The sequence below is a fragment of the Ylistrum balloti genome, unplaced genomic scaffold (genome assembly GCF_031769215.1).
Source record: "Ylistrum balloti isolate Yb309-2 unplaced genomic scaffold, AGI_CSIRO_Ybal_v1 Utg370280, whole genome shotgun sequence".
NCBI lineage: Eukaryota > Metazoa > Mollusca > Bivalvia > Pectinida > Pectinidae > Ylistrum > Ylistrum balloti.
In genome coordinates this window covers 522,708-594,796 of record NW_026782215.1, presented here as the reverse complement: position 1 = coordinate 594,796, position 72,089 = coordinate 522,708, and the positions used below count along the sequence as shown (strand labels likewise).

The following is a 72,089-nucleotide window of genomic DNA, read 5'->3' as shown; positions in this document are numbered from 1 at the left end:
TTTATATTTTACAACGTTTCCTTCAGTGGTTGCTACAAAATTGCACTATGTTACCATCGTGCGTAATGCTGTAAATTGCTGCAATGTTTAGTTTGCTACAGCTATGAGACTAACTTTCTACAATATGATAAAATACTGTAAATCACTTAGATTTTGTGTACATTTATTTCGCGAACTTCTCTCTTCAGACATATTTGCGAGTACACGATTTCGCAACCTAACGCTAATCAAGCAATTTCTTTACATCTACGAATGAAGTCACATTAGAGACCTGGACTCTTCAGGATTCCGATATAGGTAACCAAATCAACGTGGATGACATCCAGATATTTTCGTACAAACAATCGCGAAGAATTTGAATTCATGGTTGACTTTCCTCGCATAATGACGCGATAATAAATCCCATCCGATGAGTTTTGATGCTAATGTGAAAACTGGATATGCTATATTAGGGATATAGAGAAGTGTGTCTACTATTTTGGTATACAAGATACAGAAACAATTTGACACACGAGTGAAATATATTTGTTATTATTGGAGACACTATTAAATATTCTATTTATTACATTTTCACAAGCAAAATAGCTGAATTACTGGCATACTTACAAGAGATATAAAAGGAGAAAGCTACCTAGGCTTTTCGCGGACAAACACTAAAAAGTAAATTAACACAAACATAAATTTCAGCGGAAATTCATTGTTATATTCACATACAAAATGTTACTTATTCATGCCACTGACAAACGTTCAGAAAGTTTAACCTGTGACAAGTAACTACATGGCTGAAAATGTGGCGGCAATCTTTGTTGATGACACAAATCCTATTGATATGTCTAACTTGTTAGCTCCACATTCAAGACGTTGGAGATTAGGTTCGATGTCATATAAGGTAATTTGTGTTTCATGGAAATGAATTGAATGATGTATCTCCAGTAAACAGATTTCTGGTTTTCTTATTTTTTGTACCGGGCTTTATGATTTGTTCTCTCTTTTCACTCCCTGGACCATTTCTTTCTCATATTCTTAACATTCAGGGACAACAATTCTGTAACTCTACAAAATGATACTTTAGTTCCGTTCTTCCACTTCGTCTCAGTTTCCTATTGTCCTCTGCTGAACAGATGTGTCTTTGTTTAATCATATGCATGGGAAGAAAAACATTGATAGCGTGTGACAACGCCTTGTAATTCTTTGAAGCTATTGGAATGGAAATAGCATTTCTATCGCCCTCGACAAGGCATGATTTCAATTCACATAAGATGACTTTGTCAACTATTGTTGTTTTTATAGCTTGAACATTCGAAAAAAGTTTGTTCTCTAAACTCCAGCAAGCATGTCTTAAGGTCCATTTTTTGGATATTTTCATCTTGTTTGAATACTGGAATATACATTGCTCTAGAATGCCGAATGCATGTCAACTTAAAATTTGGATGGCCTCTCTCTCCGTATGGCTTGGAATCTGCGTCACTCTAGAATTCCAACAGTTGCCTTTATTTTGATGGCCTCTTTAACTGTAGATTCAGGCAAATTATGACTTGATGAGGTCAGCCAGATCTGCACGTCAAACCTTTCCTGTCGATGAGGGAGATTTGGATATATCAGAAATCCCAATGGATGACTCTGTCCCCGATCCAAATGTTCGGTTGGCAAACTGCGATAACTGCAAACTAGTAAAAGTTATCATGCCAAGACTGTATGCCTACCGAAACGAGGAGACCATTTCTTCCCCAACTGGTGAGCGATTCATGGATGCAGAAGAGGCTTTACCACGTGAACCTATTACGTCCGAAAGTCTTGACTTGCTTGGCAGTGTGAATGAATTCTTACCAGATGAGACGGAAGAAGGTACCGAGAATATCAAAGTCAACAAAAAGTGCAGTCCACTATCAACATCAAGGCAAGCTTGCGCAAGAAAGCGACCGAGAAAAGTACGACGAAACCTGTAATATACATCAACATTGGTACGTAAGAAGAAGAAATATATATAATGTACAAACATGTGTTTACCAAGCGTGTACCTCACAGTCTGTGTAACTGCCCGTGGTAGAGTTGTAGCCAGAGCTTGAGGGCCAAACGTCATTACTTTTTATTTAATTTTTTTTATTGGTGTGCAAACTGCATTTTTTACAGATATTCTTAATTCCTTATATTTACATTTTGGAGACATTTTTTTTCTTTATTCGCGCTCCATAAAAAAATCATCGTTCATTGGACCTTATACGCAGTGACGATACAGCCCGACAACTGATGGAATAGCAATAGATTCTACATGAGGTTAACAGAAAAAAAATCCACAATAACATCCTTTTTTATCAGATTTGTAGCATATTTTTAAAAATTTACATTTTCCTTGCAATGGTTCAATTTTCCGGGGATTTACTAAAAGGTCAAAGTAGGATGGATAGATGTTTTTTCACGAATAAAAGTCTATTTACGAGATTTTGTAACATGTATGAAGAACTTGTAAATAACAACTTTCATTTTACAGTTTATATGTTTAAACGTACTTTTCGCTAATGATTCGGAAATTTGATATTATAACAAAATACATTATCAACGTGTTATCTCACAATGAGAGCAATGAGGACATCAGGAACAGCTTATATATTGATTGAGACATAAATGTAACTCGAGAGTTCCCATGACAGATTTGTCATGAATAATACATTTATATTCCTAAACTTCCTTGTAAAGTAGCGATATTCCCTTGATGACTATCCCGCTATAAATATACCTTAGACACATACCTAATAGCCATAGTTTGTCCCATCTTTGATCCCCAAGTATCTTTTGAAATAATTCAATTGAGAGCCATTTTCGTCTCGCGGGCTAATGTGTAAATTAGGTTGGATATAGTCTAAGATTTCCTAATTTTGTTTCGATCTTTCAGCAATAATCACAGTTGATGCATAACTGTTATTATAGCAGCAATATAATGCACGAAAAATGTCAGGAAATTCTGAAAACCCTTAATGGATGGGAACATATTGTGTCACTCGATTCGAAGCTACTTGAGTAAAGCTGACACTCTTTTACCACTCTAATAGTGCGTAAAATGTGTTTAGCCTTACCGAAATTATAGGTAAATGTTTGCCCGAAGATTTCATAACAAATAGGTATGAGACTTCTTCCAGTTTTTGTAACAACAACGACTTGAACATAAGATGAAGAAAACAAGTGACACATTATTTAAGGTATACGACTCTTCCTGAAAGTCACTGAAGCATTAATTTGATATGTGGATGGATTGGAAACGTCCATTTAATGGTAAACAGTTAAGTGCCGAGGCGGAATTTATATATCCTGCTGGGATTGGAATTCAACCTCGGTCGGTGAAACCGTTGTGTGAAGTGCTTAGTTATAACAACATCAACTTTATTTGATTTAGTGTGTTATAAATTTGTAATGACAGGTCGGCATGGTAAGGTCTGTACTGAACTAGTAAAAGGTGGGTGGTCACAGAAACCACTAAAAGGAATACATTTTGCATGCAGAAAAACAATATAATAGAATATAGTCAGTGACTGCAATCGAACATAATGAGATCGATAATATTGACACTTATATGTTGTATATATGTATATATACTAGTACTTACTATATATATATATGTATGTCATAACTATTTTATCTACACTCAACATGTACCATCATGTGTTTACTTACACTGTGTGGACGATGTATTATTTACTGAAAATAAAAATAGTAATATTTCAATGTCTTAACATTGATCAAATACAATGTGCTTTTATCGTATTTGAGAATGGCGTATCTTTAAAAAGTCTTTGCATATTATGATCTATGTTTAACAAATTAAATGTCGAAACTTTCGAAGAACTTTAAACAGAAATCAAAGCAATTTATTGTATACAGAAAATCAAACTGCTTTTAAATTTTTTTTCCTTAAAACGTTTTGACTACATGTGTTCCAAACCATTGATACAAATGCCTGTACGTGTATTTGAATGTGATTTTATGTTCTCACGAATGCTTGACAAGAATGTTTTGTAGATCAATATAATTCTGACCAATCAAATTATTGGAAGTTTTTAGACCGTACTGCGCTGAGCGTTCCAACTGTCCAAGGCTGATCATATATCATATTTGTGGGGTTTGGTTTTTTTTTTTTTTAATCACTTTGATTTTCAACATTTGATACCATAAAACAAACACTCGTTAGAAACATATGGAACGTGTGAAGATTTTGTTGCGGATGAAACAGGACATTACGGAATACAATTATGAAATAAATTGATTATTTTGTTTGTTACAAAACAGTATGCATCAAAACGTGCACAGAACACATATTTGTCATGTGTGTTTAGAAAAGAACAATGCGAGAAATTGTGTTCTTTATATTGTAAGTAGAAATGAGGCAATGTTTAGTGTCATGACGGATCGCGACAGTGCTCTATCAAGAAGTCTTTGATCGCTAGAATAATTATATCACCTACCTGTGTTTTTTATTGATTTTATGTAAGGTATTGGGAGATTACTAAACTCTACAATTACAATATTCTGTAATGTTTACCATTATTAATAATGCATTCAGCTTTCCAACATGGTTGTATGGTGGTAATGATGACTGTTGATTTAAAGTAAATTGAATTTTGCAGACAAAACATATCCTGGTTTGGATGATGCCGCCTACTTTTAGTATATGTGAGAGACTGCCTATCATTCAGCTTACAATTGACAACATTTTATCAATGAATAGTATATATACGTCTCAATTACCTACTCTGATATTGAGAAAAGAAGGAGATAAATATAGGAAATCTGAAATCCAATTATAGCTTATTATCTTATTGAATCGAGTCTGCGTGGATTCTATAAATAGACCCAAATCATGTTATTGCCAAATCTTTAAAAGGGTTTAAGCTGGTGGAATAATTGTGGTTCGATTCAAAAAGGTGTTTGTAAATTATATATTATGTATACCAGTGTAAAGAATTAAAATTGTTTCTGTTAAAAAAACTATTGCAAATACTTTGTATTTTGTTAATACAATGATGAATATATAATCTAATATAATGATGTCAATGTACTGTGTAAGGAAATGTGATGCATCAAATTATGAGTAAAAGAAATGTGATGTCATCAAATCATGTGTAAAAGAAATGTGATGTCGTCAAATCATGTGTAAAAGAAATGTGATGTCGTCAAATCATGTGGAAGCGATCACGACGTCGATTCTAGTGTATGTAAGGATGTTGTAATCCAATGATGTGTATTTAATGACAATGTCACCTTGTTCTGGGGATATTGATGATGTCATCAATTGATGTGTACTTTATGACAATATAACAAAATAACTTTTTTTTGTAAACGATAGTAGGGTCACCATTTTATCGTGTGAATATAAAAATTATACCATATAAAAATATTGTATTTCTCGTCATGTTAAAAGAATTCAAATTAATTTCTCGTTTAAATTACAATGACATTTCAGCGATATTGGTTCTCAAAATAAAATGAATTCATCATTAACATTATTAACCTTAATATTCCATTTTTCTTTTTTTTTCAGAGAAACATCTGAATGGTCTCCAAGACAGCACCCACTTGGTGGTGGGTGGTCACTGGATGGATTGCATTGTAAATATCAAGAAAGGCTTTACTCTATATATTTTTACACCATTTCTGTATTTCCTAGAACGAGACACTTGGTAATGTGTGTAATCTTTCAAGATCCCTGTTCTCCGTGTGTGTGAGAAAATGTGAAAATGAGTTAAGATTTATTTTCAATGCGAGTGTTACAAATGCAACGGAATCTCATTACTTGGAAAATCTTTGACTGGGAAATCTGGTTTGGCGTATTCTCGATATTTCGATCGAGTTATATGATATTGTTTTATTTTACCATCCGTCTATGGTAGTGTAAAAAGTTCACCAAAGGATTTTTTACAAGAGTTAGTGTCGCATTGAGTGCGGCAGATGTCCAGGAACAGACTGTTTTTGCTATAGATATAAATTAGGAATAAACGACCCTGCAGACGATACATTAAGAGAACAGTTTACATTCACTCGTATGAATCCCCTCTGGAGAAGAAGATTTTTCGGCGAGTTGTTTTTGGAGTTCTTGGAGGAAGGCCTTTGTTCTAAAGATATGACAATATCTGTTTAGTAATTACTAGTATTACAGTGTCTATGTGTTAATATTTAAGTATTTACTTTTTCAGTGCTTCACGATTTATATTTATTTACATGTGATTAAGAGTTTATTTAACGGATCGCTTTGTGAGAGTCAAGCAAAGATTGTTTGATATATATGTGATATAATCAAAGACATTTTAGATTCTTTTATCGTACATATTGTCTAGATAAAAATCACAAAAAGACTAAGAAGGTTGATTTTTTTTCAAACTGGTTTTTAACTACATTTGATATAGCAAAAAAAATAGGAATGAAAATTGTTATTTTGATGCATTTATTTCAGCAGATGAGTGAAATGCAATTTAGATGTTCATTTGGAAACTCTACTTTATTTTACGTTTTCACTGTAGAACGACCTTGAATCTCATCTGTAATGAAAACTTACTTATCTAGATGACGTTAATTGTTCAAAGTTTTAATTAAGTACCTTGCAATGATCTGTGTCTTTTATCTTTGTTTGATATACTGGAATAAATATAGCTGTATTTTTCTCTGTATGTTTTTTTCTTACTTACTTTCCATTCGTTAAAATACAGAAGAACTCCACTTGGAGGGTTTTTTTTTCTCTCAACCTTTGGATGAGACAAAGAAATATGACACCCTTACCCTGGACATCGGTGTCCATGCTTTTAACTGGAGTGAGATCTTCATGTATCACCGTAGAGTTAAGAAGGGGGATTCCCCTGTCAGAAGAATGAACTGACGTCACGTCAACGATGAAAAGCACTGGGACAACAAAACACGTATCCTGCAACTGGCGCTGCCATTGTCGGCATACACCTGCACATACATATTTTGGAGTATTCCTAGTGACAGAAAACAGCTGTATTTAAGCGCGTGCAAGAATTCGACAGAATTACTATCTAATTTACTTGAATATTTCATTTAAAAATATTCATACTTATTTAAATAAGCGATTGTATTTCTTGTATAAATTAAGTTTATTTTCGAAAATTCATGAAATTGGCTTTTGTATGTATTGATGTGTTGAACTATATTTCCTCGCAGTATAATTATTTTGACGTGCGTCATCGGGCGTAAATCAGCATAACGTCGACATCAGATAAACAATGACTGAATCAGCCGAAAAAACTGTCGATAGTCTGAAGTGTTGCAGGATAAATAGAATCCATGGCCAGTGTCTTAAAATATAAGCTGCATTTTGACTCGGGACAGGAAGACAACACTGGCTCGCCTCTTTTGTATTTCTTCACCATTGCCAAAACACAGCTTAGATTTCAAGACGCTGACCATGTATTTCCTATACATTAATATCTATCATTGTCAACAGGGTAAGAAAAAAACAATCACTCACCCCATTCTTCGTAAGATACTGGAGTCAAAGATTTTATTAAGTTCGCACGGGATAGGGAATGACAACTGGCACGATACAGCAGCGTCATCACTTTATGTAGAGCAACCATGTCGAAAATGTTGATAACGTCATCAATTGCGACGCATATTTCACCTTGGGAATGATGATGACGCAATGAGTCAGTCTCACGTCAACTTACAATCTGCTTCCTTTTTTCACAACATGTGGGAAATTGAAAAAAAAATCATATATGGATCTGTTCCGTAAACAGAGAAACTAGTCAGCATTCAGCAAGTTTGTGCTGACCAGGCAAACCATTACTCTTGGATCTATGTACCCTGTATCTGTTCCAGTTCCTATACTTGTAAGATTCTTAGTCTAAGTTATTGTCCTCTTTTCTTCTAACCCTCCACCACGGTGTTTGTCCGGGTCGGAGGAACTTAATTTCTGTCTCTGACATTACTGTTCCAGAAAGCTACCACTTGTCTCTTGAATATTATTTAATTATTTTTTTTATTAATTATCATTAATTATCATTCGGATCTAAGATATGGATGTTTTCTAAAAACATGAAAGCAATTCACATATTATTTCTCTTTGTAACTCTTTCAGAAACTGAAAGCCTCTGAGTAGAAAGAAAAAGGCAGTTGTGTACAATATAACGGACTGACGATAAAAAGTGAATCTTCTAAGAACGTTTAAATCGCCATTGGCAGTAGGAGTAAGGTGCATAAAGTCTTAACGTTTATTAGAAGAAGAAAAAAACAAAAGTGAAAGGGAAATTGGACCTTTTGTACATATCTTGATAATACCTCACCAGTTATTAAACTCTCATATACTCTGAACTCACGAATTTTCGCGATTGATTTATCTTCGCGATGTTCAGAAAAGTCGCGAAAAACAACAAAAACGAAATACCGACATGTCAATATGATTTTAATCCAAATTCAGATTCCGTGAAATTAGGGTAAAAATTTGAAAAAAATGCAAAATCAAACTAAATCAAAGTACTGAAAGTACTGAAATGCTAAACGTATTGGAAAATGTTCACACATAACCCCAAAGCTATATTACTTTCCCCATACTCCTACACTTTGGAATGCAAAAATTACTAAAATAAGAGAACTAGAGGCTATTTTTCTTAATTTTAAGCGATTTTATATCTTCTTTACTTTTTATTTCAAATTTGACGGCAATAATGTGAACAAATCAAAATAGGTACAAAAAATAACAAAATACACACAACCATATATTTATCGCAAACAAGCCAAATGTTAAATAACTCTATGATGAAGTTGACTAAATAAAACCTTTCAAATACCCAAGATGTTGCAATTACTATCCTATCAATATGAGGATTTAGACAAATCGAAAGGACTTTATACCTACTTCTTTATTTTGAATGCATTGCAAAGTAATAGTCCTTACTTATTATTATTATTATATTTGTAGTTGAGGAAAGTAGATAAGGTGTACACAGCATTTCAGACAGATTAAAGTGTAAGTAATTACATTAAATGTATCTACATGCCTATTTTCCTTGAAGTATCATGGTTAGATTTTTCTTCCAGTAATTATGTCTATAAAGACATAGTTCTTTGAGATTATACCAGACTTCCATATATATACTAAATTTACAATATTTTCACAATAGCTACTACTATTTCTGATCTCCACTGTATTAGATAATGTCACCATGACACGCTAAATGAATAAATATGTTATGGAAATATTTCGTTCTAGTTAATTGATAATTATAAACATTAATATTTTTGGTTTTTTTATACGCGCTTTGTTTGAAGGAATATTTCATTTCAAGGAACTTGATACACATTAACAAACCTTGAGAAATCAGCACAATCAACCTTCATCAAATAAAACTAAAAGACAAAAAATATAAGTTATAACAGAGTCAACATCATGATCATTACAGTATTAAAAATATATTATTCATAAATTATGAGCACCAAATGTACCTTGCCTACGAAGCGCAAACTTTTTATCTTCAAAGACTTGAAAAAGTGTCATGGCGGTGGGTGTGAAAAACCTGAAAAAGTGTCACATCGGCGGGTGTGCGCGTGGGACGAACAGTCCAATTCGGTGACGTCTACTGAGGTAAAGTGATGTTATATATTAAGACGATCTTGCCACAACGACAAGGATTAAAACAAAATTGATGTTCTGTTTGTAAGTTTTGTTTGTTTATAAGTGCCCCCAGACTAGCTTCTTATCAACTCGCACGTACAGTGTTCTGTACGCTTACGTCATGTCGAGAATTCCGTAAAATATATTGCTCAAAATTTATCAATAGTTCAACCACACTGTGCTTCTTTTTTAAATATATAGTAATCATATTGTTATTGAAAAAATAAACTAATTTTGGATGCTTTTAAAATAGCGATTTGAAAGATCCAGGCATTATTTACGCAGAAACTTGCCGCTAGAGGGCTCTAACTCTTTTCGATATTTCAGCCAATGAGAAGGCCAGGATCGGTAAATTTTGTCTGAAAGGCCGTCGCAATAGGCTTTGCGTACTGAGTAAGTTTAGCCTAAAAAGTACAATGAGAATAAGACCAGATGTTTCGGAAGAGAAAGCGTCTTTTGCTTCATTGAGGATATCCGCTTTGTTAAGTCTTGGTCAATTTACGTAAGTATTGTCACGTTCCAAAATGAATTATCAAGCATGAGTAGGGCCATCAAACATGTCCAGCTTCTTATCGCTCGAAGACATGGAATATTTCTAAATTAGATAATTATAACGACCGCAAACCTCCTCATAATGTGTCATTATCATAATTATCTGTCAGTTGCCGACACGAGATCTCGCACGAAAGCCTTGAAATAGGGAACAAGCCCCTGAATATCAAAACAACACCAACATTTAAAGACCATAGATCAGTAAAGCAGGCATGTTGTTATCAAGAAATGGAAAGTTCACAACAGGGAAATTGAAAATTAATCGCCACGCGCATGTGTACTCCACAACAAGCATTAAGATTCTTAGACTGTATATATCGCTGTAAAATAGTCTAAGAGTCATGGAAATATCGCGAAGATTGATACTCGCGAAAATAATCAGTTTATACCGTATAATTAATGTCTACGATGGTACATTTAGGACATGAACAGTACTATTTTCTATATCAGTCATCTCGAGCATTCGACATATTTTCTCAAGAGCCCAACATCATTATCTCGAACGTTATAATAAGTCGAGCGCTCGAGATAACTAATATAGAAAACCATCGTACATGTCAATTATTCAGGTGTGTAAAATACAAACTAAATTTATAATACATAATTCATATCAAAATGCTTTCATGGGAAATCGGAAGTTAGTTAACATTGTCATAATGTCGCAAGCAGCTTGTGTTATAATTGTAATATACAAAACTACAGACATGGAAAACACGGTTTTCTGGCTACCTCACCGCACACACGGGAGGTCAGACGCATGCCATTTAGTGCAACAAGGGTAGAATTACTTGTCCAAACACTGACTGTTTCCCAGCATAGTGAGAAGAACAAATCAAAACATACATTCTCTCTATGAGATCACGTAAGTCTACACTCGAACCAATTAGGCTATCTCATTCTCTTGTTTTAAGAAAAAAATTGTCAGAAGGACAGATGATATCAAGCACTGATAAAACAACTCAGACACGAAGAAAGAGGATAAGCAAAATCCGTGATAATCGGAGGTAAAACAAAGGTAATAGCGTCCTTCACCTCATGAGGATCCTGTCACCGCATGTGACATCTGTCATGATATCGCCTCTCACCGCATGTAACACATGTCAGAATCTCGCCTTTCACCGCCTGTGACACCAGTCTGATACCGTCTCTCATCACATATGACACCTGTCAGGATTATCTCTCGCTGCATGTGATAACTTTTATGATCGAACCTCTCTCATCATGTGACACATGTCATGATATCGTCTCTCACCGCATGTGAGACCTCTCAGGATCTCGAATCTCACCACAGTTGACATATATCGAAACCTCGCCTCTCCCTGCGTGTGTCAATTGTCGCGATTAGGCTTTTCACCGCATCTGGCACATTTCAGTATCTCGCCTCTCATCACGTATGACAACAATCAGAATTATCTCTTACCGAATGTGACACCTCTCAGGATCGCGTCTCTCATCGCATGTACCTGTCAGGATCTTCTCTTTCACCGACGTTGACACCTGTCAGGATCTCACCTGTAACGTCTTATGATATTTGTCGGGATCTCTCACCACAAATGACAACTGTCAGGATCTCGTCTTCCAGCGCTTGTCACGCCTGTCAGGATCTCCAACTGTAAGCACATCTCGTCTCATCGTATCATAGTATGAGCGACCAGTCAGAATCGCCTCTCTAACCGAATGTGACACCTGCGGTGATATCCCCTCTCATCGCATATGAAACCTCTCAGGATATCGCCTCTCCCTGCATGTGACACATGTCAGAATCTCGCCTCTCACTGCCTGTGACACCTGTCATTATATTGTCTATCATCACATATGACGCCTGTCAGGATTACCTCTCGTTGCATATAATACCTGTCATGGCCGCACATCTCTCATCATGTGACACCTGTCAGGACTTGTCTCTCACCGCATATGACATTCGCAAGGATCTTTCCTCCCTCCGCATGTGACACCTGTCAGTTTTTCATCTCTCGCCGTACATGACCCATGTCAGAATCGCGTCTCATAGTATGAGCGACCAGTCAGGATCGCCTCTCTAACCGAATGTGACACCTGTCATGATATCGCCTCTCACCGCATATGAAACCTCTCAGGATATCGTCTCTCCCTGCATGTGACACATGTCAGAATCTCGCCTCTCACCGCCTGTGACACCTGTCATGATATTGTCTCTCATCATATATGACGTCTGCCAGGATTACCTCTCGTTGCATATGATACCTGTCATGATCGCACCTCTCTCGTCATGTGACACCTGTCAGGACCTTGTCTCTCACCGCATATGACATTCGTCAGGATCTCGCCTCCCTCCTGATGTGACACCTGTCAGTTTTTCATCTCTCACCGTACATGACACATGTCAGAATCGCGTCTCACGCCTTATTACTCTTGTAAAGATCTCGTTTCTCACCATATGTGAAACCTGTCAGGATAGCGTCTCTCACCACAAATGACAACTGTCAGGATCTCGTCGCCCACCGCTTGTCACGCCTGTCAGGATCTCCAACTGTAAGCACATCTCGTCTCATCGTATCATAGCATGAGACACCAGTCAGAATCGCCTCTCTAACCAGGTGTGACACCTGTCAGGATATCGCCTCTCACCGCATATGAAACGTCTCAGAAGCTCTCCTCTCACCGCCTGTGACACCTGTCATGATATCGTCTCTCTTCACATGTGACATATGTCATAATTATCTCTCGCTGCATGTGATACCTGTCATGATCGCACCTCTCTTATCATGTGACACCTGTCAGGACCTTGTCTCTCACCGCATATTACATCCCTCAGGATATCTCCTCCCTCCGCATGTGGCACCTGTCATATCGTCTCTCACCGCATACGTCACATATCAGGATCTCGCCTTTCAACTTCTATGACACCTGTGAGGACCTCGTTTTTCACCGAATGTGACACCTGTCAGTATTTCGCCTCTCAAAGAACATGACATCTGTAAGGATCTTGTCTTTCTTTTCCACATATGACACCTGTCAGGAACTCGCCTCGAACCGTATGTGACACCTGTGAGGACTTCGTATCTAACCGCATATGACACATGTCAGTATTTCGCCTCTAACTAAATATGACATCTGTCTGGATCTCGCCTCTCACCGCATGTGACACCTGTCTGGATCTCGCCTCTCACCGCATGTGACACCTGTCTGGATCTCGCCACTCACCGCATGTGACACCTATCTGGATCTCGCCTCTCACCGCATGTGACTTAGGGAATTTCGGGGGTTACTTATTAGCAAACATTCGGAGAAGAGTCATGTACATCACTTCTTATTTAACATGTTGATACTTTTAGTGATGAAGTTTAAGTTTATAATTCAAATTTATTTGATTATGTTTGTGATGTACCTCTACCAGTCAATATAATAGCAGTAACAAAGATATAATTTAAAGCTACCTGGCGACACTGTAACACGAATCATACGGCCAATAGAAACTCTTCAAAATAGATTTATTTAACCTTGGTGAGAAGTCTATGTAGTAAGGAAATGGTAAGCTACCGTTATTTGACATTGGAACCTAGATAAGGCTTAATAGTTAAACTTTGGATCAAGGACATAATAAAAATCAACCCGTCTTAACATAAATACATACTCCGGAACAGGTTGTCATTGAAATTAGACATGGAGGAGTGTCACGTTAAACCTGGGTCCATTCAAACAGCGGATCAAGTCTGCGAGCATTATAACCACGACATGTTCCTTGTGTTAGAACGCCTGTTGTGTATTTACATGAATTCTGTTCTACCGGAAATGCGTAGTAGATATGAGAACGGAGGCACAATGACAGGTGGAAGTCAAACAACTCGTTATATACGCCCTCAAACTACAAATAATGCTTCCGTGTCGCTGTGTATGATTTCGATTCGGTGAATGAAAGTATATGAAACAGGATGTTATATGATGAAATTTGATTTTGTCAAAGGATATAATATGTCATAGGCCCTTGAATGAATATCGAAATCTTTGACTTTCTTCTAAATTATCAGACATAAAAATAACGAAATTTATTTAAGTATCAGGCTGGTGTATCTCTAAATTTTCACATTTCATTTCAGTTTTGATTTTTGTCAGTCGCCTCCTAGACTTCAAAAAATTAAGGCCCAGCATCACTGACGAGTTCTAGGACGTGACAAGCTGTAAAATGGTGTTTAATTCATTGTTTGGTTGATTTAAATATATTTTATCGCCATAATCATCAGCAACAGGATTGAGCACAAGTTATAACAACGTTATTTAAGCCCTCTCCCAAAGCAAATTATATTTACGGCATTTGGAAAACAGAAAGGTTTTATTGATCTCTGAACTAGGAAAACAAATCATACTCATTGTAATTCTAAATCTATTGCTGGATTTAATGAAAGTGTTCACATTTCTAAAGATCATCACATTAGTGTCTACATGCAGATTTTCATTTCCAAAAAGAAGAAACAATAAGTAAAAAAAACCCACAAGATTACGTTTTCAATATTAAGGAAAAGCAAACGTCTCTGCTGTCAATAACTGGAACAATCAAAGGAAAACCGAAAATCATTTTCATAAGGGTTTCCACGTGAGCATTGGTGCCATCAGCCATATCTACACAACATAATTCCTATTTCAAATAACCTCATCGATGACGTAACTTTGTGTGAATTATATTTAACTAAATCAGTGTTAAATTGTGTTATTCGCAATCTTCCTAAATATACTGAACTATTAAAGAAAACACAAGAACAAAAGTAAATTTTATCGCTCCTAAAGGGCTTAAATCATTCCAACCAACAAGATTTAAATGGTTGGCGTCGGCAAAGAAGCAGAAGATGCTCGCCCTTCCGGACCACTCATTCCCAGTACTGTTTCCATTGCCCCGGGCAGACCAATATTGCAAAGGTAGAAATGAGAGATTAAGACAGTAGATTACATCTTATGGAAGTATATATCGTAGAAGGACGAAACAGTTGTTTGATGTGGCACTAGTTCACTAAGTAATAACAGAAGCACATTGCCTGGCAACTAGAATCACAGGGACACATAACAATAAGTTTTTCGCACAGAAACATTTTCACATGCCCCTGTGACTCATTCTCGGTCCCCATCGGCTGTCAACTGTATTGCTGTACCATCGTACTGACAGGATGAAACAACATGAGCGCACTAACTCTGAGAATCATAATGCTTTGACTAGAATTAAAATAACCTTTCGTTCCAAAAGCATTTCATACGGGTTTCATTTCTAGGTCAAGGTGTGGTTATCTTCCAGAAGTATCTTGTTTGTTATTTAGAATTAAGAACAGATTACCGTCCGAAGCAGATGGAGTGTTGTGTTTTTGTCGGCAGCATATTTTATTTACCCTCCAGCGATACATGCCCTTGTCGATGAAATGAAACAGCAGTACCACGTTGTTTCGCATCTAGGATAAATAAAAGCTTATCTTCTCAAACAATCGTTTATATTCCCATTTTTGTCCCAACTTCGTTTATCTGTGTTAGTCACTGAGAGCTTACACAAATACACTCGGTTGTTTCCGTTGAACCAATCAGGTAAGACAACGGATACAATAGATATGGCAGGTCTGATGAAAACTTTAGTTTAACTGTTCCTAGAATGTTGAAACGTGCAAAACCAAAAAGTCTAACAATTAGATCAAAGCGTAGAAAAAGTGTTATGGCCTCATAACACACATTGGAATTGTTGACACACCAGCCTAAATGTTAAAGAAATGATATTGCCTATGGTGTAATAACTCAGTGAAGCGATATATCTTGATTTAAAACTCACACTGTGACGGCCATTTTGCCTTGAATTCGCACAAATTGTTGCGTAAAAAAAGCGAAATTTGTAGCTGTGTTATCAAGTGACATTAAACGATCGGATAACTCTTGCGAAATCGCACAAATTGCTGCATCAAACAAAGAAATTCGTAGTAGAGTTCCTAGCGTCATTAAACACATACGTTCTAAAATTGAACATGATCGGAAAACATTTAATATTTCGACCAATCAGAGACTATTATGGAATGAAACAGTGATCTTTAATCCATCAGATATACGGTACTTTATAGTACCTTGACCTGTTGAGTAAGGACTCAAAGTTACTATCTTTGTCCTGCGCAATTTGAACAAGGTCGATGAAACAACAGGTGTCTGTAACCTATCTTTAAACAATATTCCCACACTTGACAGGCGGGGTAAATTTTCGTGAGAATCCCTTCTTCTTCTTCTTTGACTTTATTCCTCCAAAATGAAGAGTACATTACAAATTTAAGACAAAGAATCAGAAAATTAATACAAATATATAAGGTACATAAAATATTAATGACAATTAGGAATAGTACTTAGACGTAAATAGCCATGGAAAAATATATGAAATGGGAAAATAATTTAGAGACAATAATACAAAAAATATATATATATAAGTATTCCATTTGAATGCAAATAAGAACATATACAGATTCACTGAAAAGTGAAATCAACAGCTTTAACCGAAAAGCAACAACACTCGTATGCAAAATTTGTGCAATATTCTTCATCTGGGAGCAGTTCCCGTACATCGTCAGGTATGTGTCCTAACATGATACAAATACAGCCCTGTCTTTCTAGATTATCTAGTGTGACGGGAAAATTGTTAACAATATTTGTGAAAAAATCATCACACAAAGCAACCAAATGTGGATGATTACAATCAAGTAAGCAATGTGCTAGAGCGTCCGAAGACCTCCTATTACATTTGGCACATAGCAGCTCAAAGTTTGGACTTATTAACTATAATTTTGCCACACTACTACAAATATGAGATTGATAAAATGTTTTGAAGATTCTTTTTTAATAATATTGACACTCGATATATATCCTCAATAGAACTAGGGAGATGAGCGCAAACACTTCTCGACTTGACTTCTTTTATCCAAATTCATTATAGCCGTCAAGGTGACACACGTGAACAAGTGATAATCACGCATGCGTGAAATAAGTAATGATCGACTGAAACCTTGATGTGTCGAGAACACGGTAATTAAAACTAATTAGCATGTGTTTGACTTCATTTGGTTTTAATTGTGTTAATTTTAAAACATGCCATAAAAATACCAATTTGTCGGAAACACAGTAACCCCTCCCAATGTCTAATTTCCGTACCATACCGGTAAATCTTAATATTCTATAAATAGAAGTTAAATATTTCAGCAACAGGCTAAAAACCATGTTTACAACACGTATTTCTATATATAGAATTTTCGGCAAACACTTGAATGTCGTGTTCAGTTCCGAATACATTTTTGTTCTCCTGATTAGATTTTGAGCGCAGAAGCTCAAACCTTTCACAAGGCTATCATAGATTGCACATGTCAAAAGACCTACAACGTATATACTATTTTGGTCTCTGGTGCATTTCAAATCCGAGGTCTTCACGGAATACTCTCTTAGACATATAGATATACGATTTTGTATAAATTTCTTTGCAAAGAATTCCATTGCCAATTCATTGTGATGCTGATACATATTATTGTTTCCTATGAATTATATGGAGATGTCTCAACTGTCATGGTTCAGACCCCTGGGGCCGGTATTGCTATATCTTATATTTAACTCTTGATTCTCCAAGAAATAAATTGAAGCAATTGGATTTCAGCTAAAATATGTCTCCATTTTGGCAGCCCTTTTGATATATCAAATTGATAAGTTGCTTGTCCTTTGAACATGAAGCTCGACTACTTGTATTATACCAGTATTAGCACTAACAAGATCAAGATGCTTCGACAGTAACAGTCCTCCGAAGAACATGAAATTGTTCAAGGAACTGGAAAAAAATGAAGACACTGGTTGTCTGACATACCCATTGTATTCATAAGGAATTTTGTCGGTTCGTATTGCAAATAAATCTGTTGGGTGTATAACGGTGAAATATGTTTTTTTTCTATTAAATTACATCCGGCAACATCGTGTACTTCGATTCAGAGGACGTATGGCTCATTTGAATCGTTGGTGTCATCCATTCCTAGTTTACGTCAAAAGTCAAAATGTAGGTCAGAGTGACCTACTTCTGACACAAAACATACCTCCTCACCTGCGTGAACCAATGTTCACAATGACAAAAACCTTTTTTTCAATGATGTAGATTAAAGGTCAAGTTGTAGGTTAGTGTGACCTACTTTCAATACATGAAACACGGCTAGTATAAAGTTCCTAATAAGTATTCTAAGAAATGAAGCCTGGACATACTATTTTAATAAGTCACAAGTAACATGGACTATAGACCCATTGAGCATGTGTTATCAGGGTAAAAAGCTGTGAACCATCTTGGAAGAGAGAAATTGCACAGGATAGCAGACATATCAGTTCACTTCCAAGTTTGCATCCTTCTAGTGTATAAAATAAAACAAAAGAAGTCACAAGTGTAAAACATTTATTGTTTTATTTATTCTTAGAATATGGTAGATGAGTGTAGTAAATAGTAAAACATGATCAATACAGTAAACACATGATGAGGTGAGGCCTGCCATGGGGGGGGGGGGTCACATCTTACATACTGATAGATTCCACTTACATACTGAACCGCTACATTTCCTTAAATGTCCTGAGGAACCCTTACATCCATCCCATACCCTATCTCTTCTATAATCCAAAAGATCTGTATATTGTACACAGACATCATCAACAGGGTACATAAACACTTCACTTAGTACCAATGGGATACAACTACTTCCAGTAGAACAACACCATCAAATAAACTAGTTTCAAGTTATAAGGTTTGAAAGCAAGAACTATTTTTTTCATATTTCTTCACCAAGCAGTACTAGTCAGGTGTAAAAGAAACAAAGTATGGGATGTACACTTAGGATTTGTTTTAATACACAATACATCTATACCTTAACTGGAGATCATAAAAACTAGAGATTAAAAAAAACTTTGAATGAGAAAGAAATTTCTTTTGTACTGAGGAGAGGGATTATCTCATCTCATGGTGGTTTCCTTGACAAAGAAAAGATTCTCTAAATTCCTTTAGGGTGGGTTTTTTCTCACATATACACGAATCAAGAGGAAATTCACCTAGAACAACAATCAGAAAGAGTTGTTTCCCCTGAATACTGTTTAATATTGCACAGACGAGGAATCTTACAACTGATAGCAATAAATACCACTGATAATCTACAAGGTTCACACAACGCCTGCTTCTACAGTTATAATCAACAATATGGAAGAGAGGAAAACAGGAAGGCAAGGACATACAAATGTTTCATGACAGGTCCCCTGCTAATGACTGGATCTACTGTAGAAATTAGGTCTTTATAAAATATAATCAAATTCTACAATTTTTGGTGGTAATGCATCAATTTCATCTAAGAAATCCTTACAAAAAGAACAAAACAAAACAAAAACAAAAAAATAAATTGAAATTGACAGAAATATTGTAAAATTTCCATGAAAAAATGTAATACCAACCAATATTTGAATAATATATAAGGATTATCAAGTCTTCATAAATAACACAATTAACTTGTTTAGAAAATCTGTTATCATTATACATACAAGTGATTTTAAACCAGGTAATTGTTAATATTTGTTATATATAACAGAAAAATTCATATTAACAATGATTTATGAATGAAAACAAGGATTTTGTACTGTCACAGATATACATATACTTCATACAACAAAATTAAAACAGATTGTAACTTTTGTATAATATGTCGAACAGTTTTACTCATTTCAGCGGCATTCACAAACAAAATTTACATATAGATATCAATGACAAAATGAAATAAGCTATAAAACATTGTACACATAAATGATCCTCATTTTCTTACAATGTAGTATGATACTGTTATTCGAGTTCAGAAAATACCACATGAAAATTCAAAATATGCCAACAAATATCTCTGTGGATTCAACAATTTCTAACCAAGGAAACAATTCTCACACAAAACTTTTACATCATCAGTGATAACACAATGTTGACTATCCATCCCATCCTCCACTATCACACATCTGAAAATCAATCCTATGACTTAAGGACTCAATCTCCAACGCCCACTGAAACCCAATCTGAGGACTTGGTCCCAGTGTCCATCACAGGTTATACAACAAACCTACTAAATTTTTCACACTGATTTTTAAGATGCTGAAACAAATGCTTAATAAGCAGTATATAATAAAGTATATAGATATCTATGAAATATTGTCTCTATAAAGAACATTTTAAGGAGTATGAACTTCGTCTCATTAATTCAATCTTAACCATTAATCAAGCAGTCACAATTTTCAACAAAATGATTTCTTTTTCAATGAATTAACCAGCATATGTTAACAGCTAGGGATTTTATTGAGTTCAATAAATTCTCTTCTATTTGTTTTAAAAATCAAGACATTTTACTTAATGTGCATCAAATAATATTGAGATATAAATATATATATATGTATACACTTTAAAATTTAGCATATAAATTCACAAAGTTTAAAATAAAAAAAAAAGATATTTATATCTGTGTATTATGCTCACAAACTTCAAGTGTATATTTTATTTGTCATCATGACACAAATCACAGGAAATGCTTAAATACCTTGTCAGGGTATGCACCTCCATTACCAAAGATTTCAACTTCCCATGGTTTCGTTAAATCACCTTAGTTATAACATGCTTGATGGATACAAAAGAGTGCAAAATTGATTAATTCACCTAATTTTATGACAAAATCACTTACTGAAAATAACAGGCATTGATAGTAAAGTAGCTATGTCAATCCTAACCTTAAGGATATATGTTACCTGTGACATGAAATTACAAATAATTCCATCCCTAGAAAGCAACAGAAGAATTAGATGGTAAAATTCAATTCTGACAATGATAGTTCATAGTTGTAACTACTCTAAAGTATTCAATGATAGTAAAATATTCTGAAGGGAAAAGACTCTCGAAAGAATGTGTTAGATAGCTTATAACCATATGGTGAGAGAAACTTCCAACTAAAGCAGTGCTACTTAATAAACTATGACAAATACTGACAAAATTCAATACACAATTTTGGAAAGTGGGCTGTTCACATTGACAACATTGACAACAATTTTGGATTCCCTATCTTTTTTTATATTTTTTCACTAGTGTATTCTCCAACAAGAGATTTTTAAACTTCAAAACTAACATAAACAGCAATATATACATGAAATCACATTGATTTTTTTTTTTTTGGAAATAATGTTTCCATCAGAACTACAAAACCAATCTGAAAAGCTCAAAGTCACATTAAGCAGATAAACCCTGTAGTATGTCATCTTTTCCTGAGAAGATGAAAATTAAAACAAGCAAGTGCAGCAATGCATTACTGATCCAAATGATCGAAAATGTTGTAAATAATAGTTAATACAAACTCAAAAATAGGTTCCTCAATATTATATGTACTTAAATGATCAAAATAAGTAATAAATTGTGTAAAAAGTCTGGATAAAGCTTACAATTAACATCCTGCACTGTAAAATATCTGCATATGTTGTCTGTGATATATGCCTTTGATGTATCTGGTGTACCTAAATATTTGTTGTTCAGCAATATAAATGATACACGTTTTAAGTCTTAGGTCCCTGTATAATTTGTAAATTTGAATTTGGGATTTAATGGACAAATGCACGTATCATATTTTAAGGCATTCAACTTCCTGTGCAATATACATGAACAGTTCTATCCATCTTTGATTTCTTTAGTCATGAAATAAAACATCTACTCTCTTTAAGTCTGATTAATATATCAATCATCCGTAAGACTGTGAATCCATAACAGCTTGCATTTGTTAACATTACACTCTTCAACGTAATTAATATTCGCATTTATAAATACTTATATTTATTTTGAACAAAGGTATAGATACACTACATTTTGCCTTAAAAGTAAATCTCTAATGAAAATCTATGTTATAAAGGTCACTGGATCGGTTTCCTGATGGTATACTCTTCATCAAATCTTTATATAAATGTCACCAGCTATAAAGACGACTTACTTCTACTGAGAGGTCTTTATACACAGGAGTGAGACTGTAGTATCCTTTCATCAAGAATGAAATCAAAACAAAATGATCAATCCAGGAAAGAAGGAAACAGAAAGAAGTGAAGTATCCAAAAGAAGTAAGCAGAGAGCTAGCATAAAGCCTGTGGATATTTTGACACAAGGAAGGCATATGTGCTCTGTCCAGCACATGTGTAACATACATAAGTGAATAAACAAACAAGTTATACATGTGATTTGAACATGTGGGATGGCATATGTAGATAAGCACATGTCGAAACACACTTGTGCTTGGGCAACATAGGGGCAAGAATATAAATATGAGTTGAAACTCTTATGACTATGGACAAGACAATGAGGAGATTCTAGGGTAAGCTACAGGCAGAGATTCAGGGGAAGGGAGACAACAAGAAATGTGTCACTCACTCACATATGTCATGCACACAAACATTGGATAGCTACATACCAGTCTAGTTCATGAATATGCAAATCACTTTAAAATTCATCATTAATATGCAAATGACTCTAATTCATCAATATACATTCAAAGCACTCATTAATTCATGAATATACAAATTACTTGATGATTCTCTTCAGGATATCTGGCAGAAATTAAGTTTCAAAACTTAAATAGCTATGAGGTACATATAGTTAAGGAAAAGCTGAACTTCAAGAATTTTGTGAAAGCGAAAAAACAACTTAATAATACATGTATTTAATTTAACAGACTTGATCGTGATTTTATTGGCCATTCATAATCATTGGTCCTATTTTCATTGTCTTGCTATGCCCAGACAGGCCCAGTCAAAGCTCAAACAATTATACCCTGAAGGACTACATCATTTCTATATGGCCATAAAAAAGTTTCCAGTCTCTACTTGAAAAAAATTAGGGTGGGTACATGAAGATTTTTTAGTTTTTCTTTAGTTTTTTTTTCTTTAAATGATGTTTGCTTGCTTTTGACATGATCTTCCAAAGTACCCCCATTTTGATTAGAGAGTTTCTGATACCCATGCATTAGCTATGTATAAGTGTCACATTTGAGTATTATGAGACGTTTATCTAGTCCAAAGGGTTTCGACATTCTATCAGCGACTTTACTTTTGTTTTGGTTCGGAATTCCTCTGTATTTGCATTTGATGGTCCTAGTTCCTCCCTACATGAAAACTTTCACACTCTGTGTATGGATCTTAATTCAGGAAATGTTTTATATAATCTTCAACAGAGAGATTGTTATCAATGACACATCAATGGAAAGATTGAACTTTTTTCTGTGGTCAAATATGTCAAAGCAATTAAATTTTGTAAATTAAGTATTACCAATAAATTTTCCAACAAAACATGAACAAAATTAAAATATCTAGCTTAAACACAATAAAATTATAATTTCATACATAACTGTAAAATGAAGTTGTCAATTATTCAAAGCACATCAGAGTGATTTTGTAAAGGAAGCAGACCAGCTGCATCTTGATCAGTACAACATTATGTAGCTAGTTATCCTCAAATTGAAATTGTTTCAGTGTTTCTTTGACCTTTAAGAATTATATCAATAAATTTCACAAACTTATACTAAATAAGCTTTTAATACCCAAAGTATATCTGAAGTGCAGGATCTGATTGGAAACTAACCAGTATAATTACAACTACTGCCTCAATGTCAAATCAACTTGACAGTATCCTCGAATGTTGTATGCATGATCCCAAAAGTTTTGAACTTTAACTACAGTAATATTTGCAGGCATTCACGAAAAGATTCATTAAATAAGCACACAAATTACACATAACTTACAAGTTTAAGTACAAAATTTGGTGATTTTGTCTCTGAAACAATATAAGTATCTTTCTCTCAAAAAATATTACTCTTCTTTTTAATTTTCACTATTACTTTCTAATTTGTGCTAGGGACATAATGTCCCATATTCAAATGGAGTGAACTCAGGTGCATTTTAACAAAGTGCTCATATTTCTAATCTTAATAACATAGTCATTGTGGCCACAAAAAAGAACTGCAGCAAAACAAATGGAAGACCAGAATTTTTTTTTATCAAGCTTCAAAATCATTCTGGTGTTTAAAGGCAAATGAAAATCAACGGGATTAATTTAAAACTTGAAGGCCTCGTGATATAACTTAGTGGGAGATTATTTGTATAAATTAGCATCAATAAAGGATACATTACCATGGCAATAATAAAAATAATTAATTGTTAACATGGTCCTTCTGGCGATCAACTTATGGAAGTAAAAGGCAAGAGTTTATTTCAAGTACTATTCCTGATGTCTTGTATCGCAAAAAAATTTTTGATATGAGAGGTAACATTTTCTTCGGAATCTTTCTCAAGTCCAGATAGCTATAATGCTTATGCATATACCCGATCAATTTGAACAGTAATCTGTTTGATTTGAGTTTGCTTTTACAAAGACCAGCTTTCTTTTCTAAAGACCAGCTTTATTTGAAATTTGTTCAAAGACCAGCTTTAATCTAAAGTCCAGCTTCATATATTGCTTCTATGGGCAAAGACCAGCTTCTGACAAAAGACCAGCTTTATTGAACCTGATTTTATGTTGATACAAAATGTACCAGCGTTGAGAAAAGGCCGGCTTTGTTGGTCTTAAGCCAACTTTACCAATTGTTTTGTTGTACATTAAACAAATGGAAGGCCTGCTTCCATCAGTACATACCCTGTACCAGGTACTTGTGCGAAAAACTGAAAGTCATTATTCTTTACTCTAGGAGCGTATGATCCTAGCAAATAGTAAATTTTGACAACAGTAATTTATTCAAATGTTAAAAATATTTCACAAGAAAAAGGATCTATTAATCTACATGGTAGCCAACCCATACAATGGTTTAATTTAACATCCCTGAAAATTTTCCTATATGCCTATACATTTTATAAAAAATTTCAAGAAAAATGAAACCTAACTTATCAAATTCCTTTCTATTATCGATTTGTCAGATTAGACATGATGACAGAATACACAGGATAATGGAATACACAGGTTTTATCCAACAGTTTTCACAAGAAATGGGATTACAGATATACTGGATTAGGCAGACATGTCAGGTTACTAAAGTGTCAGATCCGACAGGTTTCCAAAACTCAGATATGATGGTTTTCTTCTATAGTTTCTTCAAATGATGACTCACATGGGAATGAGGTAGCAGGATTCATAGTTTGATCAGACGTTACAAAGACTGAACGGAGCAGGGAAAAGTAATGTTTACTATGAAGAAATATGGTGCTGATGAAGGATGACAATTAGTTTACACTGTAAATCATAATATGAAGAACTGTAAAAATACAAATACTATTCAATAAACAAAAAAACATTTACAAAACATTGCTGTAAACATTCTGGGAAACAAATCTGTAAGTTTCCATTCAGCACAGCACTAAGTTCAAATCACCAAAAAAAAAAAAAAATTTTTAAGAAATATGTAATGTTCCCCCATTAATCTCTAAAACATGCATTAAATTAGCGACATCAGAGGGTATAAATGCATGTGTAACATATACTTATGTTCGACCACAAAGAACACTGATGTTGTATCAGGCCACGAAAAAAAATTAACAAAACTTAGACATTTCATATGTGCAGAAAAACCTGTATTGTTCTTTTTCTGTAAATCAAAGCAGACCAAAATAAACAAAAAATATTGACTGAATTACAGGAAGTTTTAAATTCTTGTAAAATGACATTAATCTCCTATTTGAAGTCTCATAGATGACAAGATTAGTTAATAAGATCCAATCAACAGGGACTACACAAAAATCCATTACAAGACATAAATTAGTGTGACGTTATCATCATTTTAATGATCATTTTTTCTGCTTAGAGAACTGTGTTACTAACCAACACCCCCTCCCCCTCCAAAAAAGACAAACAAAACTTTTTTTTAGCCGATATGAATTCATTGGACATTCCACTTTTGTTGTATCTATATACAGACCTATATATAGCTACCTTCTCCCCCCTCCCCAGATTTTAAACCAACCTAACAGTCATTACCTGGCAGTAGTGATTATAAAAAGAACATGACAGGCTTTACTGCACAGCTAATACAATATCATGCTTCAATATTTAAAAAAAACTATATATCCATACACTTCTCACTGTTATATACCTTGTACACACCATATCACGATAACCTAGGGGAGACAATTCATGGCAAGTCAGAGCAGTGTAATCAGCACATCATCCACACACACTGCAATTCGAATCCTCGCAACGAGAGTCCGCATTACACACCAAGACTAGAATACATAACCCATAATGGGCTCGCTACTTAACTACACCGACGGGGATCTTGTCCCCTCAATACAACAATACATGTCCACTTCACCAATGAAATCCATTGTTGCAGTTACTGATAAGCAACAACATTTATCCTTGAATTATGAAATCTTCCAATACGGTGAACACTCGCAAAAAATGCATACTGCATCTGTTCTATGAAGGAATTTTACTTGTACACCTGAAATTAACATTCAACAGAAATTATATTTTTGTTAACTAGTCATCAAATTATTTTCTTCTCTCTATTTCAAAATATAGTTTTCTCAACCAATGAAATTCACCAAGACATTTCAACAATATGGTGGTTTGAAGAAGTCACCTAAAATGCCATTGGTTAATCTAACAATACTAGTACTGGCCTGCAGGGGTAGTGTTCATCAATACCAGCTAATTCTGGATGACTTTGACATGAAGCCACATGGGGAGTGTGTTGTAAGTGTAGCTGCACGATTCTATACAGGGGAGACTACTGACGGTAAACTCTTAGTCCAGTCCCATACAAATTCTGAGTCAGTCATATCGCTACTTTTTTAAGTCATTCCTTCAAAGGTGCCCTGTTGTCTACAACAAAACTGTTCTACATTCACAATAATACTCGCATCACAAGTGCTTTGACTGTCACTGGGTATCACGATGAACTGCAGAAACAAGATACGCTTCTCAGGGTACCAGTATTTTACAACAAACACAACGGTGCACAGGAGATTCGTAGTCGTCAGTGAGTGTCTCGATGCTGCAAAATAAATAAATAACTTCAGAAAATTTGTAGAAGACAGAATATATTAGAATAAAAACCATACCTGAACCTGTAAACCCTTACTTTTTTATTGTTAATCAGTGATGTTTATTCATGTTCATTAACCCCAACTGATCCGATTTTTGTGAAGAGTCGTTCAAAAATTAATCAAGCATATGACAACTATAATGCTTACAATGGTAACAAGGTTTTAAGATAAAATTCAATACACGTATTGGCCTTTTGAAAAGCTAACCCAAAATCTTTGTTATATGGTGTAGATCTACTGATATATGAGATAATATACCCTCTGTCGCCTGAAGATTCTGTCAAGGAGCCCAGTGCGGTGTGGAGGAGGAGGTTGGTCCTCCATCAGGTCGGAAGTGGGACTGTCATTCTCACCAAATGTGTTCAACTCCTTGAAGCACTCAGTCTCGATCATCTGTAGAGAATTTTTATCCATTTATCTAGTAGGAGTTTTATTACAAATACCAGAAAAAATAGCAATGGCAATCATGATGTAATCAATGACATTGCTTCACCATTTCCATAATCAGTCATAAGATCCCTATAAATGCCAAATGGTGTTTCTATGGAAGATTTTACTGATATTTGCATCTTTTGACAGTTACAATTGATGTCTTTGCTGTCAACTCATGATCTACAGTATTCCATGGGACTTACACCCTAAAGTATCAATTTGCTAACCAGGAAATATTTCAGGTATAAGCTATAAACTACAGCACAAACACCTGACCAGGCAGTTCAATATTTTCCCAGAAATCAGAATAAGAAATTATTTTTCTTTTCAGATTTCCAATATACATCACTATTTTGCAATTACTTGTAATTCCTTATTTCATTTTTTTTGCACTGAACTCTTTTACATCCTGGATTGCAGTTTCTCCTCCAATATCATATTTTTTCTACATGGTTTATCATTGTTAAGAATTTCTTACATCGAATGTGTAAAAATGAATTCCTAAAACAATTACAATATTTCTTCCATTCCTACTTGGACAGATGTTCAATACAATCATTCTAAAGACCATGAGCACTACATATTACCTCATTCTGCCAAGGAATTGACACACTTCCTGTACTAAAATTGCTATAAAATCGATCGTCACTGGGGTCAAGGTTCACTCCCTTCACTGTTGAAAACTGCTCAATGTCAAGGACATCCTTGCAGTATACTGCCCTCCTCTGAAAACAACAAACATAACAGACATTTACATCCTCACTTCAAAAAATAAAGACGCATTTAAAATGTGTGCATTTTTTTTTAAGATTACAACATTTTGCCATGAAATTGGCAATTTTAGTAAAGCACCTTCACAAGATTCCATCCATGAAGAGCATCTGATTCAACCATATCTGCATGTTGAGAAAATTTTTGAAATTTGGCACAACGTCAGAAAAAGGCAATCGCGATAGGTTACCATAAGACTAAGTCTAAGGTGACATAAGAAGTTGAATATCTCAGTGCATAAGTACAAAATGGTGAAGTTCATATCAATAGCAAATCATTAAATGAAAATTTCTCCACTCAGGGATCTTCACAGCTTCAAATTTCACTATAGAAGAAATTCGGTAATGAGATTTTCCCATAGAAGTTTTACATGTTTCATCTATCTGACCATATTTACTACAAATACACAAAGAAAAATAAGTAATAATGCTGATTTAATAGAATTCACATTAAGAAAGTAATTATCCATATTGTGAATGTCTCCAATGGGTTTTAACTATAACGTTACATGGAGTTTAAGGATCATAATTTAATCATTTATATCAAGTAATAAGTACATGTTAATGGATACAAGACGTAATTCTAAGTCAAAGTGCCAGTATACTTTGTTCTAAATGTATATGTTAGTAAAAATAGAATGAGAAATCAGGTAACGTTTTTTAATGAGATTACAACTTGTGTACACTTGTAATCACTGGTGATGTTTCTCTATTAACAAGTGCTAATAACACTGTAAATAAAGACAATCTGAGAATAGTTACATTAATTTAAACATTAAAATCCTACTCAATGAAAAAAATCCTTCAATCATCTCTTGGATGCCTAAGGACAGGATTTTTTAAAATAACTGCTGACATGCTAACGAAAAACAGTGCCAACTGATATCAAAAAGTGGTGCTCACAACAGAAATCAAACACAGTCAGAAAGTCAGGAATATTGACCAGGTATGGCAGATATTCAAATCCTTCGCCTTGGATGCTATCAAAACCGAACCACAAGGCCATGAATTAATTTGGAGATAACTACATGGCTTCATCAGTCCTCATTTTGATCTACACTTGCTGTCAATAAAGTGTTGAAAATATTTCAGTCTATGAACAAGTAATTCACTGACCTGTGTTCCTCAAATGACCAACAACAAACTAACCAGTCATGACCAAACAACCCACTGGAAACACCAACAGAATTTAACAACGAAGCTACAGAGTTTTATTAGGGTGGGTTACGATATACCATTGTAACCTGGAAGTTAATATAATCTCTCCCAGAATATATTGTGATAGCCTAAGTAACACCTCTGTAAATGACTCATGCCATTTCAAAATCTTGAAAAACATGATCGTGTTGATGAGAAAGTATTTCATTATTTTTATGTTTAGTTGTCTGTTTCACTATTTTGAGAATGAATATTTGTTCATTTGAGAAATTGTTTCATCAACTTACTCAACTATAAATGTTATGGATTTTATCCTGGAAGATTAAATTTGAGCAAACAGTTCTCAACCTTTGTGTTTAATTTTGTACTTTCACTTTTCAACTACTGACGTCTTCTCAAAATACATGTTCATATTCTGTGACATCAGGTGGTAACTGATAGTAATTTGACTTCAACATTGGCATAGAACATCTCCAAAAGCAGAAACGTTATCTTTTATGCTGATTGATCACATGTAAAACAGTCTACAGCTGTGTCCCTTGTTGGTGTTGTCAGGAATGTCGCCATAGCTTTAGCCGATTGTCAAACTTTGATCCTGACCAAAAGGACAACAATTAGTTGTCTGTGAGCCATTTACAGAGGTGTACTGTGACTGCTAGGAAATGACAACAGTGATAGAGACGGAGTTTAATGGTGGCAAAACTTCTATCGTAAAAAAGGCCATGGAAAACAGTCTGCTACAACAATACATTTCTTTATCGTTTTTGTCTTCTCCATTTCCCTTAATTGTTTTTAGGTAAAAGTTTCCCACACATAACACACCAACAAAACGCTAAATTTCTACTCTTCCATTAATTTGTTATCATTAATCTAATATATCAAATCTCCACAGAATAAGACTGCTGTTCAGCAAATCACAGAACATCAGGTGAAATGTATTCTTTCCAATCCTACCTCTCAGGTTATTAAAACAAATTTTTCACTTCACTTCTGAATTCTAATTAAAAACCAAATCTGAAACCAAAAGCATTCTGGACCTCAAATACAAAACTTACATCTGGTACAAAGGGGGGATCACACACACCAGCTTGTAACCGTCGAAAGTTGATCGTTTTGAAGAATGGATGGCTTTTCACCTCTTTGGCACCATTTTTTCCACAAGTACAACCCAGTCTGAGGTTTGGGTCTTTTTGTAACAGCTGTGAAAATATCATTCACAAACCTCAAGCTCCATAACCAAGCAGAATGAGATCAAAATATGCATCAAAGCTTCAAATATTGTAAAAACATCATCTGTTCACTGTTTCCAGCCAGATTTTTTCCTGTTTTTTTTTTAACCAGAAATTTTCCAATATATTGTAAGTATTGTCTTTTGTTACTGTTTCTCAAAATAAAATATATACAGGTTTGTACAAGAGTTCCCATTTGATATTGTGATTGATGAAACAAACCTTCAAAAAATTTTTCAATGTTTGATGAGCTAAACTTACAAATTTGCAAGAAGATTCACAAATCACACATTAAATGGAAACAAGTCTTAAATTCCCTTTTTTCACATGATCAATTATTCAGGAAAATGTTATAGAAAATTGATATCTCTTATCAAACTTGAAGTCATTCGAGCTCTATATCAGTGGTCTACTTTGTTACATCAAAATGCAATCCGAGTACCTGACATCACAATATGTTATATTACACATGTTTAATATACAAAACATATTACATAATTATATTCATTGAACGGCAGAATAAATTGAGAATTCATCATCTTTAAAGGGTGTCATATATACACAAAAAGTATCTTATCAGATCAATAAGTCCACTAATATAACAACACATTTCTGATGACATAGATCTTTTTTTATACTTCTAAACTAACCAAATAAGACTTACGAGAAATTATTTTTTCGAAAGTGAAAACATATCAATATTGACATGACAATATTGTATCTCACTTTTCATTCTAGGATATACAATGACACCATCAAGAAGAAAGGTAACTCACTCGAGTATACAAGCTGAGTATTGACAGTTCCAGGTAAATAAGTGACTCATTCATGTACATGCTGTATATAATGGTTCTGAGTCAATAACTGACTCAACTGAGTATGATACTATTACAAGTCAACAAGTGACTCATCCGAGTACGAGGTGACTAGAGTATGATTCTGAGTTAATAACTGACTTACCTGAGTACATATATCCCTGCAGTCCTCTGAGAATTTGGATGAGTACACCTCTCGGTCCTCCCTAACACGACGATCTACTTCATCCCTTTTTACCTTTTCTTTCCTTGCCCGGAACGGACTCTGAAAACATAAAGAATCACCTGACTATTCATACATCTCACAATGAGATACTACACAATCTTTAACATAGATGGCCATGGTAGGATACCCCAATTGTTGATAAAAAGGCAAGGGGTCACCTGATCATAATCAGTACAGCTATATTAATTTGTACCTTGCCCTCGATCATTTCATATATGATACAGCCAAGTCCCCACCAGTCTGGGCTGAAGGAGTACCGCTCATTTTTCACCACCTCCGGAGCTGTAAAATCAAAATTTATGTTATCATGATTTCAATGATTACTGCAAAAATTTTGGTGCAATCAAATTTAAGCATTATATCAATTTTAAACAACTAAGCACAATGATGAATTTGGTCATTCAAACAATAAGCACAATCATATTTTAGCACAATATCTTCAGCAGTAAGATCAGATAACCAAGAAAATATGTACATTCACAGAATTGACTTTTTTTTATCTGAATTCATCCTTTGCTGATTTCACAAATCATGTAAATTTAATGTATGTTTTATATTTTTCATCTTTTATCAACTAAAAGTTTTTTCATCATGAATGAAGTATGATCTTGTGCTCCAAGAACATTTTTACAACCATAATCTCTTCAAAATCCATAATTTTCCCCTTCACAGAGAAGCAGCAACAGACTTTTAACTTACCCAAGTATACTACTTTACTAAAAACACTAATGATTTCCCCATCTGGTAACCCACACTTCATACAGAACCAAGAAAGGGGTTTTACTTTCCCTCAAGTACTTCAGAGACCTTAATCATCTTTTCAGTGAAACACTCTTTACAGTGGGTCCTTTACAGTGAGGTCCAAAAGGGGTTTCCCTTACCCATGTATCCTACTGTTCCAACACGGCCTTTAATGGTTTCCCCATCTGGTACCTCCTCTGCAAGTCCCAGATCAGAAATCCTTAAGTGACCTGTAAAAAGGCAAAACAGTGATTCTAGTTTTTGCTTATAGTTAGCAAATTGTTTTAAATTACAAAAGTTGTGGTATTTTTATCATTAACTTGATAACCTGGTAACATTTTTTCTATCCTTTAACAAATAGGTCTGAATAACATACATAAATACTGTACACTTACCAAAGTCATCCAGGAGAATATTTTCAGGTTTCAAATCTCTGTAATAAGTTAGAAATAAGAATTAGAATGTAAATTAAGTATTTGATTTCTATAAATTTACAACTGTTTCTGAAAGTTGCTGTAATAGATCAAAAGAATGATCAGGTAAAGGCCTAGATACTTTTTTATCTCATATAATTATGGGTAATTTAAATTCATCATAATAACACCAAAAGAAAATGTGTAAAATTCTCTTTCACACTTTGAGATATATATATAGATATACATGTATAATCATGTGTATATACCAGTGGATTTGTATTATTTTCCTTTTTCTTGTAAAAAATATTACCTAGATAATTAAACCATATTTTAGTAATAATTTAAATAACATCATACATATATATTTGGGGTTTTTTTCACCTTTATTTTTGTTATTAATGCTGTGAGTAATCATGGAATTATTTTTCATTTAGTTACAAATTTCGTTATTCACAACGTCAGAAAATTCATGATAGTAATGTTTGTGCAAGACAATCAATGAATAACATTTCTAGTGCAAAGGACAAATTCACACAAGGAAAGGAAAATGTATATAACTTTTTAAAAAAAAGTCTATCATTGTCATCATATTGCTTGTTTCTTTATACATGACTGCTTACCTGTACACTATCCTCTTCTGCTGGAGGTCCTCTAGACCACATGTGATCTCGGCCGCACAGAAGACAGCCCGCTCCTCCTCAAAACCGGGGTTCCCCATATTATGAATGTGGAACTTGAGGTCACCCCCATTCATCAGAGTTAATACTAGACATAATGCCTCTTTGGTTTCAAATGCATAGGCTAGGCTAACCTAGGGAAGAGATACAAAATCTATATAGACTAGGTTAACCTAGGGAAGAGATATAAAATCTATTAGACTAGGCTAACCTTGGGTAGAGATACAAAATCTTAATAGGCTAGGCTATCCTTGAGAACAGAGATACAGAATTTTAATAGGCTAGGCTAACCAAGGGAAGAGATAAAAAATATATATATGCTAGCCTAACCTTGGGTAGAGATACAAAATTTTAATAGGTTAGGCTAACCAAGGGAAGAAATATAAAATCTACATAGGCTAGGCTAACCTTGAGAACAGAGATACAAAATCTATATAGTCTAGGCTAGCCTGAGGAAAAGATACAAAATCTATACAGGCCAGGCAAACCTAGGGAAGAGATAAAATATCTTTATTGGCTAGACTTACTTAAGGAACAGGAAAAAAATCTACATAGGCTAGGTTAACCTAGGGAACATAAACAATATCTATATAGGCTATTTAATATCTTCAATAACATAAATGTTGTATAGGATAAGGCTTGGAGGTAAGAAACAATGTGTAAATTTGGTCACGTTGAAAACTGAGACAATCTTTAGTCAGTCAGAAACTCAGACTCGCTGCTATCAAAGTGGACTTATGGGAATTGATTTTCAACATCAAATATTTATTGACTTGAAGATAAATTTTGGTAAACGTAGAGACAATGCTGAAATCCTTTCAGACAATGATTCGACTTCAACAGTTTCTTAATGTAAATGACAATGTGGGATAACCCACATCATGAGTGTTGACAGCAGCACAATCTCAAGAATGTACATTGGTGTTATAAAAAGAAAAACTTTGGTTGGTGTAAGGGAGATAACTCTATCAAAATCTGACATCACACAAGTTATGAAGTGTTTGAAGTATACAAGAAGCTATAAAACCAACATAAAGTGACAGTAATAAAATCTTTATCTTTGCCACCTGGTTCTCATAGGTTATGTATGATAATCACACATAGCTTGTTACACACTAGTATTAGTCAGCCGCTAATACTTTCTGTTTAAGTTGTAGCCTAAAAATGATAATGATATACTTACAACAAACCGTGAATTAACTTTTTGTAGAATTTGCTTTTCATTGAGAGCCATCCTCTCGCCATTCCGCTTCTTTATCCTTTTCTTTTCCAGCTTCTTACATGCATACATTTTACCAGTAGCCCTCACTTGACATGCACACACTTCCCCAAACCCACCCTTCCCCAAAACCCGGTACATCCGAAATGTGTTCTTGGTTACAGGTTGTCTGAAATATAAAATCAGAAATCATCACAAACCATTCCAAGCTCTTTCCTTCTTTTTAATGTTTTTTATAAGATTGAAATCCAGAAGCCCATTTCAAATAAAGCAACAAAATCAAAATTAAATGTTTAAAAACAAACATTATTTCCTCCTTAAATAGGAAGAATTACAGTTTCAAACTCTCATGGAATGCTCTTTAATAACAATTTTCTATACTGAATTATCACATTCCGCATTTCGATTTTTGAAACTTGGTTAGATTTACCTCCCTTTGCCATTGCAAATTTTAAGAAAATCCTTTATTTAACAGTCGTTTTCTGTACTATATAAATCAATAGAGTCTGCAAACTTGTGTGAAGTATTTAATATATTCTTCATTTCCAACAATACTGTACACAGCTCTACAGCCATCATTTAAATGCCTGCAAGGACCTTAGTGTTTTAACTGAAATATGTGAGAGAGATAATGGAGGCAAAAACATCAAAAAAAGAGAGTTATAAGAGACAAAAATCAACTCACCCTTCAAGCCATTTCCACTGTAGGTACCGCTTAAAATACATACTATCTAAAAACTCTCTGAATGGCTCTCCATGTAAATATTCTAATATTATCCTGGAAAACAAAAGGTTTAAATACTGATTAAAAGAAATGATGATCTTTTTAGGAAAAAAAATATTTACGGACTTTAAACAAAATTTTTAATTACATTTATATATATATATCCCTTAGGGCTTTCTTCCCTAAATATACCAAAATTACTTATTGTTACCCACTGATTTATTACATGCGTTTAGATTTTAAAAAGATGTGTTTGAGAAACACTCGAGGTTAAGCACGAAAACATAAAACATGAAAGCTAGGACATTCAACTGAAAGTCATTTTTGTAATACACCACAAGAGAGGGTGAACAAAGGTGATCCAATCAAGTGAAAGGTCACTGGAATGCATGTGCTAAATAGAAAACTGTTTTCTAAAAGGGTGTAAGATGCTGATTGTCATGGCGACTATGGGACACACTCTACAAATTAGGGAAAGTGAAATGCAACTAACACATGTATCAAAGTCCACCAAAGGAAAGGAGAGACTTGTAGATTTTACCCCATTTCTATTATTTTCATGACTTAAGTCCCGTAAATAAACACAGATTTTAACCAATATTGATTTAATTTAAGTCCCATAGCTCTGGAAAATAGTCACAGATTTTAACAGATATTGATCTAATTTAAGATCTTAAAAAAAAAAACATTGAAAATTTGGTTCATGTCTGGAAGTGAAAATTTAAGTTATTTGAAACAAAAATAATATATTTTTTTAAATTCTGTAACTCAGATAAGTCTCGCAGATTTTGACCAAAACAGAACTAATTTGATATAAAGCATATTAATTTGATTCTAATCTTAATGTGAAATTCCAAACTTATTTGTCAGAAGCAAAGGAATTATCTAACTTTTTTTTAATCTGTAAATATGGCATCAAATATCAAAGTCAACTATGATCACAATATAAATCAAAATATCAAATTTGGTACAAATTGGACTGTAAAAAAAGATATCTGACAGAAACAAAACAAAAATTTCTCTTTCAGGGATTTAAGTCCATTATCTCTCACAAATGTTGACTGATTTTGACCAATGATAAATTAATAAGAGATCTTATTGATATAAATCAATATATAAAAGTTCAGATCAGACAGTAAAAATAAAGTTACTCCCTGGAAATCCTAAAATAGACAAACTGGACAAAAAACAATATGTTCACTGTTCTTCAATCTCAGGGGGCATAAAAAACATTGTCTGAAGTTTTCTCCACTGGTTTTGGATTGTTCATCTTTGCCTCATTTTAGGAATAAAAATGTATTAAGAAAGAACTTTTCAAGATTAAATTGCTAATTTTAGGAATTTTGCCGACATTTGAAATAATTGCAATTGTAAATTGGACCCTTAATCAGCCCCAAAAAGACATAAATTGTTTCCTTGAATGTGGAAAATATTAAATACCACTAAAAGCACTTGGCTTTTACTCAAAGATACCTCTCATAACTTCCAGTGTTTCAGTATATGAACACTTGTAATGCAACAGTGTATGCTTTCTAAGACACAAATTTGTCATTTCCAAAATATAAGTACAATGGCTTACACATTATTGATGTTATCTAAACAAAACAAAAAGTTGAAACACTTCAGTTAACTTTAGACAATTATCATGATTATTATTATATATTTGATTACGACTAAATATAAATCTCTATATAAGCCAATCAGAGGCCAAGGTAGCCATCTTGAATATCAAATCAGCCTGAATCAGAAAATTAACAAGCAAATATTGTTCATTTATAAAAAAAAATTCCAGTGATACAGTAATAATCCATGCATCCAAGAATCATAAAATTTACATCAGGGCTTCGAAAAAATAATACCTAAAAGGAAAATGTTCACAAGTATATCTATTAAATATCTATTGATGGGATATTATCCTGAATGTGATGGTTTTATTGCCGGGAATAAAAGGGCGTTTTTTTAATAATACTGCGGAAGTAATTACAGGTGGACTTATTTCCAGGCTCATGGACAAATACGGTAATCCTAATTTGAACTCTTCATTTCAGTTGCCCCACCAGTTAAAATAGAAAAGTCACATTTTTTAATTACACCAAACTTAATTCCTTTATTCCAAGAATAATCCTTGTGAAATTTAATCAAAACTTGTTAAGTCTTTCAGGACAAGTATTATAAACTACATATTTTTGAAAGGAAGAATTTGATACTATTGGCTGTATCTTGGTATATGACACACTTACTGATAAGGAACTGATAAACTCATAAAACACAAGCATACCCATATGAACCTATTCTCATTTGCTAATAGAAACACAACTTCAATCATTTTTGGCCTAATAGCTCTAAGTAATTACCCTCAGCTTGCGACAATGACGTCATTCGGATGTAATATGGTATTAGGGAACCCTTACAAAACCACCAAGATGATTGAACATGTTTTCTAACCATCCATACAACACAGAGCATAGTAACTTCCAATAATTCCAATAATTGTCATCACACAAACATGATATTGCTGATGAACAAAAGATTCTAAAGGAAATAGAAGTCTATCATTAAGACTAGGATCATGACCTATTGATACTAATTTGGTCTTTGAATTTTAATGCTGAGCTGAAATATGAAATATTTCCTTAATCTGGAAATTTTCTGCCAGTTTTGAAAATTTTAAGTAATAAACATGCTAACTGCAAAAATTCAAACTCTGAGATAATGAGGCAAGTGTGTATTTGATGTTCTTTCACATCCAAATTGCAAATTTTTCATTCATTTAAATATAATGTGACAACTTTATTAGAAAATTACAAAGAAAATTTTGACCTGTGAAAAAGATCAGCTACTCAGTATCGTTAAATATTTTCCATTTAAGATATGGCGGTGACAACTTACTGTGTACATGTGTTAAACAGTTCTTTCCCTGATGTGTTGTCCGAGATCGACTCTTTAATGGCGGTGACATGATTACCGTTTATTTGACTGACATAATCTGGAGACTGAAATATAACAAGAGTAATCATGGTAGTACACAAGTATTAATACAATCATCAATATTTTACTGTTACAAAAAAATCTTTATAAAGAATTAATGAATATAGGACCCTGTAGCTTCACAAATGTTCTAGACATTTTTCCTCTGGAAAGTAATATACTTTACAGTGAGCAAGGCAAACTCTTACACAAGGTATTCTTTTGAAATTGCAGTTCATGTGAGTAAGCAAACTACCAGGTTAGGGACCTCTTAGCTCATGTGTGTGTGTGTGTGTGTGTGTGTGTGTGTGTGTGTGTGTGTGTGTGTGTGTGTGTGTGTGTGTGTGTGTGTGTGTGTGTGTGTGTGTGTGTGTGTGTGTGTGTGTGTGTGTGTGTGTGTGTGTGTGTGTGTGTGTGTGTGTGTGTGTGTGTGTGTGTGTGTGTGTGTGTGTGTGTGTGTGTGTGTGTGTGTGTGTGTGTGTGTGTGTGTGTGTGTGTGTGTGTGTGTGTGTGTGTGTGTGTGTGTGTGTGTGTGTGTGTGTGTGTGTGTGTGTGTGTGTGTGTGTGTGTGTGTGTGTGTGTGTGTGTGTGTGTGTGTGTGTGTGTGTGTGTGTGTGTGTGTGTGTGTGTGTGTGTGTGTGTGTGTGTGTGTGTGTGTGTGTGTGTGTGTGTGTGTGTGTGTGTGTGTGTGTGTGTGTGTGTGTGTGTGTGTGTGTGTGTGTGTGTGTGTGTGTGTGTGTGTGTGTGTGTGTGTGTGTGTGTGTGTGTGTGTGTGTGTGAAGCACTGGCCTATGTAACCTTGATTGAAATTCTTTCAACAATCCCTACTCATGGCAGTGTGTGTTAATTGGAAGCTCAGAATCAGACAAGTTTGTGTTGACGTGGGTAAGACACTTTAATTACTCTCTATGGCATGCAATGGGTCTCCTGCATGCTGTTCAGTAACACAGTCACCAACTACTACATAGAGACCCAACCACATTATTAACCTGGCTGTTCACAAGGTGATGAACCCAGCAAGCAAACACAAATGTGTTTGGAAATAGATGACATATCTGGAAATAGGGATCAAATGGGATAAGGTATCAAGGGGGGGGGGGGGGGGGGGGGGGGGGGGGGGGTAATATAGAATTGTACAAGTCCTTGAATGTATCATATTGTACTTTTTATGGGTATTACTGAAAATACAACACATAATGTTTAGTTAATCCCAAAATGTGCCAAATACTATCCTTACATCATAAAATTTGAGACATTCAAATCACTTTGCCTGAATATGATTTTAGAACAATGACGGCCAAAACTGGTTCCAGAAGTATTCCCTTGAACCAAATATCTCCAATACTTGTTGAATTATCTCAAAATTATATCACGGATATCTCTATGTAAGTCAACATGATCTGAAAGGAACTGCATGGCTTATAAAAAAAGACTGCAATAATGAAAAAAATTCTGAGATTTTCCCCCTAGATTTCATAAAAGAGATAAAACATACAGAGCATGCTTACATCCAGACCTCAACTAAAACCCATGTGTAACATTAGATGAAGAGTATTGCGATCTGTCAGTCACTTATCCTGCTCCACATAGAGATAGCCCTGGCAACTCCAAATCTGATGATTTAACTAAAGCCTTTTAGTATTATCTTTCTCCCAAAATTATCTCCGATCTCAAGTATTCCCTGCCAGCAGTATTTCCTATTTTTATCTATATGACTTCTCATCTTCTTTCTTGAACTTTCTTCTCCCCAACTTGTCTAAAAAAATTTGAAAAGACCAAAAGTTTGCCTGTGCTATAGATTTAAAATTATATACAGTGAATTTCAGCTGCACTTTTAAAACCTCCTTTTCTCCTTATATTTTTAATCTATAGAACAATGGAAACTTTAATGTCGGAACTATATGTTTTTGGAACTATCTTCCCTCTCTCTCTCTTTTTCTTTTTTAAATCTTGACTGCCAAATGCAACAAATTATCACGTGTACAGAGCTGTATGATAAAAATTAAAAAAAAAAAAAAAAAAAAAAGAATTAAAAATATCATAAGAATCTTTTTTTTGGTTTCAACTAAATATCTTATATACTGCAGTGTTGAAATACAGGCAGAATAAGAGAAAGATGTATGCTGGCCTCCCGTCTGTGTGTAATTACTTGAGACCCATCTATTTAACACATGTTTCGGACCACAGGCTGCCAGTGTTTCCAATATGGCAACCTTTGGCATTTACGTCCCTTGTATAGGGCAATCAATATTTGTGCCCAAGCTTGGAGACCGAAATTACTTTATTTTTTTTGTAAGCTCCATGATTCATAGCATGCTACAGGTCCTCCGTTACTCCAAACCACTGCCTCCTATACACTAATTCAATAAGAAGCTCGGCACATTTTACACAACTCAGCAACCCGTCTGTCGATTTACTCCCTGTACAGTATACATATTAGGCCACTATATGATTACCCTAAATATCATTTGGTACACATGTGATATCGTTAATTTTAGCTGGATATTGGCATTGGTTCTTCCTTATCCAGTGGCATAATTATACATCCTATCAACTCAACATCTTATAGACTGGAAATCTATTGGCCTTATTTCAGTTATGATAATAATTCTTTCAGAATGGCTTGTAGGGAAGGTGAAAAACAAGTAAGGTGGAAAAACATTTACCTTTTAAGCACATATCTGACAACTAGAACATGGTTATAAGACATAAATGTCCATGCTATGACAAGAATTCCACAGAAGTGGATGTGTCACCTGCCCAGCAAGGTTTCTGGAGAGGAGTTTTATATATTCATTGTATTAATTCCATTTATATAGTTTGTCTATTTGTTTGAGATGTGATGAGTAAACTTGCAGATTAGATGTATAGTGTCAAAGGGAACAGAGTCCTGATGATAGAGTTTCCTTATTCATACAACATAATGTTTTTATTTTCACTCAAATTCTTAAAGAAAGTTAGATATGAAAATGTTAATTTGCACTAATTTCCATGTACAGTGTATATGTATAATATTTGTAATAAGAAGATGAGTATTTGCAATCCCAAGCAAGCAATTTTGGTAAGAAAACACTGTATGAAGTTTGAGGTTAATCAAACAGAGGGTACTAAGTTAGTGTGAAATTTTTTTTTCTATTAATAATTACAGTGACCTTGACCTTGACCTTTGACCATTGGACTAAACAAGCAATCCTAAGCAAGCACTTTTATTAGGGCACTGTGTTAAGTTTGAGTTTGATCAGCAAAAGTAAACTTAAGTTATCACAAAAACACTCCTTTTTTGTGGATGACAGCAACACTGACACCGCCAACATAATAATACCTATGTCGCCTTTGGCTGGCAGGCTACATAAAAACCAGAATCTAATCAGGTTTGTCAGGTAAATATGCCCACAAACCCCCTTTTCCATCATCACCAAAGTAACACCGTGAGAAAAGTTTGGACGGATTATTATTGTTTTATTTGAATCTTACACAATACGAAGTTTTCCTGCTCCACAGAGACTCCAAGTAAATCTAAATCCTGTATATAGAATGATGGTCAGTGTGATTACCATGTAATAAGTTCTGAAAAAGTCATCAGTATTTTTGTGTTATTTGAAACATTTATAGTTAAAAGTTACCAGTTTTGCAATACTTATTACATATAATACTACACTAAAGGCTCTGTATTGTTTATGTATCTATCTCAGTAATCGTGCATAAGTATCCAAAAATCAGCAATAATTTATATAATTATCTGATAAATATCACTACATCATAGCTGGCTGCATGCTGATCATGACCACCGATCATGAAACAAATATCACTTGTACATGTATTCATGTTGATAATTGTTAAACACGAGGACAGGTCAAAGGACAGGAATGGTAATTCACAGCACAGTTAGAAAATCGTGCTATTGCTGATATGCATGTGAATGATAGATTTAAACACACAAATAGACTTCCATTTTGGTGCAAATGACACATTTCCCCAGACATCTAATAGTCAGGCCAAAATTTGGGTCAAATTTCCAATTAGTGAAAAACAACTTATACAATAAAATATGACATCATCAAATTGTCCTTTTGGTATAAACCTGAGGACGGGTATTAACGTAACCTAATTCTTGTCATTTATCCCAATCTCTATGGTTGGATTATCCATCCAGTACAATTCAGTCATTGAAATTTGTTTTCACAGCAATATATATCCATGTATGGCATATCTACATGATGAAGTGGAAAGAAAAAGACATATGACGTCAAATAAATTGTGACATAATACAGCAACAAAAGACTTGCTTCCTTTCATTCTCTTTGTGTTCAAATTTAGTCTTTTTATGGTACTAACAAATGATGTCAGGTAACTAATTAGGCTGTGATAGTTCATCTGTGCACATGGATTTCTTGGATAACCAGGGATGGAAAACCCAAGACATGTTCATTAATCACCATCTAGTCCCTCGGGACATACTGTAAATCATGTGGGTTTTGTGTGGTGTTCATTTTCGCGCTAACATGACGAGATCCAACCGTGGGTTAAAATCTCTAACAATTATTTTTTCTCTTGACTTTGTACGAATCTCTCAACGACATCCTTGTTATTCCATAGATAATTTACTTTTACTTCCTTTTGAACTTCCGCTGAATTGACATACCTTACATTTTCACAAACAAATCTGTTCGACATATATCACTTTCAAATCATGTTTTTGCCACAATATCTGTAGAAATGAGTAAGTGAAATGAGGTATCCATGAAATCTAAGTGACTTACACAAATTGTCTTCATGAGTCTTGATTCATAAAAATGTAAGATATAGTGTGCATGTATCACTTGGTTCACAAATAGAATCTCAACTGTTTCCATTTTCAGGACGAAAGTCTTACATGTTCGGAGTCATACCAGTCTGTAAACCCTTGTAAAATAAGTGTATCTGTGTCTTTGTCTTGCTATAACCAGGTGATGAGACTCAAATCCTTTTCTTTAAAGAGTGGATGGGATGGAAGTTACATCACTTGAGACTATGAAACAGTCTTAGTAGCAGGATTAAGTTCAACTATTCATGCCCTACCAGCAAATGTGTGTATGAATGGTTGTCAGAGCAATATCAATGTTAAATTATCAGATTTTTAACAGCTCTGGTTTTACAGTTACCTTGTTTTTGTCCGAGATAAAATGTAAGCCATGCAGATGTTCAATATCTAAATGGTGATTTGCGACCACTGTATAGTACGATATTTAGAAATTTCAATAACATATGGTTTCTGTGACTTTAAAACATCATGAAGCTATCAACTGTTGTGTGGATACAGGATAAATCTGTCCCATAAGACTTATGCTTCATAATTGACCATAGTATGGCCATGCCAACATAGAAATATTTGATTTGTCAGAAGATCTTCACTTTAAGAACAACTTGTTACATAAAGTTTTTAATTTTTTTTTTTAATTTGGAAACAGACTCTTTTGTATACAAAATATACTACACAAAGCATGTTAAAAAGAAAAGAATCTGCTTAAAAACAACCATTAAGTTTTTGTTGGACTATCATAAACTATATATCAATAGTTACAACAAACAGAACTCAGATGTTATCATCAATGTGTGAAATGTACAGCTGTTGTCTAGCATTGTGTAAACAGAAAAAGTTTGATCAAGATGATACCTACCTTTGAATTAAGATATTTTTCAAACACTTCGGTGGCCTTGGTAGGTCTTTTTTCATCCGGTGCAACTTCATAATCATTCTAATGAAATAGATAAAGGTAAGAAAATCTGTAATTAATGAAATGTAACAAAATGTTGAGGAATTCAATACAAAACTACACTCACAATAAAAACAGTATTACAAACAAACAGCACAATGACTGTTAAGTAAATATCCCAACAAATTTTTTTCAAATTGGAAACTGCAATCCTCAAATATTGGTACTGGATTTAACCTAATTATAGCTAACTTGATACAATTTCTTTTTTAATAAAGGGCAAATCTAATTATTTGATATACACAAATCCATGGGTTCACATGTTTTACGATTTTGCCATGGGTGTAATCAATCTATCAACTGCCATGCTTTCTTTTTTTTTTCTACTTTTATGCAAATCAAACTGATTCACTTAAACAGCAGAAAAGGTTAACATGTACAACAATATGAAGATATTACAGCCAAATTTTGAAACTCCTTTCCTATTACAACATATTTATTCACACTCCCTTTCAATGTTGATGTAGATTTTATATTCACGGTAATTTAAGAACTTCTCTACAAGAAATTTGTATGATTACTAACAGAACTTCTTTCAAAGGTAACAAATTACTTTAAAAAAAAGTGTTCAAAGATAAAGAAATACTGCACTGCCAAGTATCAGCAACGATTAAAGAAATGAAAATATTTTCTACCGTTAAGTCAAGTAGTAACCCAAAAATTTCTCAATACCCAGATCACCTGCCAATACGCCCATGTGTGCTGGTATTCAACCTAAATCATCACGTTCATTCAGAACAGTTTTGCCAACATCTTGTCAAATAATATGTGGTCATGGCCTTTTAAATCAAGGGGTGACCGCAGGGTGTTTGAAATTGGTCATCAAGTAAAACGACTACATCATCAATTTTATTATACTGTTATCAAATCTGTTGTCATTGAGATGATATCTGTAATGTTTCAACATTATTTTGACTATTATATCCAAAACTTGTCTTTAAAGCTTTTAAAAACTGATCAAAGATGAAATATTTGATGATTGCAACATTACTTATGACTGAGCTGGTCATGATATGGTCAATATATCAGGATGACGTGAAGGAATCAGGCAAGTTGGCAACACTGTCAGAGGTTGTATTGGCCTATTACTAGAGACCCTCATGATGTGTAGTTCTATATAAAATATTCACATTCTTATCACAGAGCATCAATAGAAATGATTTAAGACTTCTTACTAATGAACAAGTTTCCACCACACTGAAAATAAGTTTCAATGTCGGATATGAAAAACTGATCTTAATTCCCCATAATTATATAACAAAAGCTACTGAAAGGCCAAAAGGCCGTTACAGTGGACATAAAACCCAATTATGATCAACTAATTATCAAAAAAAAAAATAGTAAAAGTTTTCCTCGACTGATCTTGTGTCACATAACAGGATTGAGAAATATACAAGATGTGTTGACTTCAACTTCTGAAATTTTACTGTAGGTAATGGATTGGCAGCTTTTTAAATAAAAGGTTGAAAGAATATTTACTGGACCGGTGTAGTGTTATTATGTATAGGCTGATTCTTAAATACAAAACAGCTCCCATAGTTTTACAAGGCTACATTGGTCTGTCATTCCTTTTGTAGCAGGAACCATTACAGCATTACCTTTATGCTAAATCTCATTAAGAGGATTCTTAAAAGCTAGATAATGATAGTCAAATGATTTATGACATAAGCTGAGTTTCATAAGAGGGATGTTTTCAGCGATCTGAGTCACGATGATACATTTTTGGTCGTAACACTTCACGATATCAATACTTTACCAGTATTGTTCCAGTTTAATGAGCCAAAAACAATGTGACTGTGTTAACAATCTATCTGTAGTCCTTAATCACCAAACCCTGCTTGAATAGAATATAAGGATTCAATTGACATTTGTGAACCTCCAAAAAATGACAGATCAAATCAACATGTATGATAAACATACTGTGTTGGAGCATGTACACCATAAAAACTTATTTCAACTTTAAATTAAATAAAAAATAATTCTTTCAAAACTTAAACATTTTATATGCATGTGTACAACGAAGGTTATGTATGTATTTTTTTTACATTCTTCCATTGCAAGCTTGATCATTCAAAATGTGTCGATAACATTTAATAGTTATTAAATTATAACATCAAAGATAGTATAATAGTATCTCGGACAGTTGCCAATTTTTTTTTTTTTTTAATTGAAGTTGACCCTATCATATTTAACTGTATATGTGTGTCTGACACTGACATTTTGGACACCCTGACTTCAAATCTAAACCTTTGGCACTAATTTGAACACTGAGATATTTCGTACACAACTACTTATTAGAAGAAAACATGACTTCTGTGATGGCTAATGTGTCCAGTGCTGTGAGGAAAGGAGGATTTCACTCAAAAGTTCACTCAGGAACCTCTTTATTTTCATTTTTGTAAGTAGTATTGTTTGACCTAATTAACCTCCATTTATACTAACAACAATTCTACATTTCTTTGAAGCAATTACAGACAATTCAAAAATGCTAATAATTATCAGGCATTTAAAGCTATGCCTCAAGCATTTATCTAGAAAATCCCTCCCTCTTGTCTATTTTATAGTATATCCAATATATGCTTTAAAAGACAATTTTTCCTTCAAGCCATCCTTGAAATTAACTGTTTTGAATTAACTGACCAACAAATCCTTAGAGAACTTGAGTTAGTAGGTAGGGAAAATAACTTTACATAATTGGCGAAAAAAAAAAATGAAATAACAGTGCAAAATTTTTAATCTGTTTTTTGAGGCAGGTCACAAATCATAGTTATTTGATTTAGTAATATAACAAACATTATATGACTTTTTGAAAGAAAACAATAATATGCAAAACTGGAATAGAAGCTTCCAATAATTAAATCAAAGCACTGAAACTGAAAGGCTAAACATGTTGATAATATACATATTTGTAACTTTAACAACAATCAAACACATTTATAGAAGATAACTATCAACAACCATATTGAAAATTTTGAAAACATTTTCAATCAAGTCAGTGAAATTGGGCAATTCACTGAAACAATATCCAAGTTCCATATTGCGAGATTGTCACTGGCATTGGTATTGTATATTGAGCCCAGAACACCATTAAAACTTGACAACTGATCATAAATGGTTCCTTTTAGTTACAGTGTTTGATTACACAGAACTTCAATTCTAGGTACTGTTAGTCCTTTCGATCCATGTTCAATATGCACTTGAAGATGTCAATTTTTTCCCCACAATTATCATTTGAAAGCCGACCTAAGGGTGGGTCACTTATTTCCTTCACTTTAAATTGGGAATTTTGTTCATTTTCTCACATTATCACTGTATGTTATATATGATGCTTGTGAAAGTGTGTATAAAGTTTTTTGACATCAAAGTAGTTTTTGAACTTCTTACAGTGACAAACATGATTCATCCAAAAAATTTAATTGCTCATTCTACCAGTGACCATGCCTGAATAACACTTGTCTTCCAGATGATGTAAGTTCAATCAGGAAACTTAAGTCATATATGCTTCTATCACCACAGGAATCAGATATTCACACGTATGATTCCTGTGCACTGCTTTAACGAAAATATCATGCACACAGGAAAACCCAATGTCAAGGGTACATGGATACTGCAAACATGTTAAATGGATGGACAAGCTATGAAAATATTGGTTTTGAATCTAACTCAATCACAAGAGTCTGAAGATAATACAATTTCATCAGAGGCAACTCATAGTAGAATCAATATCTTATGCTATGTCCTGTCTTTTTGATTGGTTAATTACTATACAAGAAGGTTCCCATCTAGGTAATTTCCTTACATAGATAATGTTTCAGTTATTACATTATGGCATTCTAAAGATTGCACCTTGTACAGTAATATTTAAACACTAAAAGCGTACTTCATGCTATGGCAGAGATGCATGAAATTTTACACTAGATATAAATAAACAATAGATTAAAATGTTATTTTTTCAAATTCTAATCATTTGAAACGTTTTGAATGAATCTTCAGATCCATGCTTGTAACCCTGACCTGTGAAAGAAGTAAACATTTCTGAAGTGTATTAGAATTTAGTGGCAAATTCTACATAATATCTTACAGATATATACCAGATATTTCAATCGTTCTACAAAGTGCTGCATGAATATGAAACAAAACATTTATCAACCAGATACCAAGAGCCTTAAACATAAATGTTAAGCAATACACATTCGGCAAAGTTTGACCTTGCCGTTGATATAGGATTTTACTAGTTTTGGCTTGTCTTCCAATCCCCAATAGACTGAATTTTTATTATCTATTGAACAAAGGTTCTTAAAATACTCCTTAAATAAAGTCAACTAATGCAGAATATTATGTGATGTGGAATAGAAAACCAGAAACATATATGTGTTATATACATCTATAACTACAGACATAAAATGATGTTAGGATGAATTCTTTCTTGTAATTGATTTTATTCCTCATTAAATCAACATAAAACGACTCTTAAAACAAGATGACGCTGTTCTCAAGTGTGATACATAATACAAGTGTACAGTCGGCGATCAAAGAAAATTTATCTCTCTGTAACTCAACCAATTTTACAAATATCAACATGAAATTTGGTACAAGGATGTATCAAGATTACATCAACAATTTATCTTTTGATGTCGCTAACTTCTTTTAAATATTTTAAACAACAGCGTCTGCAGACACATCAGGATTACCACTGCTATTTGTATATAATGTACACATGTATGTCAGGCTGTTGAATTCCCTCGAGTAAAATCGTCATTTTCCTATTTCTGAAACTGAAACCTACTATATTGTTGTACCATAATCATATAAAGTACATATTGTTTAACGTTACCAACTTCATTTAGTATTTACAAAGTGTCACTATCTTTATATTGAAACAGATATTTTCTGAAGAGACTTTATGACTCTCTCTGTCGCTGATTGTCACTTGTTGATGATTTTTAGACAGACCGCTAGGAATAGCTGGCAGTACTAGCAATCCTATAATCCTACACATTCCATCATATTGGGTTGTCTCAAAGAACTCCTTTAAACCAGAAAAAAACATTGTTTGTGAATAGTGTCAGGAACACTTAGCTGGTCTTTTTTTGGGAAGTTTTTAATATAATACTGCTTGTCTCGTCATGACCATAAGCATATGTAATGCTGTTCTGAAAGATGGCAGCATGATTTATAGCATATGATTTGGTAGGTGTCATAGGTAACCCAGTAGAAAATTTGAACCAATCAGAAAGCTGGGATTTGAGCCAATCAGAAAGCTTGGGTTTGTAACAAAAGCCTGACAATCGTCTTTTTGCCTAAAAAGAGAAACACAGGACTCCTCATAAAATTATTTTATTACTTTAAGCCTGACCTGACTAGTCACTGCCATAACTAAATTTTAACTTGTTTAATTTCAGGAAAAGGAAAGATGCTAACGGGAAGAAAAAGACTAATCCTGTTAAATTACAGCAAGAGCGTGTCCGTCAGTTCAGCATATGGTTTGAAGAACGTGAGAAGGACCGGGATCGTGAGTATCTACGTCGAAGGAGGAAACGGGATATAAATCGAGAAGAGATTTCAAAAGCGACTGGCAGGTACCGGCTCCTATTTATCCCAACATGCATTCTTCTCTTTACGGGGGTCATTATCCTTATCACAAGCATTATCCCAGGGATAGGATCAGACACAATCTTCTGGAAGAAGCGTGAAATATTTCACATCATTGGTCCAACCGTCTTCGGCTGTGGGATAATAATGCTGATGGTTACAGAGGCATTGTTGAATCGTCGAAAGAAACATATGACCAGAATACGTCGAATAGAAGATATGGAGTGTACAAAACGAAAGTTGGCAATTTCCCAAAAGCCATGTGTTCATCAACAAAGACTTCTGGACACATACTTTAAATCCGGCAAGTTGTGCGGTTGTCGATTTGATCTGGTCGCTCAAAAACGGAAACCTATGGTTTCTGTTGAGACACAGACAGATGAAATACTATTAAATGATTCCATTCAGAAGACACATGGAAGAGGCTCATTCCGAAAATATAAGCAGAAACTGTGTAAGATGGAGTCTGTTGACAGTGCAGCATACAGCATGGAGTCATCTGCTACATGTTTCACAGACTTGTACGATGGGGATGAAGATGAGGATGTCAACTCCATCAACGAGGAGGAAGTTTGTCCACTCATATTTGAGAATAATAGACCACTTTCAGGTATGGGCTTTGTACCAGTTGTCCCGACAGTAAAATATGACACCAAGGGTAGAGTGTGTAATGATATACCATTTATCATCACACCTCCAACTACAATGCAAGACCAGCATCAGCCTAACCTCAAACCATTAAAATCATTTGAAAATATGGCAAGTGATCAAAGTCTTTCCCTATCATGTGAACCTTACCGAGACCGTGCCAATTCTGAAGGTCATGTCAACCGATCATTTGAACGAAGTATTTCTGTCAATGATGGTTACAGTTACCCAGAAGCATCATCTTCTTCATTACAGCTCAATGAACAAGTTGAACAACAAGTTCTGGTAACAAATTTGTCATCTTTAAATAATTCAGTTCCAAATCTCAACACTACTACAGCCACAAGTCCTCTTTTGTGTGTTGATCCAAATGTTGCAGCTCGGAGGGCAAGCTGGACGACATTCCAGTAGGAACTGCTTGAGTTTTTCCAGGCCTTTACACAATAAACAGCTGACTGTGCTTTGAATTTATGGAATTATGTTGCGATTTTACTTTGACAAAGTCCCAACAAAACACTGAAAAGATCCCACAAGGATCTTGGTGCCTGCCATTGATCTTAAACATTTCAATGTAAGTTTGATCTTTCCTCTCCTTTCCTCTTCCTCTTCATCACACTAAGAGTGTTACTATTTTTGATCATGTGGTAAAATTGTTCATCTAGGAAACAATGGAAAAACAATTTCATGAAAGATTTTTAATGACAATCATTAGCTGTGAAAATACAAGATTGTCATCTGTCAGCCATATTGATTTTTCAACTAGTCTTAAAACTGAACACATCTTGAAGAACCAGGGGGAACATACAGGTCAAGAAATAGTTGAAACAAACTTTTAATTTGCTAATCTAAGATTGCCAATCCAAATTGAAAGATCCATTAAGTACTTTTTCAAAACTATTGATACCAGACTTTAAATCTCAAAACCAAAATGAGCTTTTCAGACATTCTCAAAATTGAATACAGACACAACTTCTGTACAAAATTGAAAAAAAATATATTAAAATGAATCCTTTAGGATATTTTTCTTAAAAAAATAGTGATAAAAAACTTTTGGAAAATGGAGACGGCCATCTGTCAGCCATTTCGATTTTCCTAATAACTCTCAAAAATGGACAGACACAAGGGAATGAAGATCCAATGATGATAAACCAGGTATGAAGGCTGATTTGAACAGCCCACCATCTCATGTATTTTATCAAAATTTATGTTGTTCTTGACCTTAAAAGTTTGATCAGAATCCCACTACCTCTGCTCATGTGATGCTACATCAGGGACTATAAACTTGACTGTATGAAACTTTGTTTTAGTTCTCAAGTTGTGTAAACGTAAACATAATATTGATAAGTTCCTTATATCAATCAAATGGAAGCAATTTCATGATTTTTGTACTTGATTTCCAACCATACGTAACATTTTTGTTTTTGAAAAGAAAAGAAACATCCCGATATAAAAAATATTTTCATGTGAAAATGTTTCACACATATCTCATTTAAAACTCATCTCCATCTTCCATCTTATACAAAAAATGTGTTGGCAGATACCACATTTATATAAATTTGGCATGTTTAGTCTTCAGGTTCTGTTTCTTCCTATCACTCTGTTCATACACTTAATTTTTTGTCCTATAGCTGTAGTGCTAAAGATTAAATATGATGATTCACTATTTTTAACTCTGTGCACCAGGCTTTTTTTAATTACTTTTTTCTATTACAATATTGCAACTAACCAGTGATAACACTTGAAGCCAAAAATAAATTGAAATATGAATAATGTTTGAGTCTATGTATATAACTATCAGCTCCAGGAGATAGTGAGAGAAATTCAACCTGCAAGTTTCTAACGCAACTGTTAAGTGCTTGAGGTGAATGCCACTAGAGAAAAAAAATGTTTCAAAAAGTACTATCTAGGATAAAATTATTCAGTTTCAGTTGAGATTCGGTCAGGGATTCAGTCAACAAATAAGCACATTAAAACAAATTTCAGGGTGGTCGAGTGGGGCAGTGGTAACTCACACGCCTTTCACCTAGCTGTCCAGGGTTCAATTCCCAGAATGGATGTGAAAAGGTAAAGGGTCACCTGCCCAACCATGGGGATTTCTACCTGTGTTCCAGTTTTCTCCCACAATAAGACCCCTCATGGGCTTACATCCAGGCCAAAAAGAGTGATCAGTATAGCTGAAATAACTTATTTTGCAATTATTGTAAAATAAAGTTAATATATTAAAAAAAAATGATAAGATTAAACAAAATTTCAGATTAAACATTCAGTACAGCTTATTTATACTGAATTTAGCCTAAAGGTTCATCATCTTAGCACTGTCAGGTTTTTGACCAGAGATTTATTTTCTTCTTTGCCAATGCTTTACAGCCAAAACAAAGGGACTGTTTTCCCTAGCAAAAATGTGTGTTATTTTCCCTAAATGAAGCAAAGTCCAATAGTATTTTCCCAATTTTTCAGAAAACCTTACTATATTTTTCAATTTTATGAGGCTCAAGCTGCTGTAAATCAAGTAAGAAAAAACACTGACAACACAATAAAATTGTTTTGTTTTAATTTTTCACTGATCAGTAAGTTTCATTTAAAATAAATAATATTTTATTTCATCACATAAGCTGCCTGTTATCCGGTGAATTTGCCCATATAATATTTTTTGCATGTTGCCGATTGTGATATAACCTTGTGCTTTTCTCATTGGCTGTGCAAGTCAAACATTGATTGTGATGTCATAACATAGATAATGATGTTATATCCTAAACTGAAAATGGCACAACAAATGGCTATGTTTGATTCTGCATCCACATTTTGACTTCAAACCTGTAAAAATCTAACTTTTCTGAGTTAAGAGATAAGAAGTATCTTAAATTCATCAAGACTTGCAAAATACAAAACTACTGTGCCTTGTTTGTTTAAAAACTACATCCTTCATAGATCCTACACATAATAAATGGGGAATATAGCAGAGATAACATGACAATCTTAAGATTTAAGGGTTTTGTACAGTTGCTATTGCTTTCAGTTAAGGTAAGACGAGTTTTCCAATAGCAATACAAATTACATACAAAAGATAGTATGCCAACTTGATACCCTCTTGTTGTATAATTCCCTTTACAGTCGACCTGAGACCCAGGAGGAAGCAACTATACTAAACCTCTACATCACTTTGACACAAAAGGTCCAGGTTTTACACACTGATACCATCAAACAGGTTTTCAAAAGAAGTAAGGCTTCATAAGACCATGACACATCGGGGCTTCAATTTCTTAGCTAACTTCAGAAAATTCCTTTCTTAAAATTCACTATCAGAACACTTAGTTTAAAGGGTTATAAACTTATACAGTATCTTTTTATATCAACTCAAATATAGGATATATGTATAACTTCATCATATGGAAATTGAGAACTGTAGTCTAAGGTTATTAAAAGTTTCAAAAGAGATGAAATGCATGGATCAGTTTTACAGAAGATTTGAAATTGACATTTACTCATTCACAGCATGTACAAATTAGTTTTAACACCAGGTATTTTTTATACAATATACTGCCTTGGAGTCATCCAAAAAAAGCTTTAATCTTATAGGTATTTTGTAAGAATTTGTCAGTTTAGCAAGGGAGATAAGTCAGCAAGGATAAAGATCACTGACACAGAAATATCAAGAGTTAGGGAACACATTTATTAAAAGAAGTTGTTAGAATATTTAAACTAACACAAACAAAGTCTGTGACCTTCAAATTAGGTCAAGGTCATACATTTGATCAGACTTGGTAGCCTATTTTGAAACATTTATTTCTACTGTTATGTTATGAGAACTTCTATTCTATAGACTTGGTAGCCATTCTGGTCAGTGAACTCATAAAGCAAAACACTAAGGTAATGAGTTACATGAGCTGCTAAAGTTATATCATTGTAAAATAATTTTTCACCATGTCTATGTATAAAATCAAATCTAAGCCCACATGATTGTGATGTTGCAAGAACTGATGTAGCAACAAAACAGAAGTTTCTGTAAGGAAGTAATAGGTTTGATCAGAGCTTGATAAATCTTGTGGCTACAATAATTCTACAGCATAACGCAACATACATCAGGGAAAAAAATAAAACAGTTGTTTCATCTTTCAAAACAATTCATCATAAATGAAGCAATTCAAAAATATCTTTGTTTTCTTGTTGGATTTTTTATATCAGATTTTTTTATTTCAGGTTTTTTTTCTCCATGCATCATTTTTATTTTATTATCTCCCAGATGCATCAGCGAGAAGCTTGAATGGCATCAGTTTTAGACAAAAAATGGCATGGTTTGAGCCTTCTGTCAAGTTTCAGAAGATGTACGCACTCTAGCATCCACCTCACTATTATATGAAAATACATTCTACAATATTTGATCATTTAATAATACCAATGGCAGACATTTAAGACATTCTTGTCCACTTATAACCTGTTACAACGATGGTGAAAACAAAGTACTTGAAACCTCACAGAATTGTATCAGGCAGCATGCTTAACTGCTTTATTATGATATAATTACAACACCATATGCATGACCCTTCACGGGTGGCATCCCAGTTTAGCATATAAACAAATTTACAAATGAAATGAGAGATTTGTTTTTGTGAACAAAATCACGTCTCCCTTTTCAAATAAATATGTAGCTTGGTTGCTTTGGTAGTGGAATGGGATGAAAAGAAAATATATTCCTGTTCTCAATCATTAATTTTATTCAAATTGTTTGTTACTCTTAACAATGTTGGTAAGTTTTGGTATAGAAAAGTATATAAACTGATTATAGCTATTATTGCATATCAAATATTCATTATATTATATATCTATTAGATGAACTGTTGTTTTGACTTATCCTCTCTCAATACCTCTGTATCTACAGAACATTGCACTGTTACTGAAATCTTTTAAAAAAATGTTTTAATACTTTGGGTATATTTCAACAATGTTACAAGTTGGGTCATGCCTTGAATAAATATTTTGGTCTTTGACCTTAAGGTCAATGTCAAAGTGACAGTGTATTTCATCTTGAGGTGATAAAATTGAATACCAACATTCACTAATGGATCCTGTACAGGTTCAATATTACCACTAAAACTAGAAATCATTTGAAAATTCACACTTATTTGACCTTGATGTCAAGGCCACAGTGAACTAACTGCAGTGCATGTTTTTTGTTTTAAAGTCTAATATGCTGTCATTTTTAACATACGTTTAAAAGCAAAAACAAAATGTTCTTGATCAGAGTGAAAAAAAATGGTCCTACCTATCTACCTACCCTATTTTCCCTACCTACCTTTCGTACCTACCTACCTACTCATGGCAATACTTGGTAGCTAGAGTCAGTTAAGGGAAAAACAAACTTATTTTTAATGCTAACCATACATTTTGCAGATATACAACAAAAGAGTATGCCGTTGCCAATCATTAGCTACATTTGAAACTTGTTGTCTCAACATCACTCGAGTCCAAATAATGTTCAAGTCCTGATTTTTTTCCTTCTGTATCTTTGTAGTTTTAGCTCAGATGACTAAAATTTCATTGAGCCTAAATTTTGGTTGAGTCAAAGCGAATTTTCAGTCCCTACAATTGTAAAGTAAGGGAAAAGTCATTTGTAGTCTCGAAAGTAATTTTTGTCGAAATATCTCCACGTCTTGACAAAATCGGTCAATACATACATAGTAGAAAGTCACATGTGTGTAACACATAACTAAGAATGTGTATTGGTCCATCGTACACACAACGCTCAGTTTCTGGCAATTAATTACCAATTTAATTATCCAATTAAAGGTTGGCTTCTTAATTAGTGTCACCATCCTGTAGCGATGACTTATCTGTACATTAAAAAAATAGTGCGTTTACACAAAATTTGAAAATATTTAGCTAGGTTGCGTGTATCTTCATAAACGATAAAAACGAAACAGTCAAACCAGTACAAACTTTTTGACGAAATCTGATCCCCATAGTTCAGATAGAAACTAATTTTGAGCTTGTTTACTAAAGTACTGTGATCAAGCACTTTGTCAGATCTAGTCATACTGAAATGATCTGTAGCTTCATACATTGTTTCTTGTAGCCAATGAAAATCAAACTTAAATTTCATTTTATTGCCATTCCCTAAAGCATATGATGTATATGTATGTGCTTGGTCAGTATGGGTATTGTATCCATGTGTGGGATGGAACGACTTGAGTACAAATGTATTTGATCGAGTTGTTATTACATGTTTTGTTTAGATGAATAAACAATAAAACGAGAAAGTAGAAATAAATTTAATTGTTTATTTAATACCATTTCAAATAACAGATTAAACTACACTGTTTTCACGCTTTAGAAACCCTACTTCGTTCGACTGTAATCAATGTCAGGAAACTGATATTGTCATCATTATTGATACATTTTGTTTGAGTCGAAATTTGAATAAGACAAAATATTTTCCACTGCCCCTTGAATTTTGAGATAACTAGAGTTGACTGTACCTCCAACCTCCAAATCACAAAGTGCATGTAAAGCTATATGGCTGAAGTATTTGAAAAAAACTTATAAAAATGAATTTTGTTTCAAATTGTATAGGAAATGTTTCAGTGGGTGACTGAAATTTAGAGTCAGTAATCAATAATTGTAATACATTAATGGTTGACAAAGTTGTAAGAAACTTACCACCATGTCTAGGAAACTGATGGCTTTGGCAAGTGTGGGTGTTCGGGAACAGTACATACGAAACAATTCACGTCCAATGGGCTGTTGTTCCACAACATAGTGATACGACTGAGCTGCAAAAAAAATTTCAATATTACAAAAAATCATTTGTATATCTGGACGTTATTTTTTAAATCAATTCTACTGGAGACTACCATAGTTTTTCTTATTTCTGATATCTCAAATTGTGATATACATTCATTTTACTAATCCCTTAACTTGTAAGTTCTATGTCAAGGTTTATTAATTATTTTTCCTTGACTTAGACAAAAAAAGGATGGTTTGATAAACCTTCTATTACATCCATTTTTCAAACAATTCTAATTCCTTCTCACAAAAGTTTTATACAAATGAATGAACCGGTAAAATTTAAGACTGAAATAAATACTTACAAATTTTATTTTTTATATCCATACATCCTGTTATATGAGGAAATTTCAAAATTTGTTTCCATTTTTTGCTTTTTCCTTTCCGCTTTCCACCACCACCTGCAATTATAAGAAAGAAATTGTAAAGGTCTTGATGGACATTGAATAATATAAGTTATTTTTACAGTTAATTTAATTTCATCACAAAGAACAGTTCCCATGATTTATACAGCCATGCTACATGCATTTCACTTCTTGTGAACACTGTGTAGTAAAATAATCAGTGGTTATCCACATGAACACAACATAATATTAACCATTATGCTCATCTTCAGACAAAACTAGGGACTTTACCCGATTAATAATCGACAATACAATGAATATATCCCATATCCTATAAAGAGATGTTGAGATAAACTATGGCCTATAGTGACCAATGTTTTAACAAAATCTAACAAAAACTTTATTAGTGGTGGGGGTAAGGTTGGTTATAAATCTGTTTCATAGAACTTGGAAAGTTGATATCCAGTAACTGTTTATCTAATTAAAAGGATTTTCCTCAATAGCATGTGTACACCTGTAAAATCCACATGAATACTTTTGTCCTGACGACAGTAACCATTGACTATGGTATGTTGAAGTCCTCGTTTGTAAAAGTTGTTACAAGTGTAAGTTAAAGTCCATACAAGAAAAAGAAAATGAAGTTTGTCTCTTGGTCACAGTCCAAAAAGAATCAATACTATCTAAATACAAGATGGTTTTTATAAATAAAGATATACAGCCTTCAATGGTGCTAATTAACAATTAGCCATGAAATATCTGGTGATGTGTTAATTACTAATGTCCATACCAACGGAAATTTTACATTAACAACTGCTAAGTTATTTATCATGTCAAGTTCTATACACAAGCATGTTTTCCCTAAGAAAATTTATGAGGACATTTGAATATTTAAAAAGCTTTTATTTCTATTAAACCTCATAGCAACAGAGAAATAGACATCTTGGGATATGTTTCATGCTATTTATCCTGTTATAAGTCTAGGAGATTAACATGAAATATCAAACTTGGAGAAAGGCAGTGTACTTGAAGGAGGACACTAAAAATTACACATTTATTTCATATTTTAAATGATCATCATGAATTGTAATAATGTGTGCTTATTACTCTACCAAGAATGGGCTTATTGTTGAATAAATACAATAAGTATAAAAACATTACTTTATTCTTTTTTCAAACAATCTTCAGCCTTAATGCCTTATTTCTGACAAAATACATGTTGCTATGTACGTATGCAGCATTTGAGTATCAAGCATGTAAATTAATATACATCCGACACTTTTAATTTCACTCTGACCTACAATGTCAGCAAAAAATATGATTCGTCCTGGCGCTGAAATTACATCACCTTACAGATGGCTTTTAGAGACATAAAAAAGAATTAAGCTATAAGTGTGGGAACATGCAGCATCTATTCTCTAAGCACAAGAACAATTTAGTGACTATTTGAAAACCTTGACAACAATCAACTGCTAATGTGTAATAATTGAAAAATGCACAATGTTATTTGAGATATTGTACAATGATGACATATATATATGTAAAATATTAGTATTCATTTGCTCAAGTAGGAGACAATCCAGTCTATATGTTTACAATACAGTAGCAGTTGCAACCCAAATGACACCTGCGTATAACAAAAAAGTACTACAAATAGCATGATTTATAGAGAAGGGACAGTTTTTGCCTCGCAAAGGAACATGTAGGCGATCTTTCTAGAACAATACACCTGGAATATGTTGTACCATGATGCATGCTCCTAGCCAGGTTAGGCAATTCATGCACCATAAAATACAACACAGTATATATGGCATTTATGTTAAATCAGTCATGTGGTCTCCTATATACACCATACAAGGCAGGCAAATCTATTCCCTGATCAGTGTAATCAACTTCAGTAGAACTAGACCTGGAGCCAACTCTATTTAGCATGTTATATTTAAATTTGTACTAAGCGCAAATATATCCACCTGTGCAATTGGGATCAGAGCTAGTATGTCTGTTTGCTATAACCACCATTCATCATTTTTTCAGTAGGATTTACTTAAAAGGTAAAACCTACCATTTCCTTTTATTTGAGAATGAATTTTTAATAAAGTCATAGAGTAATGTCCGCAAGGTATCATTTCTATAATTTCTTTCATTTGTTAATTATCATTGTTTAATAATCTGCAATTCTGAATTCAATTTTCACAATATTTGAATCACATTTTTTGTTTAAAAGTCTAACACTATACACACCTACCTACCATAATGAATCATTTATTGAACAATATTATTGTTTGATTATACCCATCCATCAATTTAATATTTCCTGAAATTAGAAATTGAAGGGCATGTCCACAGGGCATTATTACATTATTGAAAAAACTCACATTTCAAATATATATATATATATATACTGGTAATTCCATATCAATCAATCCATACAGGAAATATCCATTTAATTAAATTTATTACTGTATCTGAAAGTGTAGTTTCAATTTCCTAATTGCTGTACAGTTGAGAAATACCAGCCCTGAAATTGCCTTCACAGAAAAAGGTCTTAATAGTAAAGAAATTTCAACATAGTTGACCTACTAAGAATAAGACAAATCTTAGCTAGAACTATTTAACTACAGTACAAAAGATACTACATATCTTCCACAACACTCCCAATGGCATTCACCTATCTCCTGTCATCTAGATTCCAACAATTACAGCAGCACATCCGCAGGACAAAATCAGAATAAATTACCATGAATTGACACTTTCATTTTCTCTGAATCATTTACTTAATACCATAGCTATGTCATAAAAATGCTAGGCAATGAGGTCAGAGTGTTTGTTTTTCTGTTTCACCAAAACAGTAATACCAACACTTCTTAAGTTGTATTCATAGAACTATAAATGCACTAGCTGGACAACTTAATTTTGGCTCTTCGCATCTTTGTATTAACATGTACGCTAGACCATAAAAAGATCCTAACATTTACATATGAAATGTAAGTAACTATGTTGCTATTGATAACGTAAAAACTTCAATACCAAAACATTAGCTAGTCTAGTTTATTTAGATCACTGATAACCAGATTTAAAATATAAATAATCATTCTGAATGGATTCTTTAAACTCTAATGCTGGTATATAGCTATATATGCAAATCGTTTTTATCCATACTGTATGCATTTAACTAAAGATCTTGCTAGCTTCGATGTAATATGAATGTAAGAGATTTACATTTCAATCAGCATAAACCTTAAAAAGCCTTATCAATCCACATACACATACCTGGTACTCATTGTGTGGTTTCCTGTGTTTCAGTTACAGGCATATGTTTTAAGCACATAGTGATTCATGATATGCTTTTTCTAACTTAAATTTTACTCAAGTATCAGTAGGGGTGAATATTGAGGCCAAAAAAGCTTTCACGATAGTAATGTGATAGTAAAATTACTATTGTGATAATAAAATTACTGTTGCGATAGTCAAGTGACTATTGCACTACTATCATCATAGTTTTTTACCTTTAAAATATGCTTAAAATAAGTTTTCTAACCCTGAAATGAGCGAACTCAATATAAATGTAACAGAATGCTCATTTCAGCAAATACTAAAACTGATAAAAATATTTACAATTTTCATACTAACAAGTAGGTCCCACAAAGATATTTGTTACACTTTATTATAACATCATATTGATTTCATGCACAAACATGCTATTTTAAGATATTTGTTGTGAAAATCTGTATAGCTGGACTCAAGGCTATTATTTTCATATAAGCCTTAGTTTTACAATTTAAAAATCTTTATTTTCAAACTTGTTTTATGTTTTTAAAGGTGATTGATTTATTCAACAATGATCTAATTATTTGGTTTTGACAGTATGTTTGACGCACATCAAACATTGTTGGCAGATCCGTGTCAAAAAATATAATACAACTCTAGCAACTTAAGTCAGGATAATAGATCTATTTACCAAATAAAGGTGTCTGTAATTTCACAAACGGTAGTTTCAGATCACTTTTGTGAAACTTTGTCATTGATTTTCACGCAAAAATATGCTGTCCTAGCACTGTTTTTTGCCTTTTATTGGGAATGATTCTTAAAATGTTCTTACCTCCCCCTAATTAAATTTGGTCATTTCAAGGATAGATCTAAAACATGGACATGGACTTTGTAGATTTAATGAGATCATATTGGAAACAATAAAGGTTTAACACCTATTTAAGGTATAAACTCTCATCCATGTTACAACTTGTGCTTAAAATTCTATTTCCATTCCTTGTAGGTGAATGTACTTAGTGCTATCCCCGATTGCGGTCCCAAAGACACTTTTACAAATTAACGAAGGCTTGCAGCTGTTTGGCTTTAACTCGGTAAAATATCTTGCTTCACGTAGCATTTTCGTTTTGTTAAAAAAACTATCGTCAACAACTGATAGTTGAACATATTACAATAGGTATCTACTTGAAAATATGTTAACGACCTATTGCTGTCAACACCAAATCTTCCACAATACATCAATATTCTTCCTTTTAATATTTCAGCAATTCTTAAATTGCCTGTTAAAATATCACAGCATATTTCAGTTCTAGAAAGTGAATGTCTATGGTACAGTTTATTTCACATGTCCACACACTTTCACAACAAATTGTCACTCCCCATACAGTCATCCTCTGCCTGGTCTATGTATTATAAATGAGATCATGTGCACAAATATCCCAAACACTTGTAATGTAGATACTTGTCCTACATTTTACATGGATCAGGATAACACCATAGTATCAAATTAAAACTATCATCAGCTTGGATATCATATACTGTCTACAACACTGTTGTATTACACAGAAAATCTGTAACAAAACAGATTTAGATATAAATATGTTCCCTCTAAAGTACACACATATACCATTAAATGTCTAAATCTCGTGCTGCTTGCCTATAAGTTAGAGATGTCAATGTTATTTCCTTGGATAAGACTATTAGTATCTGTATAAATGACAGAGAATGTGGATGTGCAGTATAGTTTTACGTTGTTTTCAAGCTCATGATTTTATAGACCCTTCTTTAAGGATTAAATGTGTTATATTGTCTTAATTATGTCAAGTGCCCAGCAACAGCAATGTACAAAGATGTTGATGGAAGATATTGTCCAGTTTATGTTCATACTTGAGTCAGTTTTTCATGACCACTGATTAGCATATTACTGTTGTAACTATATGCACATTCAAAACATATAATTAAGTGTAATGATATCATTTAGAGTGCCAAACACAGTCTTACCATACCCCTGACATACATACAACAACAGTGATTTAAAGGCATGCAATAAACCCCAACCAAGTGATGTTTTACAAACACTTATAAACAATAATAATTTGTAATTTAGTTTTACAAACACTTGAAAACCCCAAAACAGTGTTTTTACACAACACTTATAAACCTGATGTTTTACACAACACATACATCATCACTTATAAACCAAAACAGTATGTTTTACACAACACTTATAAACCAACAACAGTGATGTTTTACACAACACTTATAAACCAACAACAGTGATGTTTTACACAACACTCATAAACCAACAACAGTAAACCAACAACAGTGATGTTTTAAACAACACTTATAAACCCCAACAACAGTGATGTTTTACACAACACTTATAAACCAACAACAGTGATGTTTTACACAACACTTATAAACCCAAAAACAGTGATGTTATACACAACACTTATAAACCAACAACAGTGATGTTTTACACAACACTTATAAACCAACAACAGTGATGTTTTACACAACACTTATAAACCAACAACAGTGATGTTTTACACAACACTTATAAACCCCAAAACAGTGATGTTTTACACAACACTTATAAACCTTATAAACCAAAACAGTGATGTTTTACACAACACTTATAAACCAACAACAGTGATGTTTTACACAACACTTATAAACCAACCAAAACAGTGATGTTTTACACAACACTTATAAACCCCAAAACAGTGATGTTTTACACAACACTTATAAACCAACAACAGTGATGTTTTACACAACACTTATAAACCAACAACAGTGATGTTTTACACAACACTTATAAACCCCAAAACAGTGATGTTTTACACAACACTTATAAACCCCAAAACAGTGATGTTTTACACAACACTTATAAACCAACAACAGTGATGTTTTACACAACACTTATAAACCAACAACAGTGATGTTTTACACAACACTTATAAACCAACAACAGTGATGTTTTACACAACACTTATAAACCAACAACAGTGATGTTTTACACAACACTTATAAACCAACAACAGTGATGTTTTACACAACACTTATAAACCAACAATAGTGATGTTTTACACAACACTTATAAACCAACAACAGTGATGTTTTACACAACACTTATAAACCCCAAAACAGTGATGTTTTACACAACACTTATAAACCAACAACAGTGATGTTTTACACAACACTTATAAACCAAAACAGTGATGTTTTACACAACACTTATAAACCCCAAAACAGTGATAAACCAACAACAGTGATGTTTTACACAACACTTATAAACCAACAACAGTGATGTTTTACACAACACTTATAAACCAACAACAGTGATGTTTTACACAACACTTATAAACCAACAACAGTGATGTTTTACACAACACTTATAAACCAACAACAGTGATGTTTTACACAACACTTATAAACCCCAAAACAGTGATGTTTTACACAACACTTATAAACCAACAACAGTGATGTTTTACACAACACTTATAAACCCCAAAACAGTGATGTTTTACACAACACTTATAAACCAACAACAGTGATGTTTTACACAACACTTATAAACCAACAACAGTGATGTTTTACACAACACTTATAAACCCCAAAACAGTGATGTTTTACACAACACTTATAAACCAACAACAGTGATGTTTTACACAACACTTATAAACCCCAAAACAGTGATGTTTTACACAACACTTATAAACCAACAACAGTGATGTTTTACACAACACTTATAAACCAACAACAGTGATGTTTTACACAACACTTATAAACCCCAAAACAGTGATGTTTTACACAACACTTATAAACCAACAACAGTGATGTTTTACACAACACTTATAAACCAACAACAGTGATGTTTTACACAACACTTATAAACCCCAAAACAGTGATGTTTTACACAACACTTATAAACCAACAACAGTGATGTTTTACACAACACTTATAAACCAACAACAGTGATGTTTTACACAACACTTATAAACCATGTTTTACACAACACTTATAAACCAACAACAGTGATGTTTTAAACAACACTTATAAACCAACAACATTGATGTTTTAAAAAAAAATTATAAACCCCAAAACATTGATGTTTTACACAACACTTATAAACCAACAACAGTGATGTTTTACACAACACTTATAAACCAACAACAGTGATGTTTTACACAACACTTATAAACCAACAACAGTGATGTTTTACACAACACTTATAAACCCCAAAACAGTGATGTTTTACACAACACTTATAAACCAACAACAGTGATGTTTTACACAACACTTATAAACCAACAACAGTGATGTTTTACACAACACTTATAAACCAACAACAGTGATGTTTTACACAACACTTATAAACCAACAACAGTGATGTTTTACACAACACTTATAAACCAACAACAGTGATGTTTTACACAACACATATAAACCAACAACAGTGATGTTTTACACAACATTTATAAACCCCAAAACAATGATGTTTTACACAACACTTATAAACCAACAACAGTGATGTTTTACACAACACTTATAAACCAACAACAGTGATGTTTTACACAACACTTATAAACCCCAAAACAGTGATGTTTTACACAACACTTATAAACCAACAACAGTGATGTTTTACACAACACTTATAAACCAACAACAGTGATGTTTTACACAACACTTATAAACCAACAACAGTGATGTTTTACACAACACTTATAAACCAACAACAGTGATGTTTTACACAACACTTATAAACCAACAACAGTGATGTTTTACACAACACTTATAAACCCCAAAACAGTGATGTTTTACACAACACTTATAAACCAACAACAGTGATGTTTTACACAACACTTATAAACCAACAACAGTGATGTTTTACACAACACTTATAAACCAACAACAGTGATGTTTTACACAACACTTATAAACCAACAACAGTGATGTTTTACACAACACTTATAAACCAGTGATGTTTTACACAACACTTATAAACCAACAACAGTGATGTTTTACACAACACTTATAAACCAACAACAGTGATGTTTTACACAACACTTATAAACCAACAACAGTGATGTTTTACACAACACTTATAAACCAACAACAGTGATGTTTTACACAACACTTATAAACCAACAACAGTGATGTTTTACACAACACTTATAAACCAACAACAGTGATGTTTTACACAACACTTATAAACCAACAACAGTGATGTTTTACACAACACTTATAAACCAACAACAGTGATGTTTTACACAACACTTATAAACCAACAACAGTGATGTTTTACACAACACTTATAAACCAACAACAGTGATGTTTTACACAACACTTATAAACCCCAAAACAGTGATGTTTTACACAACACTTAAAAACCCCAAAACAGTGATGTTTTACACAACACTTATAAACCAACAACAGTGATGTTTTACACAACACTTATAAACCAACAACAGTGATGTTTTACACAACACTTATAAACCAACAACAGTGATGTTTTACACAACACTTATAAACCCCAAAACAGTGATGTTTTACACAACACTTATAAACCCCAAAACAGTGATGTTTTACACAACACTTATAAACCAACAACAGTGATGTTTTACACAACACTTATAAACCAACAACAGTGATGTTTTACACAACACTTATAAACCCCAAAACAGTGATGTTTTCCAAAACACTTATAAACCCCAAAACAGTGATGTTTTGCACAACACTTATAAACCCAAAACAGTGATGCTTTACACAACACTTATATACCTCAAAACAGTGATGTTTTACACAACACTTATAAACCCCAAAACAGTGATGCTTTACACAACACTTATAAACCCCAAAACAGTGATGTTTTCCACAACACTTATAAACCCACAACAGTAATACTTTACTTTACTATTGTAAACGTTTTGATAGTTATTGCATCTCATTTAACCATCTTGACCTCTTCTTATATTAGTAATATAGTAAACGAGTGATGGTTTCTTTACAAGAATTATGCATTTTGTTTTAGACATTTCACATAAACATAGGCAATTATACATAGAATCACAGGAAAAATTAGTCAGTAAGTTAAACAGAGCAGCCAGTTTGTAAAAATACTTGTTTACTGATGATAAATGGGGAAATAAGAAAAAAATCAAATGTGGCAAAAAAGTAGTAACATTGAAGGAAACACAAAGAAATCGACCAGTTTGTCTTTTAGGTATGAATACAAAGTTTAAGCAGACTGGAATGACACATGATACCTTACAAAATTTATTCAATTTTGCCATCTGATAATTTTTGTTTTTCAGTCCCAGTCTATTATCACAAACTACAATCACAAGTTGTCACAATAACACAGGAAAATGAAATGTCACTCGCCAAAAACATGTCCTCAGTTTAGGACAAGGGAACAAAACTGCATGAATAAATGAATGGCATTTTTTTATGGTGGTGTGGAGAAAGGAGGAGGTAACAGAATTCTGTATTCACCCCTAATGACCCTACAAAACATAAGTAACTGTGATCTTAGGAACAGACTTTGAGAAATTTTCAAAGCTTTTTGAATTTTTAAATTTTCAAAAATTTTTATTTTTCGTACGTATTGCATGTATATACAGTACAGATGTAGACAGAATGGTGATGAGAACATTATTGTTTTGAGAGAGCAATAAAATACAAATTCGCTGTCTTTGTAAATGGGACAAATCACAGAAGTGTACAATAAAAGTAATGATGGAGATTAGATGATTGAGTGCTTAACTGTCAAACCAAAACAATAAACAGTTAAAACAAACACAATTTGTAATCATTCTAACATGTAATTTAAGAAGGGTAGATGGACACACATCATTGATCAGTTATGTAGCTTACAATGTGAAACTGTATAAAAATGATTCTTTAATCATATGAAAATTGTTCAGAAACTTGTGTATATATTGCTCCTACTGTTTAAATTATTCATACATTTGTAGGCCAGTTGATGGAGTGTTGTAAGCTAAAATATGTATGTTTTTGCATGAAAAAGAACCAGGCTGCACCACATGTATTAATCCATTAAAAATGAATTACTAAGTCTGACTGTGAAGCCAATGAATACAACAGTCTCTGAAATATGGCAACTACTCAGTCAGTGATAAATTCCATAAACCTTAAGTGTCTCTTGATATTGTCAAAGACCAAATGACAACATCTAAATCTAAAATTTTGTCTACATTTGTGCAATATCTTGGTGAGCCTGAATTTTCATAAGAAATTTGAAGTTTTGTGAAGGGATTTGTAGAATGGCTAAAATATCTTTTTTATAGTTTGTTTAACTTCCTCATATACATAGTTTCTGTAACTATATGTAAAGTCTGCAGCACAAGCCCCAATCAGATCTTTTGATACTTTGTGTATATTTTCAGATGACTAACAATTACATTTTCCCTAAGGATTCCAGATAGAGACACCACAAAGGGTCTTTAATAAAGAACAATCAAAATATCATCTATATTATGTATGCATCTGCCATAGATCTCTAGGAATTTCAATGTCACTATATTTTGTTTGATGATGTTGTTACAAAAGAACACATATCAGATATATCCCTGACAAAGATCAGAAAAACATCAACTTAAAACCATAAAGAAATTATCACTAATTAATGTAAATAATTTTGTAACATTTCTTTTTGAAATCAGTCAGATCTCAAAATTTGCTTCCTTTAGTATCCAATACATCAAAGAAGAAGAAGAGTTTGGTATGCTAGGTCCCAAAAGTCTGCTGTCAATCAGTTTATCTTTTGAGCTTTGTCCATTGTTCCAAAAATGATTTCAGGATGAAAGACAAAAAAAATTAGGAAATACACACTGTAAATGGTATTTTTTCTCTATACCGGAAAAACTGTGCAGCCTAGTTTAACTGTAAAAAATACGAAGAATGCAATATGGAACACCTGCTTTATTTACTCATTTGAATGTACAAAAAGCAGCTCACACAAAAGTAACTTCTATATAGCTGACAAGAAAATGGAAGTAGGTAAAAGTAATGAACAAATAGCAACTAACTGACTGCATATATCCAAAGACAACTAATGAATATACAAAGTTCCAAATTTAAATAAATGTAAGATTAACTATGAAGATTAATCAGATTTCAATTATAAAGAAAATACAAACTAACCAAAACCAATTACCATCATAACAATCTAAAATTGTAGCTGACAGCTGAGAACTAAAACCAGATATTGCACTGTTCCTACTTCCTTAAATATCAGTTGACTGTAGCCTATCTGGGTGTTAATTCTTGACCAACAACAGCAATTGTAATGGTTATCAGACTGTCAGTGATGACACAACATGAAAGATGTCAACCTGCCCCACCCCCCTCCAAAAGAAAGAAGAAAATGGTGAAACAACATTAGAAATACTACTCATGCCTCCGAATTTCATTATCTTGGTTATATATTTGATAGTAATATCCCTTCGGAGGCCTCATTCGGATGCATGACATCCAAGTACCTTGTACCAAGTGCATTATCCGGTATTTCAACAACCAGGTCAGACATCCACAAATCAAAATTACCAATTATCCATGGAAATATAATAGGAGTACTTCATCGCTGTAATATGTAACATGCTATACAATAACGTTGGTAATCGCCGAAAGAAATGATCACGAACCCAAAATCTCTAGCAGGGATGCTGGGGCAAAAGAAAGGGGATCCGATATCTAATGCAATACATATTGTGTATAAACAAAACAAATCGGACATCACAGACTATAAACAGGGCATAATTACCCAAATATAACATAACGGAAGCTTTACTTAAACGCTGCGTGGAGTTTGCGGCATCCGTGCAGATGAGTGCAGTGAAAACAGACCAAACGTCAAATGCACTTCCAAGATGAAAATACACGACAGTGAAACTACGAACAATTAAAATATCTCACCTTCTCTGGCTTTGATGTAGACGGTGTTTGCAACAATATTTTCTAGTTCCATTTGGCTTTTTTGAGGTAATGGGCTGCAAAAAGGGTCAATATTAGACCCTATTTTGAGTCCACTATCCTCCTAATCGGCTCGCCTGGGTGTGGTATAGGAAGAAGCAATATGGCGATCCGATTCGGAATATGAGAGAGACGTCAATTCTCATTGGTCAAAATAAACCTCATAGTCGGATCGATTAGTGCTGCAAGGGCGATAACCCTTACATAATGAAATTATGTTCCATTTGTGTTCTGGATTCCATTTGAAATGTAATAACCACATAATCATCTGTAAATATTCAGTAATAGATTACTACTTGATATATTCGGTGACAATTATGTAAATAAATGAACTACATTAAGTGTATATCAAAAACGCTAGATAATAGCCTAGCTTATTGTGTTAATGGTAAAATTAAATAAATAACAAAGACCATTTTTAATTGTTCCCTGTTCAAAGACTTGCCAGAAATGGGGACGTTTCCTTATTAGTTTTAACAGGAACGTATAATACAGTACAATACTGTGTTATACGTCACTGACTTTAGATAACTGTGTATAAATATAACGGCCTCCCGTAGACATGAAACAGTCGATACTGTACAGTAAGCCGATGGAAGTTGTCATTGGGGGCAATATTGACCTTGTCCTTAACTAAAGCATATTAGATATCTTATATAATAGAATAAGTCGTGCGGGTATTCTATAATATAAAACTCATATATAAAAAAAATCAGATATAAGTGATCTTATGTGTAAAGAAATCTTATTCAGAGTTATGATTTAAGACTTCCCAGACACTATGTTATTCGAATACAAAAACAAAACAAAAAGGAAAAACAAACAAACACAAGTGTGTGTATGTATACGCGTCTACAAAAGAACTAGCCAACAGAATTAAGACCAACAACAAATTATTCTGGAGCTAGGTGTCAAACTGAAAACCAAGATAAAAATAACTGTGACATGAAAAAATTGCAAATATAGCACCATTTTTTAAAATGAGAAGTGTAATAGTTGTATCTGGAAAACTCTTACAAAGACTGGTTCGAGATGTCATCGTATGCTATTTGACAAATAACCATCTTTTTTAACATCAGCATGACTTTAGGTAAGGGAAATCAAAGTACAGAAAATGTGCTTGAATTATTAAAACATTGGAAAGAAACACTAGACAAAGGATTGTATTTTGATACAGTCTACTGAAGACAGTTGTAAGGCATCCGTACCGCCATCTACTTTTAAAACTATGTGGATATGGCATCCTTGGGGATGTACTCAACTGGATTCAAGATCTAAATCAATCTAAAAAAGAGCGGTGATTAATGGGGAATCATCAAGTTCACTGGATGTCACAAGTGGAGTATCGCAGGGAAGTGTGTTGAGTCCTGTTTTGTTTAATCTACACAGATGACTTTGATCCTTAAGCAGCCAATAACAGTAACTTTTAACCGTTTTTGCAGAGTACTACAAACGATACAAGAACCGATGTTCCTTTGAAAGTACCCACGAATTCAACATTGACCTGAACAATATGGTCCCATTGACAAAAACTTGGAAAATGCTATTCGGTTGGTTGAATCGGTAACTTCAGAGACTTTGGCGTTTCGGATAATAAATTAAAATATAGTCGATATATTTGCAATTTTGTGAACAAAGCCAATAAACTATTAGGCCCTATCTTTCGGACATTCGTTTTTATGGACAAAGACATGTTTTCGTATCCTAATAAAAATCTCATTGGATCACACCTAGAATACCCACCTCAGGTATGGTCGCCTATCTTAAAGAAGGATCAGATTGCCATTGAATACGTACAGAGAAGAGCGACTGAAAGAGTAATTACATTTGAGAGAACGTAATATACAGAAAAAATCTTGTTACCCCCTACTGGTTTGTAACACTTCCAAATGGACCGATTTGATTTCCTCTCCGTCATGCCCTATTTTTCTAACTTGAATAAGCTACGATCATATCTAAACTGAGTTGTCGATATACGTTCAGTGTTAATTTAATTTGCACGTAAGAATCAAACTTTCAGAATAAGATTTTAAAGCTTTGTACGTACCGGAAGTGATAATTGATAAATTATCATCTATATATAGTCAATCCCGCCA

General features: G+C 33.6%; 2 protein-coding genes across 2 annotated transcripts in view; one reads left to right on the top strand and one right to left on the bottom strand.

Annotated features, from left to right (window-relative positions):
• Positions 1 to 1,946, top strand: part of LOC132552811 (uncharacterized) — a 16,480-nt gene extending 14,534 nt beyond the window's left edge. Inside the window, exon 3 of the mRNA XM_060217005.1 lies at positions 1,518 to 1,946. Coding sequence (XP_060072988.1) covers positions 1,518 to 1,946 — 429 coding nt within the window. The remainder of the gene's footprint in view (positions 1 to 1,517) is intronic.
• A 23,882-nt stretch (positions 1,947 to 25,828) lies between these two features.
• Positions 25,829 to 69,991, bottom strand: LOC132552796 (G protein-coupled receptor kinase 5-like). The gene is made up of 16 exons (XM_060216990.1): positions 69,937 to 69,991; positions 57,697 to 57,792; positions 57,266 to 57,378; positions 44,276 to 44,353; positions 38,541 to 38,644; positions 35,613 to 35,705; positions 34,892 to 35,096; positions 33,652 to 33,842; positions 33,011 to 33,048; positions 32,756 to 32,845; positions 32,068 to 32,156; positions 31,794 to 31,913; positions 30,660 to 30,803; positions 28,264 to 28,401; positions 27,503 to 27,637; positions 25,829 to 27,192 (listed from the first exon to the last, which is right to left on the bottom strand). Exons 1-16 carry the CDS (start codon positions 69,986 to 69,988, stop codon positions 27,175 to 27,177), a joined length of 1,704 nt encoding a protein of 567 aa, XP_060072973.1. The 5' UTR covers positions 69,989 to 69,991; the 3' UTR covers positions 25,829 to 27,174.
• Positions 69,992 to 72,089: the final 2,098 nt, after the last annotated feature.

Coding starts and splice junctions, on each gene's coding strand:
- LOC132552796 (XM_060216990.1), bottom strand. CDS start 69,988: ATGGAACTAGAAAATATTGTTGCAAACACCGTCTACATCAAAGCCAGA. Junction 35,706..38,540: donor CTGTTTAACACATGTACACA/GTAAGTTGTCAC, acceptor TTTGTTTTCCAG/GATAATATTAGAATATTTAC. Junction 28,402..30,659: donor ATCCCCCCTTTGTACCAGAT/GTAAGTTTTGTA, acceptor TGTTGTTTTCAG/AGGAGGGCAGTATACTGCAA.